The following is a 72089-nucleotide window of genomic DNA, read 5'->3' on the forward strand; positions in this document are numbered from 1 at the left end:
AGAAATGGAGCGGTTGATCCAGTGTATGGACCGCAAGGTATTTTCAGGGCCTGAATGCCTAATCGGGGAGATTACCCTAAAAACTGACTTGCACTTGAACTGGCTAAAGTATGTCAAACTATCATGGCGGCTATGCCACAGGACACTCGCTACTGTTAATACTGTTAATGGGTTTCTGTAGCACATGTCCGAGTTTCGTATAGCCGCTTAAGAGAACATAGACACGGGATTTTGAGCTTGTATGATGTGAATGCCTTGGGCAATGTTATATATATGTTTGTAATAACATGGAGTGAACGGGGGATTGAGCCCTGGAAGGGGTCTCTGACGGTGGGCACACCCAAACGCGCGACCGACGAAGCAGGCTAGCACTGCCCCTATGCACGGCGGAGACACGTCGTGCATATCGGCCGTGGGCCGGGCAGAGGTCAAGCGTCCCGCCACTGTGTGTGGGGGGGTGGACATGCGGACGGAGGTGACCCGCATAGGTCAGGGCGAACACAGCTCCACATTGCTTAAGCCAGGCGAAATGTAGCATGCCATGGTATGCCAAACCTAGACAAGAGGAGGTGAGACGTTAGGGGCCTATACACAACATGCCTTTAAGCCTTTAGATGACATGGACTATATCTCAAAGAGCTTGACAGCCACAACACGGGAGAACCCAGGAACTCCCGCTCCCGAGGTGTGGATCCACCACACCATGCCCTCCAAGGAGGGAATCATGTTCATGTTCACCATCCCCAAGTTCAAGTACCTTGGTTATACCCCCTCCCCTTCCTCAACCCAGAGAAGAGAGGACTAAACAGCGACCTGCTTACCCATCACGCAGCACACCAGCATCTCATGCCACAACTGAAACCTATCTATAGGGCACAACACGCTTCATCCAAGCATTCCACCCCACCTCCATGTCCATAACAATACGTTCCCACAACACTAGAGGGTTGAATCACCCGCATAAGCGACGCATGCTACTGGAAGAGGCAAAAAAGGATAAGATAGATATCCTTTGTGTCCAAGAGACTCACTTTGTGACCAATAGGGTTCCCATTTTTGGACTACGCGACTTCCCAACCCAGTTCCACACTACACATTCCTCCAAATCCAAGGGGGTGTCTTTCCTGATACATCACTCACTGACATTTGAACTACTGCACATACGTAAGGATGCGCAGGGAAGATATATAGCACTTCACTGCATAGTTAACAACACTGAATATGTATTGGTGGGTGTATACTGCCCAAACACGAACCAAAAACAATTCTGACGGAGAGTCTTGAACAAACTACCCGTCACTACCACGAGTGATGTCGTTATATGTGGAGATTTCAATCACGTGCTAAACTCGCACGTGGACACGTCGCTTCCTGGCATCTCCCCGTGGCATTCCGCAACAAAGACACAGAGCAAAGCCCTAAACAACCTACTGAATGAACACAACTTATATGACGCCTGGTGCACTCTACACCCTATGGACAAAGAGTTCACTTATTACTCACAGGTACACAAGTCGTTCTCCAGAATAGACCATATATTGCACGTGGCCACGCTCCCTAAACCAGGGAAACCCCCAAATAAATGCCAGAATTTATGCCCCATCTCGCTCCTCAATACGGACACGAAAATCCTTGCCAAAATCTTTGCTAATAGACTGGCGCCGATAGTTCCTACTCTGGTACATGCTGACCAGGTGGGATTCGTGAGGGGTTGGCAGGGGGCAGATGGGGTGAGGAAGGTGCTGGATCTGCTGGGTGGACTGCGGGGAGGGGGAGAGCCAAGTGTGTTAGTGTCGTTGGATGCTGAAAAGGCCTTCGACCACCTCCACTGGCCCTTCCTCCACGCGGTCCTAGGGAGATTTGGGTTCCCCCCACGGTTCAAGTCACTGGTGGAGGCGCTGTATTCGTGCCCTTCGGCAAAGGTGGTAAATGGTGGCTTCTCATCGAACACTTTTGACATCTCAAATGGATCTAGGCAGGGCTGTCCCCTGTCCCCAATACTGTACATACTTGCCCTGGAACCACTCACACACCTAATTAGGAATAACTCCCAGATACAGGGAATTAAAGTGAAAAACGAAGAATATAAAATCACACTATTTGCGGACGACATCCTCCTCACGCTACAAAACCCGCACACCTCCCTAACGACACTACACAATCTGATACACCAATATGGGAAATGCTCGTACTATAAATTGAACATTAACAAAACACAGGCAATGGGCATCAATATACCACCGCCTGAGTTACATGACCTCAAAAAGAATTTTGCGTTCGAATGGTGTACGGATAAGATTACATTTCTAGGGATAGCCTTAACTTAAACATTAGCGGATATCCACAAAGTGAATTACATACCACTTCTAGCGGAATTAAAAAATCTGGTACACAGTTGGAAAGGGAAATTCCTATCATGGGTCGGCAGGATAGCTACTGTAAAAATGCTACTCCTTCCACGAATTAAATATCTGTTCAGAAATATCCCGCTTGCGATTCCTAAGCGTTACCTCTATGACGTGCAAAAACTAGTATCCACGTTTATATGGAATAACACTAAGCCTAGAATAGCGAAAGCTACCCTATATAAGCCACTCGCGAAAGGGGGTATGGGATTACTGAATGTAACTCACTACTACAAAGCGGCAATCGTAAGCCCGCTCCTGGCATCTACTGGCGCGCCCAGTCCCCCGCAGTGGGTTCGTATAGAAGCAAGTTATACCAATAACTTCACAATAGCTGCGTTGGCTTGGATGTCCAGGAAGCTCCGGCCTAAACATAAGCACATACTCCCAACCACTAGACTCACACTACAAATATGGGATCAATTTGGGAAAGCACACATATTGAAAGGGGGCACCTCTCTAGCAACGCCAATGGAGACACTACCCCTGGCCATACCGGGATTCCATGTTCGAATGTGGCACAACCACGGCATTCACAATCTCTACCAAATAAGTCAGGGCCCAGTATTGAACTTATTTACTGAGATCCAAAAACAATATGGTCTACCCAACATAGCTCATTTTTCATATATGCAATTAGCATCATGGTTCAGGTCACAGACAATCTGTTCCTGCCATCCAGAATCTGGTATGCAACTGTCGGAGCTGGAATTAATATGTCTTAACTTAAAACCAAGGAAAAAAATTATCTCATTAGTTCATGCAACATACAACTCCACAGTAGACCCCCACACCTACACATTTACGAAAGCATGGGACCGAGAACTAAAGACCCACATAACTCAGGACCAATGGGTCAGAATATTTAGGGGACACAGGAATCTCTCCTTGTGCGCCTCGCATGTAGAGATTACACGAAAAATAATGTACAGATGATACATGGTCCCAACAAGGCTCAAAAAAGGGAACCCAGGTATCCCAGACACATGCTGGCGGTGTACAGATCATAAGGGGTCCATGCTACAGGTCTGGTGGTCATGTCCAAAACTGGAATCATATTGGAAGGCTATAACTCAGATAATACAGGACAGTACGGGCGTTCACCTACCTCAAACGCCTGAAATATATTTGTTACATTTATTCCCCAAAGATCTCACGAAACCCCAATTATTCCTCATATACCACATAATAGTGGCAGCCCTACAAACGATTAGCAGGCACTGGCGGGACACGTGTCCACCGTCTGTTACCCAATGCCTCACGGCACTACAACTGACGAAACAATATGAAATAATGGCTCGTAAAAATGCACCAACAAAGCAATCTATAGTGGCAGCCTGGAACGCATGGGAGTCGTACATGACGAGCAAAATGGGGGGAGTTCTCGTGTCATCATAACAAACCCAACCTAGGTAAACTTGAGAGGCGCACACTACTCCTATAGTAAAGCCCAACTATGTACTGCACTGAAAGTAACCACTTGCAGGCGAAAGGCATGAGCCCTGCACCAATTAGGGCAAGCACAACATAACAACTCTAGGTCCTCAACGACCATGACCATCATCTCTTCCCCCCTCCCCCACCCTCCTTTGACCCTCCTTTGACCCTCCTTCCCGCCCCCTCAAGTTACTGTTGTATTGTGTATTGTTAATTGTATAAACCTGTGAAAATATGCTGTATGAATCGCAAGATGTACGTTGCAACATATCTCACTTTACTGTTATAAATTATTGCTGTGCATTATTATCTACAGTATGTTGATACTACAAAATGCAAAAAAAAAAAAAAAAAAAAAAGATCTGAAGTCCCATTCAGTACCGGCCCATTGCAATTCCTGCCCTTTGTTCGAATTAAAAAAATTAACCTGTATAGCCGTAGAAAAAAATTCCCCATATTGGAGGGGAGGTAATAGGGATCAAAAACTGGCCCAGCGAGAAACATACTGGATCCACAAGTTACTCTAAAATGTGTAGTTTTGTGTATATAGAAAAAGTCTTAGATATTTGAGTTAATTTCATGAAAAATGGGGGCAAAACACAAAAAAGTTGTGTTTATAATTCTATCCAGTGAAGGACCAAGAAATGTACAATAAAGTTATATTGGGTAACAGAAAATACTACCAATAACTGGAATGGAACACTCGATAGCCAATCAGCAACCAACGTAGACATTATACATAATGTCCCCCAAATCTTCTTCCTCTTTCTTTGCTGCTTCAAGAGAGATAAGGTTACTACAATATTCTACTGTATTTTTTCTCTTTTGTAATTTATATTAAATTTAGTAAAATATCATGACTATTTTCTCAATTTATATCTGGGTTTTTGTTTACACCCTTTACTTGGTGTTGTGACAGTTACTTGACTGATTTTTGGTACCGTCTGCTGCACCGTTCGTGGGTGTCACCATGTGATTTCGATCGTCATTCACTTGAAATTCTGTCTGTTTTCCTTCACACTAATGCATTTATTTGGCGTTTCTTTTCTTTTGTTGTTTCAGTTAGTCGGCCATTTTAGTGATTTTCATTTTCTACGAATCTCACTGACATCATTAGTATCACGAGATATCGCAGTTAGCTGGTTCTCAGCTAACGTTACTGCCCATTTTCACCTCAGCATAGGTTGTCTGTCAGACTCATGCAACATTGTTTTAACACTGCTGGTATTTTCATTTCTTTTTAGTATAATTTCATTTTTAGTTTATTTAGTTATTCAATTTTCAGTCAAGTTATTATTTTATGACTGATATTAAGAGTTCTAAAGAGCACAAAAGGGCTGCTGGTGCATCTAATGACTGTGAAATCCTCTCAGAGAAGACTTAGCAAAATATTTTAGACTTATCTGCAAATACCTAATTTGGTTCTTTTTTTTTTTTTTTTTTTTTTTAATTCTTTTTTTTTTCTCGATAGGCATAGCAAGTGTACATTAACTTGTGGGCTTTCGCAGAAGCCAACTTAAATATAATTCTTAATAACATAATGCAATTCAAACAATAACAATACATGCCCATTCCTTAACCCATTGACACTTGCCTCCCACCGAGAGTTTTGTGTTTTTTAAAGCAGGCATTTAGGCGATATGAGGAGCCCTTTCTTTTTAAAGACTAATCTTGCTCATGGCCTACCTTGTTCCTCCGACAGTTTAATCCTGCCTGGGAACAAAGAAAAGGCCTCAACCCCTGGAAAACCAAGGGAAGGACAAAAAAAAAAACAAGATGAGAAAGAGGAAATATGTAATTATTTTTAATTTTTTTTATTTGCATTTTACAGGATAGCACAGAGGTACAGCATACAAAATTGTGTTATTTACATCATGTTGTCATTATCTTGAACCAACATCGTTTTGTACAAGTCTGGTATTTTCCATGCATATGTCATACATTTATTACAAGCAATTACAATTATTTGCCTAATTCCTGCATTTGTTGTCACAGTGGCTATTCCGCTGCACCACGTACATGTCCGTTTTTGGTTTAAACAAGGGGATTGTGGGGTAGGCAGGGAGAGGGGAGGGGGAGGTGTGGTCGAGATAAAAAAAGCTTATGTTTTAAACTAACAGTTCCAGGTAGTACTGGAGTTCCTTTTTGTTCTTCTCACTTTGCGATATTTGGGGTCATTCGCTTATTGTAGTTATCCCACAATTCCCATGCTTCTACCCAAAATTTTTGTTCAGGCCTTGTTTTCCTGGCCATGGTTTCATATAGTTTGGAGGATTCTATAATCAGGGTGCATTCCTTTAAGGTCGGTGTGTGTGATGCTAACCAGTTTCTACCGATTGTTTGTAGTGCTGCAATGAGTATATGATAAATCAAGTATCTTTTGGTTTTTGTGATGTTTTGTGGGAATAGGTGTAGCAAATATTGTTCAGGTTGGAGTGGCATTATTAGTCTTGATGACTCTGTGATTAACTGCGTGATTTGAGCCCAGAACGGTGCTATTTTCGGGCAAGACCACCATATATGGTACACAGTGCACGTCTGCTGTTTACACCTCCAGCATTGCCCTGAGGTTTGAGGATTTAAGTGTTTTAATTTGGATGGAACCAGGTGCCAGCGATATAACATCTTCCTAGATATTTCTATATGTGTGTTGCATAGGGTCAAGTTCCTGTTTGCCATAAATATGCGGCTCCATTGTGAGTCATCTAATTTCTTTTGGAAGTCTGTTTCCCAGGATGAGAGAAAGGAGGGATTTGCAGTGTAAAGTTTTTGAATAATTATATTGTATAATTGAGACATTAGTTTAGTGGGCATCTTGTCCTGTATACATAGTTGTTCAAGGGGCGATAATTGCCAATCCTGCCTAAGTGTGGTGTTCATGGGATAGTGTTTGCGATACCATGATAGTATTTGTAAATACTTGAAGTACATGGTTTGTGGTATTTTACATTTAATCTGCAGGTGTGCAAACGGTATAATTTTGTTGTTATCTATCATCTGGTGCAAGGAAGTAATGCCATACTTGGCCCACTCTTTGGCGTTGAATTGTGGTATAATTATTGTGAGGGCTTGGAGCTTCATAGCTGGTGACGGATAAGGTGAAGGCCACGATTTGGTCTTATCTGTATCCCATATAGACAAGGACATTTTGGTGGTTGGCAACATGTCTCTGTGCTTAGGTCTAATGTGTCGTGGTATCCAAACCAGTGAAGGTAAACTGTTGCCGTTCGTATATGTTGCCTCTATTGTGAGCCATTCCGGTGGTTGCTGTTGGTGGAATGTCATAATCAGAGGTCTAAGGATTGAAGCTGAGAAGTACGTGTCTAAGTGTGGTATCCCTGTGCCCCCTTTTTTGAAGGGTTTGTATCAGGGCCGGACTGGGAAAAAAATTAGGCCCGGGCATTTTTCAATCAGAGCGGCCCCCTAAGAAGGGGGCGGGGCCAGAGAGGGTGTGTTTTGTCATCACTAATGACAAGCACGCCACCTCTCAAAGTGAGCATGTTAGTTCAATGCGCAGAGCCCGCTGAAGAGCTCTGGCATTAGAAAAAGGCCCTGAATTTGTTCTGCGCAGCGCAAGCAAATTTAATAACATGCTTGCGCTGTGTTTGCTTTTAAATTGTCTCTGGTTTCTCCACAAGTGGGATACCAGAGGACAAAAGGGCCAGTAAAGTGCATGGTGCATATGTTTGGAGCCTGCTTGTGGGATTGCGTGTGTGTAGAGTGTGGTGTGGTATTGTGTAAATAGGTCAATTTCATTTGTGTTTGTGGTGTAATATGTGTGGCTAGGGGCTGTAGAGAGTGTGTGTATAGGGGGCATAGTGTTATAGGGGATGTAGCGAGTGTGTGCTTACGGGCTGTAGTGTGTGTGTATAGGTGACGTAGTGTGTGTAGGGGTTATAGAGAGGGTGTGTTTAGAGAATGTTGTATGTGTTTACTGACAAGGAATGTAGTGTGTGTATAGGAGATTGTGTGTGTGTGTGTGTGTGTAGAGGATTAAGAGTGCATATAGGGTAAGGGATCTAGCGATTATCTGGAGCGTAATGTATGTAGTGGTGCAGTGTGAGGGGTGCTGTAGTGTGTGTGTGTATGTGTGTATATATATATATATATATATATTTGGACGTATTGTATGTGTGAGGGGCGCAGTGTGTGTGTGTATGTAAGAGGGGTGCTGTGTGTGAGGGTGTTTTTCTCTGCCGTCACATTCTAGGTTTCTAATTTTCTTTGTTAACTCACTGAGGGTGATTTTATATATTTTATATATATATATATATATATATATATATATACACACACATATATATATATATATATATATATATATGTGTGTGTGTGTGTGTGCTGTATATGTGTGGGAGTGTGCTGTGTGTGTGAGCGAGGATGCCGTCTGTCTGAGGGTGCTGTGTGTGAGTGAGGGTGCTGTGTGTGTCTGAAGGTGCTGTTTGCTGTGTGTCTGAGGGTGCTGTGTGTGTCTGGGGGTGCGCTGTGTGTGTCTGGGTGCTGTGCGTGTCTGGGGGTGCGATGTGTCTGGGGGTGCGCTGTGTGTGTTTGGGGGTGCGCTGTGTGTGTCTGGGTGCTGTGTGTGTGTCTGGGAGTGCTGTGTGTGTGTCTGGGTGCTGTGTGTGTGTCTGGGTGCTGTGTGTGTCTGGGTGCTGTGTGTGTGTCTGGGGGTGCTGTGTGTGTGTCTGGGGGTGCTGTGTGTGTGTCTGAGAGTACTGTGTGTGTGTCTGAGAGTGCTGTGTGTGTGTCTGAGAGTGCTGTGTGTGTCTGGGGGTGCTGTGTGTGTGTCTGGGGGTGCTGTGTGTGTGTCTGAGAGTGCTGTGTGTGTGTCTGAGAGTGCTGTGTGTGTCTGGGAGTGCTGTGTGTGTCTGGGGGTGCTGTGTGTGTGTCTGGGGGTGCTGTGTGTATCTGGGGGTGCTGTGTGTGTGTCTGGGAGTGCTGTGTGTGTCTGGGAGTGCTGTGTGTGTCTGGGGGTGCTGTGTGTGTGGGGGGGAGGGGGCTGTTAGTGTGAGTGTATTTTGTATTTAAATTTAAATACATTTTTTTATTTATAATAAAAAAATAAAAAGTTATATCCCCCCCCCTTCTTACCTTTAGGGGTAGGCTAGAGTTCACTCTCGCGAGATCTGAGCGTTGCCGCGGTAACCGCGGCAACGCTCAGACCTCGCGAGAGGACCCGGCAGAGCTGTTGGCTAGAGCTCCGCCGGTCCTCTCTCCTGCCTCCCTCCCCCACACCCTCTCCTGCCGGCGGCCGCATCTCCGTGTCTCTGGGCCGGTGAGTGAGATCTTTGATCTCCCTACCGGCCCATGGAGACACACAGCAGGGCCGGCGCTCGGGTAGCGCTGGCCCTGCAGGGGCTGGCAGGGGAGATCCTGTGATCTCCCCTGCCGGCCTCGGCCCCACGGCCATCGCGGCCCACCGGGCATTTGCCCGGTATGCCCGATGGCCAGTCCGGGCCTGGTTTGTATAGAGTGGATGCTGCCACTCTCGTTTTTTTGTTATTCCATATGAATGCATTAATCATAGCTTGCGTGTCTCGTAAAATTTTTTTAGGGAGTTTTATGTGGAGGGTACGAAACAAGTACTGGAGTTTGGGTAGGAGTATCATTTTTGTGGCCGCTATACGACCCAACCAGGAGACATACTTGCCCTTCCACCCCGCTCTTTGGCTCTTTAATTTTTTTACAAGTTTAACGTAGTTGGCTGTCATCAGGGCATGTGATGTCGACGTGAATGCTATACCCAAGAATGTGAGATGATCCTTACGCCATTCATATGCATAGTTCGTTTTCAGGTCTAGTAAAGTTGGTGTCGATATGTGCATACCCATCGCCTGCGTTTTTGTGATGTTGAGTTTATAGTATGAGCATGCGCTGTATTTGGTAAGTATTTCGTGTAAACATGGTAGTGTTGTGTTTGGGGATTCAATGGATAGCATGATGTCATCTGCGAACATTGTGAGTTTGTGTTCCATATTGCCTATTTTTATTCCTTTAATGCCCGTATGTCTCCGGATGTGTTGCGCTAGGGGTTCTAAGACCATAATATATAACAAGGGGGAGAGTGGACACCCTTGACGCGATCCATTTGTGATGCTAAACTCCTTTGATGTGAAGCCGCTATTAGCCACACATGCCATTGGGACTGAATATAATGCTTTCAGCAGTGACATGAAACTTGATGGGAAGTTTTGTTTTTGTAACACTGACTCGAGGAACCCCCAGTGCACCCTATCAAACGCTTTTTCAGCATCTAATGAGAGGAATACACTGGGCCTCCCCGAGCTGCGCGCTTTTGACATGAGATTTAACAGTTTCCGTGTTCCGTCCGAACCCTGCCTTCCCTTTACAAACCCTACTTGGTCTCTATGAATCACAGATGGAATAATAGTGGAGAGTCTGTTTGCATATATTTTGGATAGGAGTTTTGTGTTTGTGTTCAGCAGGGAAATGGGTCTTAGGTTTTGTGGTTTATTGGGTGGTTTTCCTGGTTTGGGTAGTGTGGCTATGTGGGCTTTTAACATTTCGGGCGGCATGTGGCCTGTTTTTATGATTGCATTATACAGCTCTTCTAGATGAGGCGATAAGATGGATTTGAAGCATTTGTAATACCAATTCGTGAAGCCGTCCGGGCCTGGAGACTTCCCTTTTGGTAAAGAGTCAATTGCTTTTTCTATTTCTGTCTGGGTAATTGGCCTTTGGATCTCCTCTTGTTGTGATGGGTTAATCTTGGGGAGATGGGCCTGGTCCAGGAAATCATGTATTTCTTGGTTCGTTGGTTGGTGTGTCTCCTCATCTTTGTCTAGGTTATACAATTTGGTATAAAAGTCTGCCATTGTGTCATTTATATGTTGAGGGTTTGTTATCTTAGTGCCCGTGGGGGTGAACATATGGTGTATTTTAGACTGGGCTTGAGTTTGCCTTAGTGAGGATGCTAGGGCCTTTCCCGCTTTGTTACCCTGTGAATATTGTGTCATTTTCAGTTTACTTAGTATGTGTGAAGTTTTCTGAAACAATATATCATTTATTGTTTTTGTAGTGTGATATATTTTGGTCTGTCCGTCTTGGGTTGGGGAGATAAGCTGGGCACGTGTTTGATCTCTTAGAAGTTTAAGTAATGAGGTGTAATCTTGTTGTGCTGTTTTCTTCAGGTATGCCGCTTGGCTGATGATTAATCCCCTAATTACTGCTTTATGTGCCACCCATGTATTTTGTGGTTGTGTTTGGGGCGTGCAATTTATTTTAAAGTACAGATTTAATTCCTTTTCCAGTGACTCTTTAAAGGATTGGTTGTATAGAATGGTGTCATTCAATTTCCAGGGTGAGGTCCCCCGAAACTGAAATTTGTCTTGTAATGTCAACGATGTGGGTGCATGGTCTGACCATGTTATGTCTCCGATTTTACATTCTGTGATTGTGGTGAGGAGATGTGCCAGTACTAGTATGAAATCAATACGTGAGCTCGTTTTGTGGACTCTCGAGTGGTGTGTGTATTCACGGTTGTTTGGGTGTATTGTGCGCCATGCATCATAGAGATTGAATTCCATGAGGAGTTTTGTTAGAGCCTTACATTGCGGCTTCAGGGCAGCATGTCTCCTGGTATCCTCCAGCACCGTAGTATCCAGGTGTGGATCCAGAATATGATTTAGGTCTCCACATAGTATTAGATTTTGTAATTGTGGACTCGGTATTTTCGTTAAAACTTTGTGTAAAAAGTTTCTCTGATTAGTGTTTGGACTATATACAGAGGCTATCGTATATTTAATATCATTTATAATGCAATAGAGTACGATGTACCTGCCTTGAGCGTCTTTTTTTACTTGAAGTAGTTCATATGATAGTGATTTATGTATTAGTATGGTGTGTTTAAGCCGCATACATTAATGGTTTGTATCTTCAGGTTGTTTTATTTGTATGGTTGCTGAGAAAATAGTAATTATGTTGTGAGGTATGGTTGAGTGTGCCTCGACCTGGGGTAGACATAACTTGGAAGTGATGGTAGGGATAGGGGTAGAAATTGAATATATACCGTATTTATCGGCGTATAACACGCACTTTTTCTCCCTGAAAATAGGGGGAAAATCGTGGGTGCGTGTTATACGCCGATATCCCATAATTACTTACCTGTCTTGAAGCGTGGGCCGGCTTCACAGCGCGCACCGTGGTACTGGAACTATAATTTCAGGTTCCGGTTTCCGGCGGGACTGAAAGGAAGTGTGCACACACCCCCCCTCATCCCATAGTGTTCCCCCCCTTTCCATAGTATTCTTCCCCCCCTCCCATAGTGTCCCCCCCTTTCCATAGTGTTCCCCCCCTTTCCATAGGGTTCCCCCCCTTTCCATAGTATTCTTCCCCCCCATAGTATTCTCCCCCCCCTCCCATAGTATTCTTCCCCCCTCCCATAGTATTCTCCCCCCCCTCCCATAGTGCCCCCCCCCTCCCATAGTGTCCCCTAGTGCACTTTCCCTCTTGTCCCATAATTACTTACCTGTCTTGAAGCCGGCTTCACAGCGCGCACCGCGGTACTGGAACTTCCTGGAACTTCAATTTCAGGTTCCGGTTTCCGGCGGGACTGAAAGGAAGTGTGCACACAATAGTGTGCACACTTCCTTTCAGTCCCGCCGGAAACCGGAACCTGAAATTGAAGTTTCAGTACCGGCGGGATTGAAAGGAAGTGTGTTCACAATAGTGTGCACTAGTGATGTACCGAACTGTCCGCCGGCGAACAGTTCCCGGCGAAATTAGCGTGTTCGGGTTCGCCACGGCGGGCGGACACATGCGCAGTTCGATCCGCCCCCTATTCGTCATCATTGGGCAAACTTTGACCCTGTGCCTCTCGGTCAGCAGACACATTACAGCCAATCAGCAGCACTCCCTCCCTTCCACACCCTCCAACCTCCCTCCCAGCATCCATTTTCGATTCATTCGGAAGATGCATGCTAAGTGAGAGGAGGGAAAGTTTAGCTGCTGCTGATTACATAGGGAAATTGATAGCTAGGCTAGGGTATTCAGTGTCCACTACAATCCTGAAGGACTCCTCTGATCTCTGCTGTAAGGACAGCACCCCAAAAAGCCCTTTTTAGGGCTATAACATCAGGCTGCTAGGTTAAGCTTTACATTTAAAATAAAAAAAAAAATTTCACTGTAATAGAAGAGCAGTTGCCTGCCTGCCAGCTTCTGTGTGAGGTTCACATTGGATACTGTGCCTATTTGCCCAGTGCCACCACTCATATCTGTTTTAACAATAGGTTAAGCTTTACATTTAAAATAAATATTTTTTTTTCACTGTAATAGAAGAGCAGTTAGTTGTCTGCAAGCGTCTGTGTTTCAGGCCTACTTCAGCGTGTGCTCTGCAGACCTGTGCCAGCGTGCTTTGACAGTTGCCAATCATATCTGGTGTCTCTATAGCGTGCTTTTACAACCAAAATTTTGTTTCCACTGTAATAGAAGAGCAGTTGCCTGCCTGCCAGCTTCTGTGTGAGGTTCACATTGGATACTGTGCCTATTTGCCCAGTGCCACCACTCATATCTGTTTTAACAATAGGTTAAGCTTTACATTTAAAATAAATATTTTTTTTTCACTGTAATAGAAGAGCAGTTGCCTGCCTGCCAGCTTCTGTGTGAGGTTCACATTGGATACTGTGCCTATTTGCCCAGTGCCACCACTCATATCTGTTTTAACAATAGGTTAAGCTTTACATTTAAAATAAATATTTTTTTTTCACTGTAATAGAAGAGCAGTTAGTTGTCTGCAAGCGTCTGTGTTTCAGGCCTACTTCAGCGTGTGCTCTGCAGACCTGTGCCAGCGTGCTTTGACAGTTGCCAATCATATCTGGTGTCTCTATAGCGTGCTTTTACAACCAAAATTTTGTTTCCACTGTAATAGAAGAGCAGTTGCCTGCCTGCCAGCTTCTGTGTGAGGTTCACATTGGATACTGTGCCTATTTGCCCAGTGCCACCACTCTGTTTTAACAATTGGTTAAGCTTTCGATTTAAAATAAATAATTTTTTTTCACTGTAATAGAAGAGCAGTTAGTTGTCTGCAAGGGTCTGTGTTTCAGGCCTACTTCAGCGTGTGCTCTGCAGACCTGTGCCAGCGTGCTTTGACAGTTGCCAATCATATCTGGTGTCTCTTTAGCGTGCTTTTACAACCAAAATTTTGTTTCCACTGTAATAGAAGAGCAGTTGCCTGCCTGCCAGCTTCTGTGTGAGGTTCACATTGGATACTGTGCCTATTTGCCCAGTGCCACCACTCATATCTGTTTTAACAATTGGTTAAGCTTTCGATTTAAAAGAAATAATTTTTTTTCACTGTAATAGAAGAGCAGTTAGTTGTCTGCAAGCGTCTGTGTTTCAGGCCTACTTCAGCGTGTGCTCTGCAGACCTGTGCCAGCGTGCTTTGACAGTTGCCAATCATATCTGGTGTCTCTTTAGCGTGCTTTTACAACCAAAATTTTGTTTCCACTGTAATAGAAGAGCAGTTGCCTGCCTGCCAGCTTCTGTGTGAGGTTCACATTGGATACTGTGCCTATTTGCCCAGTGCCACCACTCAAATCTGTTTTAACAATTGGTTAAGCTTTAGATTTAAAAGAAATATTTTTTTTTCACTGTAATAGAAGATCAGTTAGTTGTCTGCAAGCATCTTGGTGTCAGGCCTACTTCAGCGTGTGCTCTGCAGACCTGTGCCAGCGTGCTTTGACAGTTGCCACTCATATCTTGTGTCTCTATAGCGTGCTTTTACAACCAAAATTTGTTTTTCACTGTTATAGATTGAATAGCAGTTACTTGTCTTCAAGCGGGTGTCTCAGGCCTACAGTGTGTGCTCTGCAGCACTGTTCCAGTGCACATTGCCAATCATATCTGGTGTCTCTATAGCGTGCTTTTAAAAAAAAAATTAGTTTTTCACTGTTATAGATTGAATAGCAGTTACTTGTCTTCAAGTGGGTGTCTCAGGCCTACAGTGTGTGCTCTGCAGAACTGTTCCAGTGCACATTGCCGCACATATCTGGTCTCACAGTAGCTTGCACGCATAGTACCACAAATCCCCCAAAAAATGACAGGCAGAGGCAGGCCACCCCGCAGGGGCCGTCGTGGTCGTGGTGCTGTGATTCCCTTTTGCCCTAGAATAATGCCCAGTTTTCAGAAGCCACGTACCCTGAACTTGAAAAGTTCTGAGGACTTAGTTGACTGGCTAACACAGGACACCCAATCTTGTACAGCCTCCGCTCGGAACCTTGACGCACCATCCTCCTCCAGCTTAGCTTCAGGCACCTCTCAAGATAGCACTCACCCGCCTGCCGCCACCACCAAAACTAGCACCACAGCCGCTTTACTTGGTATGTCAGAGGAGTTATTCACACACCCGTTTGAAGAAATGAGTGATGCGCAACCATTATTGCTAGAGGATGTAGATAACAGGGATATGTCTCAGGCAGGCAGCATTAAACACACGGAGGTACGGTGTGATGATGATGATGTTGTACCCGCTGCTGCTTCCTTTTCTGAGTTGTCAGATACAAGCGAAGCGGTTGATGATGACGATGCGTCCATGGATGTCACGTGGGTGCCCGCTAGAAGAGAAGAAGAACAGGGCGAAAGTTCAGATGGGGAGACAGAGAGGAGGAGGAGGAGACCAGTTGGAAGCAGGGGGGGGTCATCGCAAGGAGCTAGTGGCACAGTCAGACAGCATGCATCGGCACCCGGGGTCAGCCCGACAGCACGCCTATCAACACATGCTGTGTCCACCACCAGAATGCCGTCATTGCAGAGCTCAGCAGTGTGGCATTTTTTTTGTGTGTCTGCCTCTGACAACAGCGATGCCATTTGCAACCTGTGCCAAAGGAAACTGAGTCGTGGGAGGTCCAACACCCACCTAGGTACAACTGCTTTGCGTAGGCACATGATCTCACATCACAAACGCCTATGGGATCAACACATGAGTACAAGCAGCACGCCTACTCTAAGCCGCCATCCTCCTCCTGGTCCAGCATCTTCAGCCACGTCAACCACTGCTGTCCTTCTTGCCCCCTCTCAACCATCCGCCACTCCGTCTCCCGCCTTGAGCAGTTCCCGCTCATCTGCCCACAGTCATGTGTTTCTGTCAAGGACATGTTTGAGCGTAAGAAGCCAATGTCACCAAGTCACCCCCTTGCCCAGCGTCTGACAGCTGGCTTGTCCGAACTATTAGCCCGCCAGCTTTTACCATACAATCTGGTTGAGTCTGAGGCGTTCAAAAAATTTGTAGCTATTGGGACACCGCAGTGGAAGGTACCCGGACGGAATTTCTTTTCACAAAAGGCAATCCCCAACTTGTACTCGATTGTGCAAAAGGAAGTCATGGCATGTCTGGCACACAGTGTTGGGGCAAGGGTCCATCTGACCACTGATACCTGGTCTGCAAAGCATGGTCAGGGCAGGTATATCACCTACACTGCGCATTGGGTAAACCTGCTGACGGCTGACAAGCAAGGAATGCGTGGCATTGCAGAGGAGTTGGTGACACCGCCACGAATTGCAGGCAGTCCTGCTGCCACCTCCTCTACTCCTCCTACTCCATCCTCTTCCATAACCTCCTTGGCTGAGTCCTCTTGTGCCGCTGCTTCTTGCTCCACATCAACGGCACCCCCCCAGCTCCCCAGGTACTATTCCACATCCCGGATACGGCAGTGTCACGCCGTCTTGGGTTTGACTTGCTTGAAAGCAGAGAGTCACACCGGACAAGCACTCCTGTCCGCCCTGAACGCACAGGTGGAAAAGTGGTTGACTCCGCAGCAACTGGATATCGGCAAAGTGGTGTGTGACAACGGAAAAAATTTGATAGCGGCATTGAAGTTGGGCAAGTTGACACATGTGCCGTGCATGGCACATGTGTGTAATCTGATCATACAACGCTTTGTGCATAAGTACACAGGCTTACAGGACGTCCTGAAGCAGGCCAGGAAGGTGTGTGGCCATTTCAGGCGTTCCTACACGGCCATGGCTCACTTTGCCGATATCCAGCAGCGAAACAACATGCCAGTGAGGCGCTTGATTTGCGACAGCCCTACACGTTGGAATTCAACACTCCTAATGTTCGACCGCCTGCTCCAACAAGAAAAAGCTGTTGATGATAATGAATATTTGTATGACCGGGGTGCTAGGACAGCCTCTGGGGAGCTGGGATTTTTTTTGCCACGTTACTGGACGCTCATGCGCAATGCCTGTAGGCTCATGCGTCCTTTTGAGGAGGTGACAAACCTAGTCAGTCGCAGTTGTGTGTGTGCGTGTGTATGGCTGTCTGCCTGTGTGTGTGTGACAGGGTGAAGATTTTTTGCACATGGGTGTGACAGGGTGAAGATTTCTTGCACAGGGCGCCCAAAGGCCTAAGGCTGGCCCTGCGCATGGGTCAGTGGCTCTGCACCAGACTTCCCTCCAATTGATCAAAGTTAAAGGATTTCAAGTGGACTGATTACAATTACAGGGCCTCTAAAGATTCCTGTATTGTTATTTGTCGTCACTACCTTCCCGCGTCGGGAAGATTTCTTGCACAGGGCGCCCAAAGGCCTAAGGCTGGCCCTGCGCATGGGTCAGTGGCTCTGCACCAGACTTCCCTCCAATTGATCAAAGTTAAAGGATTTCAAGTGGACTGATTACAATTACAGGGCCTCTAAAGAGTCCTGTATTGTTATTTGTCATCACTACCTTCCCGCGTCGGGAAGATTTCTTGCACAGGGCGCCCAAAGGCCTAAGGCTGGCCCTGCGCATGGGTCAGTGGCTCTGCACCAGACTTCCCTCCAATTGATCAAAGTTAAAGGATTTCAAGTGGACTGATTACAATTACAGGGCCACTAAAGAGTCCTGTATTGTTATTTGTCGTCACTACCTTCCCGCGTCAGGAGTGGGTCATTTGCGCCCCTGCTGCCTTCCTTGCATGTGGTAGCTGTTTGTCAGGGATTTGTCAATCCATATCTGCCAAGTGACCCTATGTAGGGGGAACAGTCTCTATTCTGCTCTGTGTCAGTGTGTATCAGGGATCATTAGGATAGGTGTAAATCCATATCTGCCAAGTGACCCTATGTAGGGGGAACAGTCTCTATTCTGCTCTGTGTCAGTGTGTATCAGGGATCATTAGGATAGGTGTCAATCCATATCTGCCAAGTGACCCTATGTAGGAGGAACAGTCCCTATTCTGCTCTGTGTCACTGTGTATCAGGGATCATTAGGATAGGTGTCAATCCATATCTGCCAAGTGACCCTATGTAGGATGAACAGTCCCTATTCTGCTCTGTGTCACTGTGTATCAGGGATCATTAGGATAGGTGTCAATCCATACCTGCCAAGTGACCCTATGTAGGGGGAACAGTACCTATTCTGCTCTGTGTCACTGTGTATCAGGGATCATTAGGATAGGTGTCAATCCATATCTGCCAAGTGACCCTATGTAGGAGGAACAGTCCCTATTCTGCTCTGTGTCACTGTGTATCAGGGATCATTAGGATAGGTGTCAATCCATATCTGCCAAGTGACCCTATGTAGGAGGAACAGTACCTATTCTGCTCTGTGTCACTGTGTATCAGGGATCATTAGGACAGGTGTCAATCCATATCTGCCAAGTGACCCTATGTAGGGGGAACAGTCCCTATTCTGCTCTGTGTCAGTGTGTATCAGGGGTTTTGAGGACAGGTGTCAATCCATATCTGCCAAGTGACCCTATGTAGGGGGAACAGTCTCTATTCTGCTCTGTGTCAGTGTGTATCAGGGGTTTTGAGGACAGGTGTCAATCCATATCTGCCAAGTGACCCTATGTAGGGGGAACAGTCCCTATTCTGCTCTGTGTCAGTGTGTATCAGGGGTTTTGAGGACAGGTGTCAATCCATATCTGCCAAGTGACCCTATGTAGGGGGAACAGTCTCTATTCTGCTCTGTGTCAGTGTGTATCAGGGCTGGGCTTTGAGGACAGGTGTCAATGTTAGGTGATTTCTGCCCTTTATGGATTAAAAGCAGACTCTGCATCAACTGTGCAATTTTCCATGGGAGTTTTGCCATGGATCCCCCTCTGGCATGCCACAGTCCAGGTGTTAGTCCCCTTGAAACAACGTTTCCATCACTATTGTGGCCAGAAAGAGTCCCTGTTGTTTTTAAAATTCGCCTGCCCATTGAAGTCAATGGCGGTTTGTGCGGTTCGCCGGTTCGCGAACATTTGCGGAAGTTCGCGTTCGCCGTTCGCGAACCGAAAATTCCGGGTTCGCGACAACACTAGTGTGCACACTTCCTTTCAGTCCCGCCGGAAACCGGAACCTGAAATTGAAGTTCCAGTACCGCGGTGCGCGCTGTGAAGCCGGCTTCAAGACAGGTAAGTAATTATGGGACAAGAGGGAAAGTGCACTAGGGGACACTATGGGAGGGGGGGGACACTATGGGAGGGGGGGGAGAATACTATGGGAGGGGGGGAAGAATACTATGGGAGGGGGGGGGAGAATACTATGGGAGGGGGGGAAGAATACTATGGAAAGGGGGGAACCCTATGGAAAGGGGGGAACACTATGGAAAGGGGGGGGGAACACTATGGGAGGGGGGGAAGAATACTATGGAAAGGGGGGGAACACTATGGGATGAGGGGGGAACACTATGGGAGGGGGGGGGAAGAATACTATGGAAAGGGGGGGAACACTATGGGAGGGGGAAGAATACTATGGAAAGGGTGGAACACTATGGGAGGGGGGGAAGAATACTATGGAAAGGGGGGAACACTATGGGATGAGGGGGGAACACTATGGGGGGGAGAATACTATGGAAAGGGGGGGGACACTATGGGATGAGGGGGGGGAATACTATGGGAGGGGGGGAATTTCCTGGAATTGCCTTCTGAAAATGAGTTGCGTGTTATACGCCGGTGCGTGTTATACGCCGATAAATACGGTACATGTTCCCTGTCGCGGGGAACTGGTGCGACATTTGTGCACCGTGGGGATTGGAAACATTCGTCTCCTGTGGTATGGCCTATGGGCTGAATACTCCCTTAGTGGTAGTAGCTTAAACAGAACTATTATTTATCTTTTTTTTTTTTTTTATGAATGAAATTGAGGATACGGCTAAACCCATCCACATGCTCATAATTGGATTTATTAACGTTTCTAACATTTCTAACGTTACTACATGAGGGCCCATTTAGGTGTCATCTGAAGATGGGTCGCAAGATTGCTGTTGGTTAGTATTTGACCTCTATGGTCTTTTGCGGCACTATCAGGGGCTGAGTGAGCATCAGGACGATATTGCTATGATATATCCCTGCATGCGATGAGTACATGTGATTAGGTATTGAACGCGATCTTTGCATCCCTCTCACCTATTATGCTCCGGATCCAGACCGCGAGGGTACCCCGCGCATCCCCCCCGCCCTCCCCCCAACAGGGGGAACGGCGAGGGGAAGGCCCCCGGGCCCCCCGCCCCCTCCACGGTCCCGTGCAGCACCGCCAGAGGCTGAGTTTCCACTGGGACCCTCCTCCATTTTCAATTTTGTTTGATTGGTCTCTCATTACATGCGTACATCCTAACATTTTCTCCCCCCCTCCTCCCCCCATCCCCCTAGTTTGGGGATTGGGTATACATTCAGTAGGTGCCATTATTGTTCTTGGGTACTGGAATTCTTAATATTCCGAGATCGCCATGTTGGGTCCCCTTGTGTTGTGAATACCTATAATTGGGCACTGTTTGAGATCTCTGCATCCCTCTCATCTACTGTACTCCGATTCTAGACGCAAGGGCACCCCGCGCATCCCCCCGCCCCCTTGCCCACCGACAGGGGGAACGGCGGAGGGAAAGCACCCGGGCCCCCCACTTTCCTCCATAATCTCATGCGGTACTATCATGGGCCAACCTGGCAACTGGGGAGATACTTAGCAGGTACCATTACTTATCTTGGATACTGGTATTCTTAATATTTCAATATGGCCAAGTTAGGTCCCCGTATGCAATGAGTACTTGTGACTGTCACTGAATAAGGTCTCTGCGTCCCTCTCACCCATTTTGCTCCGATTCCCGGTGGCGCGGGCACCCCGCGCATCCACCCCGCCCCCCCACCAATAGGGGGGACGGCGGAGGGAAGGCACCCGGGCCCCCCGCCCCCATCCCGCCAGCTAAGCAACTGTGGCCCACTGAGGCCTCTCATTACCCGGTCTGTAGGCCCCAGGAATCCACCCGCAGTGCACCGGGCCCACACTCCTCCACATACTGCCCCATCTAGAGCCACCCGCTAAATCAGAGAATATACATCAATTGAGTAACCCAGCAGGCTGTCCCGCCATATCCACATGTATGAATTAATCATTATCAGACCCCAATGTCCATTGTCTCTATACACTGTAATAATTAGCCTCCCCATGCAAGTGGCACAAGTACCCACTGTGTCCAAGCCCTGTGTGCATGAGTGAGGTCAGGGAGAGAGAGAGCCTGGAGTCCATCATCCCACCATACCCCTTCAATGGCTGTGTGCCTGATTGTGATCTGTTATAGCTTGCAATACTTGCGGTTTTCCTCATGTAGCTGCCAATTCTTTCTAATGATTGCTCGGAGCTGCCTGCCATTCCAGTCGCATCCTATGCTTTGATGAAACTTGTGCAGGTTCTATTTGAGGGTGGATACCCCACTTTTTCAGCTTTACGGCTCCATCTTCTGGAGTTAATATTGGTGTCATCGCTCCATCTTTCACCACCAACAGTTTCGTTGGATACCCCCATCTATATCGTATGCCTTTATTGCGAAGCGCCGCTGTAATTGGCGAGAATTATTTTCTTTTCCGGAGAGTTGCCGCCGATATGTCAGGGAAAATCTGTACCTTGGCGTAATCTTCTGGCGGTTGAGGCTTATTCCTACTGGCGTGCAGAACATGTTCTTTGACATGAAAGTAGTGGGCACGTAGCAGGATGTCTCTGGGTGTGGAGTCTGGAAGATGGCGCGGGCGAGGCACTCGGTGCACCCTATCCAGTAGCAGCATATCAGTCGGGATTTCTGGAGCGTACGCGTGCAGCATACCTCTCACATACCCCTGCAGATCATCTGGAAGCACTGATTCCGGCACGCCTCGCAGCCTTAGATTGTTTCGCCGCGATCTATCCTCCATGTCCGCTAGCTTGGCCTCGGTGAGTAGTCGTTTTTCTTCCAAGTTTTCAACGTGAGAAGCTAAGTCGTTATGTGCCATCGCGACTTCATCCATTTTGGATTCCATGTGTGAGGTTCTGTTGCCGATGTCTTGAACATCCTTGCGTAGAGCCTCCACAGTAGTCTGCCAGGATCCAATAAGCTTTTGGGAGAGGTTTTCTAGAGCTTTAGCTAAATAGCTTTTTGTTAAGGCCTCTCCGTATTCCGGCCCATTTTGTTGTGTGCTATCGTCTTCAGAGCCGTCGTCGCCATCTTGTGTGGCATTTGGTAGGTCCAAATTCACCTGCTGCATTTTTTGATGAAAAAAAAATCATTTTCTCCGCTTTGGTTGCGTTCTTCTTTCCTTTATTGTGTGACATTTTCATATATGGGTGCTGGATGCTGTTCTGTATAGTTAGATTAAAGTGGATTATCAGCCCATGTGCCGGAGCTAAGGATTATGCATCCATCTTGTCCGGCGGTTAGCCACGCCCCCAGAAAATATGTAATTTTTAAGAGAAAGAAGAAGGGATAAGACGTAATTTTGTTCTTAAACAGTTTTCAGTTATTCAACAACGTTGTTGCTTGGCCACCTAAATATCGTTGACAGCACATATGCAGATATTTCTGATATCAAATATTTAACTAGTTGTACCATAGTTTAACGTGTAGATCTGTAGTGTATGCTCTTCTGGAGAGGAAGATTTTTTAATAATGTACAAAATTTGTCTCAAAGAACAAAATGGCTTTACTCGCCACCTTTGAAGAACTACCAACTGTCAGGTCCCCTGCCCCCGCGCCGCTTGCGGCGACCTTGCTTACCTCATCACAGCGAGCGGCATCATCTGCTCCCTGTCTCCAGACTGGCAGTGTGTCTGACGCTGCCCGCTCCAGAGCAACTTACTTATATGTGTGCTGCCCCTGGTCATGTGACCCGGCACACAGTGATGACCTCAGAGACCACAAGAAACTCCTCCCACGTGTTGTGGTTAACACTAATTGGAGATTAGCCAATCAGACACACCCTGTGTGTAAATAAGCTAACCCCTCCCTTGCCTCAGTGCCCTGTTGTGGTCTTTGATTTATCATTGAGCGTTGCACTTGCTATTTGGATTTCCTGGTTACTGATATTTGGCTTTGTCTCTCGTTATTCCGTCTCTCTGTTTCCCTTGATCTCGGTTCATGTTTTGACTATCCCTTTTTGCATAACCCGACCATTCTAAGGATCGGTATTGCAATTCTCTCTACTCTGTCCTGTCTGCGTGTTAGGGTTCCCTAGTGAACGTTACACCAACATCATTCTTCATTGCTATCAGATGTGATCTTATGGTTTACAATGTGTCCAACACACCAAGCAAAGCTATGGAAAATACTTTAGTTACCATAACTTTTTAAGTAACATAATAATACCATAGTCCCACTATGTTCATGTATTTAATTTGGTAGAAACTGATTAATTCTAGATAATGTTTTCCTAACACACGATTGTAAGGTTATGCCCAGATTGCCGATGTCCCCCATCTGATCAAATTTAAATCAGTAGGATTTAATTTCAATACTTTGAATAAGCATCCAGTTCAGCTCTACTTGGTTCACTAAACTTCAGCCAACGTAGGGGTTTGGATTTTCCACAAAATTAATGGAGCATGAAGATAATGTCACAAGCTTGTGCGCCAACGCTCATCACGGTCATAAGGTCTCTTTCTCTTTGTCAACTTTATTTCCACATAAATATATTCCAGTGGAGTTCAAAAGCTTGGGCCAAGGTCTTTTACTGGAATGTTTTTCAGTAAGTAGTGGTGTCTACTAGCAGGATGAGGACAAAACAAGATAAGACAAAGATTGTTTGTTACCTTTCAACTTAAAACATGAATATCCCTAACACTGTAGAATGATGGGACATAACAGCCACTTGGTCAAACTGGTCAATTTTCTACCTGCCTGTGCTTCAGATTTTGTAAAAAAAAATAAAAAAATGAACTACCTAAAATAGTGAGTGTTAGGTCAATTATGGTTAGACTTGTGACTTTTAAGTTCTTCTGAAAATAAATGGTCTGAATTGCTAAATTTTGGTCGGGACCTCCAATGTTTTGCTGTGGGCTGCTTTGGTTAGGCCTAAATTCGGTTATGAAACTGAAATTTCTAAGAAAGAGACAGGATTAATTGCGTGACAGTTGGCCAGTTCTTGCTAGCCAAATGCCAAATTAAAGAGTTAAAAAAATAATAATAAGCCCTCACATTAGTAAAGAACAATTCTATACCTCCTCCATGCCCCGAAAGGCAAGGTGAGTCCTACACTGATTGAACCTTACCTCATTCACATTCAATGTCTATTTTTATAACAAAAATTGTACTGTATAGAACTCCAAAGTGTACCTCACTTACACCAATACGATATACAAAAAAACAAGCAAATCTATACAACGTCAAAGAAGTAGGAGTATAGATCAAAAAGGGGGTAGCACACACATATACAGAGATCTTGGAGGAGTCTAGAGAATAAAAAAAAATCACACAATAGTGAAGTATGCAGAGAAAAAGTGACTCAATCCCGGAGGTAGAGAACTTACAAGAGCCACTGATGGTCTGCGCTTATCTCCCCTTTCTTGCGGGGTGTCTGAGGAAGGTGCTTGTCTCTCTTTGAAAGAATCTTGCAAAATAAATAAGGATGCTCTCGATGTGCCAGGCCTTCAAAAAGGGAAGAAAACCATATAGAGCAGTATTGTTAAAAGAAATTACAATTTATTGCACTGATTGCACTTACATTCAAACTGCACTCAGCCAGCATGTCTCCACTAGCAAGTGAAACTGTTTGAAAAAGTCCATAAAAAACGACAAGTGGAATAGTAGTCAGATGGCAGAAGAAAGGAATATGCATAAAATGAAAAACAATTAACAACTGGAAAACAAACATCCAGGTCCTAAATCCAACGCGTTTCATCTTAAGTAGACTTCTTCAGGGATATCAGATGAAACAGAGAATATCTTCCTTATATATTCATAAATGTAGGTGGTCTTCGATTTTGCCGCGAAAATTCTCACTTCCGGGTTTCGTCAATACTTGTTTCCCATTGGGTAGCTGTGGTGACGTCCGCATTCATGACGCGGACATTCAATACTTCCGCGTTCCACCCTGGAACACATATGTTGACGTCTACGCTAGCAATGTAGATTTGTAGAACTTCCGCGTTTCACCCTGGAACGCATATCGGCACTGGCTGAAAGCAACCAAAAAAAAAAACAAGCGTTCCAAACTGGAACGTCTCCAACATCCAAAGACATAAAGAAGAAAGGACTGTCCAGTTCGCATATACTCTTTACACATATAAAGGAAACAATATAAAAATACATAAATACTACACGACTAAAATAATATGAGCATATTCATAGGACCAAAATAAAGGTACCACTAAATGTATATGTATATATCATATGGATAAAAAAAAACATATAAAGTATCTATAAAATAGGGATTAAAAAACAGTACACAAAAATATAAATATAAAATAATATATAAATATAAACCTAAATAAAAATGAGAAAATGCAAAAAGGAAAAAAGGGATAATAATAAAAATGAATCATATAAAAATAAAAGTAAAAATAAAAATAAAAATAAATAAAAGTAATACCAAACAACATCTTAATCCTATGGACCTGCCCATGTACAGATGAACAAAACCTTATACTTATGCCCATTATTCCCAAAAATTCTGTAAAAGAAACAACAATTAGTACAATTTATTCAGTATATAACAATACAAACCTGTATAAAGATGCACAGATATAGTATGAAGTGGTATACATCACAAAAAGAAAAAAAGTAAATTAAAATCAAAATAAATTATAAGCAACCATATGGTCCCCCCAAAAAATGTCCAACACAAGTATTTTGCTTAAATAATGTAAGGTCCAATATTCTCAAAATGGGACTTAATCCATTAAATAATGAGTTCTAATATTAAAGGAGCCCTGTTAAATCAATATCTTGATTAAGACCTACCCCGAGGGTCTTTAAAGTATAGATCCAATATGCTTCCTTCTTAGCTAAATCATTTATTTTATTTCCTCTCCTCCAATTATTTGTAATTTAGTCTATACCTATAGCAATAAAAGTAGACCAGTTAAACATAGTGCAAGAGTTACAATGCTTAGGTACACCGTGTTCTACTTTATTGGTCCTAATATTATTAAAATGTTCACTTAGTCTAATGTGGAGTTTTCTGATAGTTCGCCCTACATATTGAGCCCCACATCCACATTGTAGTAAATAAATCACATATGTGGATGTGCAATGTATAAACTTTTTTATAGTATATGTCTTATTGGTATAAGATCCTGTAAAGGACTCAGTCCTTCTTTTTTGATGAACACATGTAGAACACGTGCCACATTTATGAAAACCCGGAGTCTTTTGAAATTGTAGAAAACATTTTCTTGGACTTTTTGTCTGTCTAGGTAAGAGACTAGGTGCTAATTGATTTTTTAAATTATCCGCTTTTCTGTATATAACTACAGGTTTTTCAGTTATCACTTTTCCTAAAATTTCGTCTTTTTTTAGGATAGCCCAATATTTATTAAGGATTTTTTCTATCTTTTTGACCTGGGAATTATATTTCGTTATAAAAGCAAATTCAGTATGTGTACTTTTTGCATTATCCTTTTGTCTAGTGTTTTTATTCATTAGAAATTCTGCACAATCTTTGCTTTTTATCTGTGTGATATCTCTTTCTATCTGGTCTGTATTATTACCCTTTTCTAAATATCTATTTTTTATTATTCTGGACTGTTCTTCAAATACCTGAATGTTTGAGCAGTTTCTTCTCATTCGGGTTATTTGTCCCTTAGGGACATTATTAAGCCATGTCTGGTGATGTAAACTGGTCTTTTTTATTGCTGTGTTACAATCCGTTTTCTTGAAAAAAGTCTTAGTATTAAGAATGTCATTCTACACATACAAGGTTAAATCAAAAAAATCTATGGATTCTGTGTGGATATTGGAGGTAAATTTTAAATTATATTGGTTTGAATTTATGGTTTCAATGAAATTTTCAAGGCCCTTAACGTCCCCTTCCCAAATGATGAGTACATCATCTATATAGCGTCGCCAGAGGACGAGGTCCCCCCCAGGGTACGGCCCCAAGTGAATACATGAAGCCTCCCAATGGGACACGTACAGATTTGCAAAACTGGGGGCAAACCTCATCCCCATGGCGACGCCACACAACTGTAAATAAAAAATGGAATCAAACCAAAAAAAATTCTTGGTTAGAACGAAATGAATACAGGTTACTAAAAAATCAATCTGAACAGAACTGAAAGCATGTTGTTGGATTAACACGTCTCTGATAACCTCCAAACCCTTCTCATGGGAAATATTGGAGTACAGGGAGGTGACATCCACGGTAGCTAGTATGTAAGAAGATTTCCAAGTAAAAGACTGTGGGGTCTGAAGGATGTGTTTCGTGTCTTTAATAAAGGATGGACACGAAGGTACAAAAGGTTTTAAAAAGGAATCTACATATTCGGAGAGGTTACAAGACAATGAATTTATCCCACTAATAATTGGGCGACCAGGGGGGGTTAACAGACACTTGTGAATTTTGGGAAGAAAATAAAAAATCGCGATTTTACATGAAGGATTGAAAATGTATTGAAACTCCTGTGTGGAGATAATTTCTCTGTCAAGTCCTGTTTGGAGCAAAAGTCGAAGATCCTCCAGAAAGGACTTTGTCGGATCCTGTTCAAGTACCCTATATGTGGTGTCATCTCTCAAAATTCGGTATGCCTCCTTCATGTAATATTCTCTACTCATAATGACCGTACCCCCTCCTTTATCGTCCTCCTTTATAACCAATTTCGAATTATTTTTAAGTTTATTTAAGGCCTGTCTTTCTTTATTAGTTAGATTATATTTGATTTTATTTTGTTTACATTGAACTTTATCAAGGTCTGTTTGAACCAAATCGTTAAACACTTCTAAATATTTTCCTTTTTCATAAGAGGGGTAGAAATTTGACTTCATTCTTAAGGATGAGTGAACAATGGGAACCTCTTGTGGAAGAGATTCTAAAATATTTTTATTTGTAATATTAGTTTTGCTCCAGAATACTAGCATTTTTTTCCTGGTTTAAATTACGTTTTTCAAAAAAACATTTAACAGTCAATTTCTTAAGGAATTTTTGGTGGTCAATAAAAAGGTCGAAAGGTTTTATTCCTGCAGTGGGGGCGAATTTTAAACCCTTATCCAATAAGGATAATTCATGTGATATACACCTACACCTGATATATTAAAAATGCCAGATGGATCCTTTACTGTTGTTTGTGTGTGGGTGTTGGGGATGATAGAGATAATAGATCGTCTGGCTCTTCTAGTTCTGTGTATGGTCTCTTCTTTTTTGGGGAACTCAGAACCTGGAACCTGTTTGTTATATTTAATGTATTTTCTTTCTTTTGGTTTCGCCCCCTCCCTAAAAAAGCCGGGGACTGATGTGTATGTATGGTATGTGGTCCGTGAGAGGTTTCTGGATCATTACCTTGAAAGGACTTGGTTTGATGTTCTGTATAGTTGCTCCGTCTAAAATCTAAAACCCTGTGTCCATGTGGCTCAGGGATAGACTTAGATGAAGGTTTATTGGGGAAACTATTAATGTCCTTTTTAAATTTATTTTTTGACCAATTTCTAATTTTTCCTTCTTTATAATCTATTTGGTCCCTCCTAAATTTGGTCGCTTTTATATTAGATATTTTGTCATCTACTACTTTTCTTTTTTTTTTAAGATCTTGTAATTAATTTCTAAATTTTTAGTATCTCTATGCAAAATTATCTCTTTTTTCATAATGTGGATCTCCTCTTCTATATTTTTTAGTGATCTTTTTTGAAAGTCAACAAGACTTTGAATATATCTTCTTGAACATTCATCACTGGCTTTAAACCACTCTTCCATTAATGTTTTATCTTCTGTACCATAGGCTGGTATTTTTAGAACTCTAAGACCCCTAGGGATGATGTCAGACGCTAGGTATTGTTCTAAAGAAGTTATCTCCCACCATTTTTTGGTTTCTTTCTCTAATAAATATTCACATTTTTTGAATTTTTTAGAAAGAGTATTATCTATTGGAATAGTTTGTTGGTGGAACAATGCGTTAATTCTTTTATTGCGTTCCTGTCGCATTTCATGATAGACATTATTAGATGCCATATGGGTATACAATACAGTAACAAGTGAGGAACAATAAACAAAATATAACAAAACTTGTACTGTATAGAACCCCAGAGAGACCAGAAAATAATGCTAACACCCCAAAGTGTACCTCACTTACACCAATACGATATACAAAAAAACAAACAAATCTATACAGCGTCAAAGAAGTAGGAGTATAGATCAAAAAGGGGGTAGCACACACATATACAGAGAATACAACCTGTATCCAACAGGGAAAGATCTTGGAGGAGTCTATTTTTGTTTGTTTGTTTCCTTGTTTTGTATTTCCCCTAATTGAAAATTCCCCTTAAAGTGGTGGGTTGTCTCTCCCCTCTGAAAGTGCCTGCGATGTGCCAAAAGCTGCTAACGTTTGCTGTCGCAGCTAGTAAATCACCATGGCACTGAAAGTTTGCTTTTTTGAAGTCTTAACACCATAACCACTAGAGCCCACTTTTGTGATTATGGTGCCAGGAGTGCCCTTGCACCCCAAACAATAAGTAGCCGTTAAACAGTTTCACGAGGTACTGAAAGGCACACAGTATTAGTACACTAGGAGAAGGGACCATACCCTTCAGGAGCCCTCCTGGTAAGCATGTATAACGGGACCCCATGCCGTGTCGGTGTCAGGGGGGCCCATGCCGTTCGGTGTCAGCGGGGGCCCATTAAGCTGGATATCTTTTTATTTAGAGAGGTTTAGATTGATAATTTTCACTGGTCCTCTCCAAAGATGGCGCACTCTTTAGGACGAGGGTGACTGAAAGACAGACTCCAGCTTTTATAGATCTACAAATGCCATGATGGATATTTCAGGCTAAAAATTGCAATTCCCTTGTCCAGTCTTACTTGTTATAGTGAATAATCCCTATTAGATCTATGCTCTGCACTTTCTTCACAGGTGCTTCCATAATTATTAGACTAGACGCCCATTTATCTGTCAGGCAGTCGTTTTATTTATGTTTCCCTGAATGTAGAATTATCAAGAGCAACATGGGTGTCCCATACTTAGGTCGACAAAGCCATCTTTGTTCTGTTTCAGCTATTGATGCATTGACATTTGCAAGCAACAAGGGCTTTTATTCACCGTATGTAGAATATGTCTCTTTCATGACCTTACTTTTGGTCAGATTAAGTTGTTGCAGTTATAGAGCAGGGATTCGAAAAGTCGCAGGCCGCCATGGTGAATAAAGATTTTGTCCTGGCTCCTGGAATTCATCAGCCCGTTCCCACAGAGTAACATTTTAGTTGGGGCCTTCAACGTTCTGCAGTGGGCTGGCTTGGTAAGGCCTAAATTTTGGTTATGGAACTAAATTCTGGTGAAACCAGACACCAAGGACACCAAGGATTAATCGTGTGGCAGGTGGCCAGTGCTTGCTTGCCAACTGCTAAACTAAATAGTTAAAATAATAATAATAATAATAATAATAATCTGGATGGAATACGTCGGGATCCCAAGCCTGGCACCATTCCTCCTGCTTCCACTACACAAAGATACACGTGTTAATTTACATATTTTTTATGTAATATTTTATTTGTACATAAATAATAATAATAATAATAATAATAATACATGTTTAATCACAATTCAACAATTTGGAGGGTTACTTGCAAAAAATAATCAAAGTGATTTTTTTAATTTAAGGCCAAAGTAGTCAAACTGAAAGTATAGCTGACTTAGAGGATGTTTCTTTTTTGTCTATTTTCACCTTAAATTTGAAATTTAGTTGCAATTCTTACTTTAGTGTTCAATAAATATTTTCGTTGGATAAAAAATATTAATGTTAATTCTCCTTCCAGTAATTCTTATTGTGGATCACAACCAAGACTAACTCCAATCTGCCCTCCAACAAAAATCCTCAAATGTCTGCTTCTCTAATAACGGTGGAACTCTTCGTCTTACTGGTGGAGTTATAATAGGCGCTTCCGAGGTGAATATTGCATCAAAGTTGCTGACGTCTTCGGCTCCGTTGATGGTTGGCACAAATGGAGGTGTCACATTTTGTAATAACAATGCGTTCCAATCTATATGCTGGAAAGGAATGTGTAAGATAATGAGCATCACGTAAAAGCCAGTAAAATAACTATATACAATACAAAATAACAGCTAATATGCCCAAAAGGCTACATTTTGTACAGATCCCAATTGGATTCTCAAAACCGATCTTCAGACTAACTTAAAGGAATAGTCCAAGCATCATAACCACTATATCTTGGTGTAGTAGTTATGGTGACAGGAACTCTGTGGCACCCTACTAGTGTAAGTAGTCAAACTGTTTGTGAATGATGTGACAACTTACCTGGAGTCCGCTGGTTTCCTCCTCCTTTCCAGCCCCTAACCTCCCTGCAGTGAGCTAGCCTTGCAGTGCATGGAGGCACTCATTGGCTGAGAGTGCTCAGGTAACACTCTCAGCCACTGAGTCAACCTGCGACCAGAGCCCAGCGGACCCCAGGTAAGCTGCCAAAGCTTTTACAAATGGCTGCAGTGGTTATGGTTTTTGAAGTGTTTTGTTTTAAATCACCAGGATGGAGGGAGTTGTTTTTTTTAAAGACTAGTGAGACTAACATTAAATATGGGAAATACATCTGTTTTCAAAGATACATTTTATTACTTAGAATGTTTATTTAGCTTCCTTCCTAAATGACAATTCTACTTTAAAGTTGCTCTGCCATAATTTACAAACTCCATCAATGGGAACAACCTTACTTGGGATCTGGGAATTGACAGAACTTAACAAGAGAAACTTCTTTGCCAATCTTGGACTTGACCGTAAGACACAGTATTGCCTTGTTTGAATTTCAGTAAAATTTCAAAGCCGCTAATATGAATATCATACAAAGATTTTTTCTTGCCGAAAGTCTCACAATTTTTTTGTGACAAAACCACTTTAAGTGAGAAGACAAAACAAAGAAAACATGGGGACTTACTTGAAAAAAAGGATGGTCTTTCACGTCCTCTGCATCTCTCTCGCTGGATCCCAGACGCTTCACATGGTTTTTACTCAGTAACTGTAAAAGGAATTTTTTTAAATAGGTTTTTTTTTTTTTACTACAGAGGGGGAGTGAATTCAAAAGTCAGTCTGCAAATCTGAGGTTAAAATATCAGATATAAAATGTATCTAACTCTAGTTTCCAGACTTGGCTCCTTCAGCCATGATGTCTCTCCTCTTTGCAAAATCAAAAACCCTGGCATTATGCCCACCGGAGACCGGGCTCTGCATCTGCCACGCGGCAACTACCTGCATGCTTACATACAAGCCACTAGCGGGTAATAATGCAGGATTATGGGTATCATAGAATGAGAGAGCAGATATGCCGTGTTTTGTTCTAAAACTCTGTAATAATTAATGTTTCTTTACCTGCATTAACACACACAGCTAGATACATCCAATTCAAGGTGTATATAGTATTGAGAAATTTGCATGGCCAATAAAAGAGCTATTGGGAACACATAAAATAAAAAAAACGGATACATTCCATGTGCCACAGATCACCCGGAACTCCATTCTATTCTACACATGCTACAGAAGTTTATAGAATTCCCCCATCCCAACTCAGGTTTCTAGGGTTGAATCACCACTCATCAATGGCGAATAGACATTCTGAGCGCGGGTCGTATGCTATATTAAATTTGCATGGTGACTTACCCTACTTAGTATTGAAGTGGCTTTACTAGACAATGACGCTGGTATTTTCAGTTTACGTTTGGCAATATTAGCATATAACGTCTCAACATCACGGCCTTCAAAGGGTAACTAGAGAAAAAATAAATTTAAAAAAACACAGGTTAAGTTTTAAAAAGTTGTAAAATTCAGAAGTAGACAGTTGAGCAATGAATGAATACTTTAGGGTTTTTATAATGCTAGTAGTACAGATGACACAATGTGTTGTGTGAGTGTATGAAAGTATAATATGTGCAGGAGAACTATAAACTGTCATTATATACATCACCGGGTGTACTGCAGGGGAGTGAAATGCGTCTGGCGAAGCTCAGTGATTGGCTGGAATTTTCAAAAACACTGAACAATTTTCACGTCAGCATGGAATCGCTATTTTTGAGCTGTCAGACAAAGGACTGGAAGATCTATATTCTAATTAATTTTCTCCTAGTGTTTTTATTTATTTACTTTTTTAATTGTAATCTAGTATTATTTTGTACAGTTATATTGGGTTATGATGGCTTTTATTATTTTTGTAAGGAGAGAAAAAAATTGGAATACGAAAGACTTCAATAAGTAACTATGTGGGATGTTTATTAGGGTCAGAAATACTGAGCATCTTCTCACCGTATTTCGGTATTTGCAAAGAAGCCGTATACAGAGGGTTACACACTATGTACGGACACAACGCCAGCCACTGAGCTACTGGACATGGGCCGGAGCAGAAGGCGGGGATAAGTCATTGGTAAGAGATTTTTTTCACTCTCTGGGAAATAAATCACAGAGTGGGGGGTGTTTGGCAGCCAAATGTTTTTCGTGGGAATCAATAGTCAGGGGTAATTTACATGGTATTGACACGAATTGGGAATGTAGCTATGTGGGGATCTATTATGGGAAGGAGAATGTGAGATGTGATTTGGATGAGGATGGACTCACATAGTTAAATGCCAGGTAAACGTGTGATAAATGAGTGGAAAAATAACTGTCAGGGAGTGTGGGGTCTGTGTCTGAAAGGGAGGAGTTAATTCATTGGCAGAGGAATTATGGGGGGTCTCTTTTGGGGTGGGATGGGATGGGATGGGGTGGGGTGGGAGAGTGAAATTATTGGAGGGGAGGCCCAAAAAAAGTAATAGAAAAAAAATAGAGCATCGTTTTCTATAAAGAATGGTGTTATGTTAAAAGCAAATACTTGGCAGAATCTCTTTATATTTTCTAATCAGAAATCTGTCTGTAAATTCTTAATGAAAGATTGTTCTTACGTATCTAGTTAGCATTACGTAAATAACCACTCCGAAGCTCCACCAGTCCACAGATCTTGTATATGCCATGCGCTTGGCCATTTCAGGAGCCATATAATTAGGAGTTCCACAAAGGCCGATGAGTCTATCTCCGTATCCGACTCCTTAGAAATAGAGAAAATAGAATTGTATATTAGCTGAGGATAGATGTTCAGTTTTAGCAATTTACATTTCAAGATGACTTCCAGTTCGGTGTTTTGCTGCCACAACTGCTCATAGAATTTCCCTCCGAATCTGGATTTATACCATTAAAAAGTGAAAATTGCCATTATTGCAGTGGCCGCATTCGGGCTGGGTTTAGGTACTCTATACACTTACACTACACTTCAGTCACAAAGACTTTAAAGGAACAGTCTGAGCACCGTAACAACTCTTCATCTAAATGAAGTTGTTATTGTGCCAGCAGGCGCCAGGCACACTCTTACTTCCAAGGGGTTAAACGAACTTTCTGAGAACAGCTGAACACCTTGAGGTACAAATGCACCCAGGGGCCTCATGGCACCATTACAATTTAATTCAGATTAAGATGTTGTGGTGCCTAAACTGTCTTTTTATTCTTAATTAAACATGCTAATGGGTTAACTCATGGCTGATGACTGGTAATATGTTTCTGTATCGAATCACATCTTTCTATAAAAATAATATTGAATAGCATTTGCTGAGCTTGTTGAAATCTTTAAAAAAAATCTATTTTTCTGAGGGACCAAAGCAGTAGCCCAGTCTATTTTTCCTGATTCACAACATAATTTAAATTGGAAAAATCGGGGAACGTTCCTTTGGGTTTATTTTGGAATAAAGTACACATTTTATAGACATCCTATTATATGTTAAATGGCTGTTTAAATTAAAGATAACTCTGATTTTAAACTCAGTAAGTGTGACCTTTTTTTTTTTTAAATCTGAAATTAGTTTAGAACATTTTAGTTACCTTCTACAGACAGACCGTAGTCAGTAATCTTTGCAAATCCCTTCTCGTCCAGAACAATATTTTCAACCTTCAGATCCCTAGATTAAAATGTAGAAAAGAAAGTTTTATTAATTTTACATAACACTAGAAGCATTCAGGATAGCTTTCAATGCTCAGGCTTTTTAATTGGTTAAAATGAATAACTTCATCTAGATAAACTAACTGGGTTAAACAGACCGGGTGACATAAATAATACAAATATCACCGGCACCCCATGTGTAGTTTGTTTCCATAAACTTACCTGTGGATGATATTTTGTTCGTGTAAATACTGAAGTCCAAGGACGACACATGCAGAATAGAACCTGGGGGGGAGAGAGGGAATAAATAAATCCATTGATTTCTACAAGATGTATGTGCTATTTAATGGTTTTATCCCATATTTTCTAAGTCCCTCTGTATTCTGACATATTCCATTAATTCCCAGGTTCCCTCCTTGTCTTTCACTGCTGGTGGGTTGTTATTTATGAGCTGATACAATGGTGATTGGTCGTTTATCACTTACAGCCGGTTCCATTCACCAAGGCCGATACTTCCAGAATCGTTAGCCATGGTTGGTGCAGACAGCGGTGGATCTGGCCAGAAGTAACTGCACTGATCCAGCACTGGACACATAACAGCAAGCAGATATACAGCAGCTCATGGAATATACATCAGTTTATACAATTTGAAGTCATTGTCAGTACAGAAGGTGTTTGTTAATGACTAATCATGTTTATACGCTTTTCTAAAACCTGTGCTGGCATCTTTATCGTTCTCCATTATATTTCATTACTTGTGTCAGGGGCAAATAGCCGTATATGGAGTAAGGATCCAGCATAAGCGTAGGATAGTATAAAGGGAGCAAGTCGGTTGTGGTGTGCCGAGACCGACGATACGGTAGGCCTATAAATAAAGAGGGCCCACCAAGGAGTAAGAAAGTAAAGTAAATGGAAAGAAAAGAGAAAGTGTTGAAATGAGGCGTGGGTGGGAGGGAGGGTCATTCTGATGCTGACCTCAAGCGATATGAGTCAAGTAAGGGGTGTCCCTTCTATAGGGGAGTGAATTAATTTAAGCCCCTCCCACAAAAAATGAAATTCTGTTTTTATGATATTGTTACAGTTTTAATTTAATGGGCATTGTTTCCACGCTTTGTTTTATTTTATTTATCTCCTTCTGTAAATTAACCTCTTTTAAACTAAATGAACACAGAATTTAAACCCAGTGTGATATCCCAGGATTCATTATTAATGTGAGAAGATGTGATGGAATGTGAAGCTCAGCCCAAGCCACCATCTGTAGAACATTGGGTGAGATCTCGATATATGAACACAATGCTGCTTATACTCACACTGCTCTGGGTTCTGGAAATGGGCCGTTGTTGTTATCAAGGCATGAGAGAAGGTCGCCCCCGGCTGCATACTCCATAACGAAGCAGGCGTGATCTCGAGTGTGGAAACACCCACACAAGTTAACAAGGAATGGGTGCCGCCTATTGCTCACTGTCTGGAATATCCGCTTCTCACTCAGAAGGCTGGAAAGGAAAAGAAAAGTTAAAAGTTGATTTTCTTTAACTCCAAAACCAAATGTCAAAATAAATGACAGAAACAGGACATTGTCCTTCTCCTAAACACAAGATATTCATTACTGCATTCACTGACTTGTTGAAATGATGTGGTAATTCTAACTTGACTTTCTTTATGAATTTCAAGGCGTACACCTTGGTTGTTTCCTTGTGCTCGGCCAGCAGAACCTGAAATTAAAGAATAAAGTGTTGTGCTGTCCTGAATTTAAGACATCTGTTATATCGAACTAGAGCTGGAATTCCACCATAAACGTACTTTCCCAAACTGCCCTTTACCCAGCACAGAGCAAAGCTGGAAGTCCTGCATTCTCAGGGGAAGACTATCCTGAGCACACACAGCAGGTAAGTGTTCTTGTGGTAGGTCCTCAGATTTTTCAGAAACACTATTATCTAGACTGGAACAATTAGGCTCGCTCATTCCATCTGGTGTCATGATGCATATGCTATCACTGCTACGTCCATAGCTGCCTCCAGAATCCTAGAAAAGAAAGTCAGGCACAATAAATGTGGGGTTTTATTGTCACTTCTCTGGAATAGGTGCCATTGAATATAAAGAAATGTGTTAACCTTTTTTCATGGAATGCTCTGTTTTCTTTTTCTTTTCTCTGGCACAGCCAGGGCACACAATGCAAATGAAGAGGAGATATAGAAACATTGTTTCATTTCTCCTCCTCTCTGCATGCTCTCCCTGTGCTGACAGTCAGGTGCAAAAGGCGGAGCTTATAACAATGATTGACAGGGAGCTAAGATGGAGGTGTCAATATGTGATAAATCCTGTTTTAAACTGTTTGATATTATTCTTGTTAAAAAAAAAAAAGTGCAGCACATCATGACTATGCTAAGCGAAACACTGTCGACCTCTCGTTAAAACCATGTAAAAATGCTGAAACGTATACTTAACTCTGCACTCAAAAATAAAGAATTGAAAAAAAAAAAAAAAAGATGGAGGTGTCCAGTTACAGGATAAGAGGTGTGAATCTCTACATTTAATTTTATTGTTCACATCTCACAAACACATGTTAAATATAGGGATAAGTAAATATAATATTAAAAGTCCCGGGAAGTCATTGTTTTCCTTTGATAAACCATACGTCTGATTTATTTACTAAACCCAGCAACTCAAATGATCAAGAAATGCAAACACGTGGCACCTTGGAAACAATAAAACTGAAATTAATGCATACGTTAGATCCTTTCTATCATTTTTATATTATTCTTTAGATTTTTTTAAATGTGTATTTATCTAAAATTGACAAGGGAGTAGAGACTATGCATGATGAAAACAATGAAGGCCACATACCTCTCTGCTGTTATAAAGGGATATCAGTCATAATCTCCACTAGAAAGCTGACCTTGGTATGGGGGCTTGTCCGATTGAGTCTCAAACATATTGATCAATAGAAAAAAGGAAGCACGGCGTAGTGAAAATAAAGCTGACAACTGATAGGCCAGAGCCTGTTTTACTCTGGCAGCCTTGAGTGCCTTGCATGGAACACGTGCCATAGGTTACCGACTCCTGGCCTAGAGTGTCCTGGTGCTATTCCCGGTTTAATGTCAAACCAGTTAGACTCTTCCAAGTACCTGGATACCTCCCCCCTCCTCAGCCATGCTTTTTTACATTTCTGTATCAATACCAATTTTATGCAACCTGGATGGCATTTATTGTGTTGTGCTGTCCTGCATTTAAGACATCTGTTATATCGAACAAGAACTGGAATTCCACCTTAAACTTACTTTCACAGATTGCACAGAACGATGCTGGAAGTCCTGCAATTTGAGAAGAAGCTGATCTTGAATCCACATAGCAGGTAAGTGGTCATGCGGTAGGTCCATAGAATGTTTAGGGACGCTTTTATCCAGACTGGAACAATTAGGCTGACTCATTACATCTGGTGTCATGATGTATCTGTTATTAATGCTACCTTCATGGTTATCTTCAGAATCCTATAAAAGAAAGTTATAAATAATGAAATGGTAGAGAAAACTAAAGGAAGCTAGGTTTGCTGTGAGTGAAGCGAGAAGCAGTGAATGTGGGAAAATAATTATTAAATGGGAACTGTAAGCACCATAACAATTCTAGCTCGCCCAGAGTTTCCATGCGTTATCCCTGGTTTATTGCCCAGAGTGTCCATGCGTTATCCCTGGTTTATTGCCCAGAGTGTCCATGCATTATCCCTGGTTTATTGCTCAGAGTGTCCATGCGTTATCCCTGGTTTATTGCCCAGAGTGTCCATGCGTTATCCCTGGTTTATTGCCCAGAGTATCCATGCGTTATCCCTGGTTTATTGCCCAGAGTGTCCGTGCGTTATCCCTGGTTTATTGTCCGGAGTGTCCATGCGTTATCCCTGGTTTATTGCCCAGAGTGTCCATGCGTTATCCCTGGTTTATTGCCCGGAGTGTCCATGCGTTATCCCTGGTTTATTGCCCAGAGTGTCCATGCGTTATCCCTGGTTTATTGCCCGGAGTGTCCATGCATTATCCCTGGTTTATTGCCCAGAGTATCCATGCGTTATCCCTGGTTTATTGCCCAGAGTGTCCATGCGTTATCCCTGGTTTATTGCCCGGAGTGTCCATGCGTTATCCCTGGTTTATTGCCCAGAGTATCCATGCGTTATCCCTGGTTTATTGCCCAGAGTGTCCATGCATTATCCCTGGTTTATTTTTTTTGTTAATCTTTCTTTTATTGAAGCATATCAGGTGGGGTACAAAACAGAAAGAGGGAAATGCAATATCTGGTTACATTAAATGGTGAATACAGCGGTAGCTTAAACAGTTACATTTCATGGTAGGGGATGCTTCATTTTTTTCTTTTTTAGTGTTAACAAAAGCGTGTTACAGTTAGCAGTAGTGCCCGTCCCGATAGGTCGTTAGAGGGTGACAGTAAGTTATGCAAAACTGAGGCACATAGCTAATTAGTAAAACAATAAGGTTGTATTATTTAAAATAACAGTATGAAATGCCATAAACGAAACATCAAGTAAGGCAAGGCAGGTACCAGTCAGAGGAGTCATAGCTTATGCTTTACAAATATAACATGGCAGTAGCTTATAATCGTATGCTTATCCAATCATGCTTGTTCTGCTACAAGAAGTGACAGTATATGAATATCTGGTATTATGCCCTCCGAGCAACCACCAAGCAGGGGCCGCCCACGCCAGGCAGCTGGAGACAGAGTAAAATTAAAACGATAAAGTTGCATTTAAGTTAAAGACCTGTGCATAAAAAATAAAATAAAGTACCATACAGTAAGGAAGGAGACATGAGTGGTATCAAGCTTCCAAGCAGTGTCCCCTACAATACCGGCAACTTGACTAACCAGTGCGTGGACCGAAGAGAGTCCTTACGGTGAAGGGTAAAAAATAAAAGGTGTCGTGAGTCCATAAGCCAGTCCCCTTCAACCCATGGTGGTTCCCGGCATGCAGGGTTTCGGTGCCAGTCTGCAGGTGTGCTTGCGGTGCGTGTCTGTGGCTGGCTTCTGTACCTCTCCGCAGAACGGGTATTAATGAGAGTGACTCCCTTGTCCCGGGATGGTGTGCAGGCTTGCGGCCTCTTGCCCCCGACTCAGTGGTCGTCTGGGTCTGCACTTTCGAGAGGGATATAGGAGCGGGTCTGATATGATGGTCTTCTAAGTATGTAAGTACTGATCAGCTGGTACAGGTGGATAATCGCTGGTGTTTCAGAGCGAAGACAGATAAAGTGATAGGCATGGTCAGGGCCTCTGTTCCTTTGGCGGTCGCCGTGGGCGGGTGTCACAGCATCCTATTTCCTGCAGTGGCTCCTCTGCGTCCGAGGGCCGCTTGTCTTCGGCCTGAGGCCTGTGTAGGCGCTCGCGCCTTTCGCCATTGGACCCATCAACAAGTCCGTGGGCCCAGGGTTCTGCCGGGACCCAAGCTTCTCCCTGGGTGTATGGCAGGCTGTGGGGGGGGGGGATTCCTCCCCGTGAGCGCCAGGCTCAGAAGAAGGGTGTGCGGGCCTCTCGGCAGCGGAGTCCACAGGTGAGGTTAGTGGCGTGTAGCATATGCCAAGTGTTTCTCCGGGCGTGTGAGTCTTAGCTTGGTATAACCCCGTGTGCCCGGGTAAGCGATGGCTGCCGGCAGACCTGTGTTCAAGGTTACATGTTCTGCGCACATGGTCTCCGCCATCTTGCGCGCGGGTCTCAGGCTGCATGTCGGTGGCGTCTCGGATGGCCGTTTGGTCTGGCTTGGTTTAGCTTAGCTTAGCTTGGACCGGGATCACCCCCCCGGTCCAGTGGGGGGGGAACAGGACCAGGCCGGCAGGCTGTCAACGCGTGTCGGGCCCCGTCGGGCAGGATAGCGTTGCGGCGGCTGTCCGCTTCACTCACCGCCAGCATGGGTCCCGTCAGTTGTAGCAGGCCCCATCCTCCGAGGGACTAGAACTTCGGGAGCAAGCCTCTCCCCGGCTCAGGCAGCCCGATTACATCGAGGGTCGCAGTAAGTCGCCAGTATTTCTCGCAAAAAGTCTCAGTTAGTAAGCTGTTTGGGACTCTGTTTGCCGGAGCCGAGCTGTCCTGCGACCGCTTAGCTCGGCGGCCCGGCCCCGCCCCCCTTATCCCTGGTTTATTGCCCAGAGTGTCCATGCGTTATCCCTGGTTTATTGCCCAGAGTGTCCATGCATTATCCCTGGTTTATTGCCCAGGGTGTCCATGCATTATCCCTGGTTTATTGCCCAAAGTGTCCATGCGTTATTCCTGGTTTATTGGCCAGAGTGTCCATGCGTTATCCCTGGTTTATTGCCCAGAGTGTCCATGCGTTATCCCTGGTTTATTGCCCAGAGTGTCCATGCATTATCCCTGGTTTATTGCCCGGAGTGTCCATGCGTTATCCCTGGTTTATTGCCCAGAGTATCCATGCGTTATCCCTGGTTTATTGCCCAGAGTGTCCATGCATTATCCCTGGTTTATTGCCCAGAGTGTCCATGCGTTATCCCTGGTTTATTGCCCAGAGTGTCCGTGCATTATCCCTGGTTTATTGCCCAGAGTGTCCATGCGTTATCCCTGGTTTATTGCCCAGAGTGTCCATGCATTATCCCTGGTTTATTGCCCAGAGTGTCCATGCGTTATCCCTGGTTTATTGCCCAGAGTGTCCATGCATTATCCCTGGTTTATTGCCCAGAGTGTCCATGCGTTATCCCTGGTTTATTGCCCAGAGTGTCCATGCATTATCCCTGGTTTATTGGCCAGAGTGTCCATGCGTTATCCCTGGTTTAATGTCAAACCAATTAGACTCTTCCAAGTACCTGGATACCTCCCAGCTCCTCTGCCATACCAATAGTGAGGAATTAACATTTCTGTATCAATACCAATTTTATACAACCTGATGGTATTGATTGTGTTGTGCTATCCTGCATTTAAGCCATCTGTTATATCGAACAAGAACTGGGATTCCCCCTTAAACTTACTTTCCCAGATTGCACAGAGCAATGTTGTATGTCCTGCAATTTGAGAAGAAGCTGATCTTGAATCCACAAAGCAGGTAACTGGTCATGCGGTAGGTCCACAGAATGTTTAGGGACGCTATTATCCAGACTGGAACAATTAGGCTGACTCATTACATCTGGTGTCATGATGTATCTGTTATTAATGCTACGTTCATGGATATCTCCAGAATCCTAGAAAAGAAAGTCAGACACAATAAAAGGATAGTGAATACTAAAGGAAGCTAAGTTTGCTGGGAGTGAAGAGAGAATCATTGAATGTGGGAAAATAATGATTAAAAGGTCATTGTAAGCACCGTAACATTCTAGCTTGCTGTAGTGGTTCTATTGCCCAGAGTGTCCTGGCGCTATCCCTGGTTTAATGTCAAACCAATTAGATTCTTCCAAGAACCTAGATATCCCTCCCACCCCCCTTAGCCATACTGATAGCGAGGAATTAACTTTTCTGGATCAAAATCCAATTTTATGGCTGATCGCTCCTGGCTAAACCCCCACCCCTCACAGCTGTGAAGGTTGGATAGACAACATTTATAGCGCTAAAATTTGAATTCCACATAATTACTGTGGCCAAGGAGGCCATCACTTTATGCCAGAGAAAGTCCAGTGTTTTGTCAAAATACTCCCAAATGGTTTGACAAAAACGTAGGTTAGTAGCCACAGACTCTGTGCACTATAACTACTGCACTGAGCTGTAATGGTTATTCTACATGGAGTGTTTAGAGATAAAGAACAACCAAAATAAAGCCAGCACATCTTTACCTGATCCGGTATATCCGGGATCTCCATATGGAATGAAAACCGACTCGGATCACTATGTAGAAAGGATTGACTTGGAGCAGGAGGCACCTCTAAGTCAAGTTCCACATCCGGTTGGATAATTGGTTTCATATCACATGTTAGAATATCGCTATCAGAAGGAAAAAGAAAACAGTTTATATGGTTGTATCATTAAAATATGATGGCAGATTATCATATCTATATAGTCATTATATTTTAGACATTAAAGGGACACTGTAGGCACCCAGAACACTTCAGCTCATTGAAGTGGTCTAGCTGCAAACTCCCATCACCCTGAACCCTGAGATGGTAATTATTACAGTTTTTCTAATGGTTTTTCTCTATTTATTGCAGTTTTTCCTCTAGTGGCTGCTCCTCTACCAGACAGCCACTAGAGGGACTTCCGGAATTGAAACCGACTTTTAGTCCGTTATCGGATGCTGGACGTCCTCACACTCTGTATGAGGATCTCCAGCGTCAGATTTTCCCCATAGGGAAGCATTGAATAATGCGGGAGGGGGCCTTGACAAAGGTGGAAGCTATAGTGCCAGGAAAACAAGTATTTTTAATGCTGCTGTTTACAGTACGTTATTTAAAGGTCACGCCAAGAATACTTGTTACTAGGGTTGCAGATTTCTGTATTTTTGCACCGTATAGAATTCTACATTCTGTGCTTTCTGTGTTACATCCAAAGCACCATACCTGGCAGAATGCAGAATTCACAGGAGTCCTGCAAAGATAATGAGATCTGGCAACTTGGCACAAGCATGCAACATGTAGACAGCATTATAAAATGTATCTGTGACTGATACGCATGCTAAGAAATGTGTAGACAGCAGTAGGCATATGACAGACTTATATATAAATGGTACTGGAAATTGGTAGGGATTCAGGTTCTAACAGCATTGATGAGAAAGATATAAAGTGAATACCCAGCCGACTCTGGCTCCTGTGTGTCCGTCACCAATAACGAGGGAGCACTGGTTTTAATGTCCGTCTCCGGAACTGGTAACGATGTTTCTTCTGTAAGTAACATAATGTAAGTATTTTCAGTGATCAATGATACTCCAATTATTTTAACCTCAATCCAACAGAGAATAAAACAATAAACACAATCTCCAATCGTAGATCTTTCTGATATTTAATTTTATAAAATAATCAATTTGTTATTCATACTCTTATAATTTTTATATGTAAACTCATAATATGACATATACCTCGTATATGTATAAACTAATAATGTCAGTATTGGAGGGGACACAATAAATGTTCGGTGGATATATACATTATAATGTCTATATACTGTATAGCTCCCTGGCTGTTAGAATTGATGTGCATGCTCCATCTGCCTGGCAACAAACAGAATGTGATGTCCCACAATGCTTAGCGAATGCATATGCAATCCTGGACACATTTGAAATTTCCCTCTCGTAGGAGACTATTGCAATAATAGATGTCAAGGTATATGTTTTATAAATAATATAAAATGTATCTGCGTGTTGGTATAGCTCCATTACTGCCTTTGCTCCTACTTCTAAGAGGACACGCAGCTCTACATTTCCTTTACAAATCCTTGGAGTGTAGAGGTCTATGGGATACATACCTCCCTATCATATCTTCCTGTAAGAGAGTTATATCTTGCAGTAGTGGTTATGGTGCCAGGCGTCCCCTGGACCCCATTATAAGAAGTCAAACCATTTTTGACCAGTTTTATTTGTTACCCATCAATCTTCATTTAAACTACACATGATGTCACTTAACCTTTACCTTTAATAATAGACTTTTCTTCCAGAATTAACTTGCGCAAACTGTCTATTTTTTTCTCGCTGTCTTGTAGTATTTTCTGGGCAGCAGCAAGATGTTTGACATTCTGTAACAGCAATAAGAATAGTCAGATAGATAATTGAGTGAGATGTATGAAGACGTGTTGGCTTGGAAAGTTTGTATAGCCTCTCTTGATTCCAGGAAAAAACTATTAGTAGCCTACTATTGGCTTAAATCAGACAAAATGCCATTGGGTTGAAATAAAACGCATGCATTGTAAAAGGTACCATGTGTTTTCACCACCTCTCCTAAATAAAATATGTTCTGTCTCTTTTAGATCAAATTAAATGTAACTAACTTACTTTGGAACGCCCATCTGAATATGCTTTGACCATAATCTCTGCTCCATGTTTCACCTTCAGCTCAATGTCTAGCTGTTTCTGCAAAGCAGTCAGCTTCGCGTTATCTGCCTGGGAGCTGGTGTCACCTTTAGGAGCAGCTGAGATCTCTGGACATCATGGAAATTAGCAACAAGAAAAGAAATGCAGAATTTAGAAATGTCAACAGACAGTTTCACTTAATAAACAAAAAAGGCAGTAACACGTCAGTGAGATGTCAGTGAGATCGCCATTATTACATCCAGTAACAACATAAATGGGGTCATGCTATAAACCACATTGTAACTCTGTGTTTTCATAAACACCGATAAACGACTCTCACAGGGAATAATGCAATCGCCAGGATTGGGAGAGAGATTTCCCATGTGAACGTAGCTCACTGTAGAAGCTGCAAATCCTGGTGATTTCCTATAAATGTAAAAGCTTCAATAAACTGTAAACAAGCTACAATAAACAAGCACATGCACACACTCATTACAAGGAAACACAAAGTGTCGGAATGTACCTTCAGTTCCTGGCACAACAATATGTGCATTGCGTTCTTGAAGCTTATTGTAAAGCTCGTCTAATTTCTTTTGTGATGTTTTGAGAAAGTTGTTGACATTTGCCAGATATTTTTTCTTGGATGTTAACTTCCCAATGTTTCTGGCTCCTTCTGTAATTTTAAGTTCTTTTCTTATGTCGTTTTTAATCTGCTCCCTAACTTTATCAAAATCCGGCTGAGCTACAGGTTTAGGGATGTGTCTTGGTGATTCACCGTTAACTGCCGATATGATATGACGTTTAGGAGAGTCCAGATCAATTGGCGACTTGCCATTTTTAGGAGAGTTCGGAGTCTTTGGACGCTCTATAAATAATAAGAAAATTGTCAAATCACAGTGTTGACAGACAATATTTTTCAATCAAGGTTAGAAAGACTACACCGACTGCACTGTGTTCCGACTACTGAACAATTCATCGATACACATATGTTTAACTGCCATTGATAAAAGAATGACTCAAAATAAAGATTGTAACAAAAATAAAATAAGAATAAATAAAAAGAAATACTACACAATACAAACAAGGCAAAATGGCAACTGATCTTTTGATACATAGACGTTTCTTCAAACAGACACTTTATGTATCATCACATGTGCTCTCAAATGTTTGGGTGCCAGAAGTTCCCCTTTCCCTGCTTTTGTCTTTCAGATAATTAGAGCTACAACATAATATTATTCCCTGCCTTGACCGACGTCTTTTAACCCGTTAAGGATGGAGGCAATTGTGTGAATGTATCTTTGAACACAGATGTACTTCCGATATTGTTATATATAGAATGTTAGTCTAACTAGTCTTTAAAAAAAATATTGTCTAATCTGGTCATTTAACCCTTTAAGAACAGCGGCAATTGTGCAATTTCTGATAAAAGCAAAATCAAAACAAAACCTGGAATATGACTATATGTCTGTTCAATCATAATTAACTTATTTCATATTAAGTGCACCCAGTGGCGTACTAAAGGAGGGGTGGGGGGGCACTCACTAGGGGGGTGCCATGACTGCCAGTGTCATGAGTCACCCCCCATCAATTCTTATAGTGCGCGCCGCGGCGCCTTTGCGGCCGCATTTGTGGCCAGGCCGCACTATACTGCACTGGCCGGTATGGAGGAGCAGGGGGAGGGGAGGAGTGTTGCGGGGAACTCGCCTGGGTTGTCAGGCAGACCCTCAACTCTCAAAATAATAATGAAATATAAAACTTAATTAGAACTAAATAATAAAGATATATGATTTATCATTTATGTATTATACTGCTGTACTCGTGGGACATCGCTGAACACAAATATGAGTGTTTTGAAAACAGTAAAATGTGTAATTTTGAAATCAGTGAAAGTGCAGTTTTTGTGAGAATGCAAAATGCAAAAATAAATAAATGTGAACACTAACTTTGCCCACGGTTTGTGACTACTAAAAAATACTGGACATACTCAATTTTAAATACTTTTACAAATGGTATACCAAGATGGGAAATATAAGACAGATATCGCACTAACCAACCCTAGAACCAAAAAATCGACCAAGCGGGTCTCAGCAATGAAAATTAAGACGGCAAGAGAAAAGTCAGCCGAGGCGATGTCTGGATTAATTTTTAAATATGTTGCACCTTCAACATCTACCGCAGTAGGAGAAAGTGCTGAAGACATTCAGTCTGGTGAATCCAGAGGTGAAATGCCTGAAGTATCTTCTCAAGAAGCTTCATATGTGAAAGCGCAAGAATTGGAGAAGACCATTTTATCTTCAAGCAGTGAAAGTGATGTAGATGAATGAGATGCCAGCAGAAGCCTGCATCAGCAAGACTCTGATGATGATGATGATGATGATGAAGAGGAGACTGTTTGACTATCAGTTTATTCTGATGTTACTGCTTGGCCAGTTCCAGTTCCAGATGTTTTAAGAGTGGACCTTATTAAGAGGGGAAGTGAACCTTTCGAAAATAGAGATGGGCCATTCAGTCCTGTTGAAAGGCGAGGAGAGAAATCAAAAGGGAAGAGTCGACAGCTGACCACTGCATGGTTCTATAAGGCTCTGCCTAATGGCGAAAAAATTCTTAGAACGTGGATGGTGTACTTTTTGCTGCAGACTTTTTGCTGTTGATGACAAAGTAACAGGGGCATCCATCTTTGTTACTGGGTTTCAATTGTGGTGGAAGCTGAACCCAAAGGTGTCTGATCACGAGGCTTCTGAGCAGCATCTTACATTCTTGGAGAAATGGAAGACCTTGGGAGCAGGATTGAAGCCACAAAAATGCCTTTATCATGTCCATCAAACAACAGTGGACAGAGAGAAAAGGAAATGGAGGGATATTTTGCATCGCCTCATGGATGTAACTTTGTTTCTGGCTCACCAGAATCTTCCTTTTCGTGGTCATAGAGAGACCATGTCAAAGACATAAGTCTTTGCCGTGGTCAAGGATATGATAATGCTGCAACTATGGCAGGGATTCATGGTGGTCTTCAGGCAAAAATAAAAGAGATTACTCCCAAGGCTTTGTTTATGCCACTTGCAAACCATTCTCTGAACCTCTGTGGGGTGCACTCATTTGGAAGTGTTAATTCCTGTGTGACCTTTTATGGAACATTGGAGAGAGTGTATTCCTTTTTTTCGGTTTCTACAAATCGTTGGGACCTGCTGATGGAGAATTTAGGTGTGACAGTGAAAACACTTTCCCAAACAAGATGGAGCGCCCATTATAATGCTGTGAAGCCAGTGACGTCAAACTTTGAAAAACGGACTTCATCCCTTGAAAAACTGTGTAATCCCCAAGAAAATGTGGACACAGGGGGATTGGCTCAGATGTTGCTGTCTGCCGTATGTGATTTTCTTTTTTGTGTTACCTTTCTTTCTGGTGTGAAGTTCTAGAAGAAGTTAATATCACACAGAAGTATTTGCAAACAGTGGGACTCACTCTTGAAAAGGGCATTGTGAAACTACAAGGTTTGAAAGCGTTTCTTGCAGATCAGCCCAGTGAAATTGTGGAGAAGGCCATCTGTTATGCAACTACTACGTTTGTAGAAATGGAGATTTCTATGGAAAGAAGAGGGAGAGTAAAGCTCCGGAAAACAATGCCAGGAGAGAAGGCAAAGGACGCTGGTCTCACATTACCAGAGGAAATGAAAAGGGCTATGTTTGAGTGCCTTGATCGTTTTCATCACGAGTTGGACATTCGTTCTAAGGTAATTGAAAAAATCCTTTCAATGTTTGCTGTTATTCAGCCAAACTCTCTGGTTGTTGCAACAGAGAAAGATATTAAAAATTATACTCCAAAATTGACTTGAGATTTTTGACGAATTCTCTAATGAAGACATCTTTATGGAAAAAGAACGTCTTCGGAGGCATTTGGAAGCTGCCAAGATCAGTGTTGAAGAAGCAAAGAAATGGACGGTATTGCAGTTCCTGGAGTTCATTGTTAAATGGGATTTTTGTGAATCTCTGCCAAATTCAAGATTCTGGCCATACTTTCAATTGAGCATGAATATGCAAAGAAGATTAGCTTTGATGAAGTAATCAATCAATTTGCAGAAATGAAGGCTCGAAGGCAGAGGATGTGAATCCTTTCAAATTACCTTGGCCGAATAGACTGAGTGGTCACTTTGGATCTGTGTTCTTTTGTTTATAGAAAGCGTATTAGCTGTTCAGTAAATGTTATTTATTAAACTTGATTTAATTTATTTCTAAGTTAATTTATTTTTCATAGCTTCAGTTTTTTCAAGTTGATATACAGTTTACAAAAAGCCCAGGAATGAGTATTACCCCCATTATGGCATACCAGTTGCAACAGTAGACAACCCAGGGTATTCAAATCTTTTTTAGTAGCCACTTAGTCACAAACTCTGACCAAACTTAGTGTTCCCATTTTCTTTTGCATTCTTCACACAAGGACTACACTTTCACTGGTGATATCATCATTATACGTTTTACTGTTTTAAAAACACTCAAAGTTGTGTTCAGCGAAGTCTCGCGAGTATAAAAGTAGCCCCCCATGTCCAGGTTTTATGGTGTTTTGGAAAGTTACAGGGTTAAATATAGGGATTGCTAATTAGATTCTCTGAACTTTCTGCCCGAGTCGTCAGGCAGGTTCCACAAATTATAATTAATAAAATCACATTATTATGTAAAAAAATAATACATACATATACACGTAGAATTAAATAAATGAAAAAAAATATATATATTAAAAAATATATATATATATATATATCACATGGCCAAGCAGGATTGGGTTAGTTGGACTTGGAACGTGAGTATGGGGAGCTGGGGGGAGTGCAATCTGCTGGGCATACCATGCTGTCCTGCGGGTTAAAGCCCACATTTTTCAGAGAGAGAGAGAGAGAGAACAACCACACACACAATGTTTTAACATACCCGGAAGGTCCTCTCCTTTCTGCTCAACATCATCAGATTTTTTGCGTCTGGCGCCCTGAAATGGCGAGTATATGGGGATTACTACCCATCTAGTGATACATATTAGTAATTATAAATACCCCTATTACTACCCATCTAGTGATACATGTTAGTAATTATAAATACCCCTATTACTGCCCATCTAGCGATACATATTAGTAATTATAAATACCCCTATTACTACCCATCCGGTGATACATATTAGTAATTATAAATACCCCTATTACTACCCATCTAGTGATACATATTAGTAATTATAAATACCCCTATTACTACCCATCCGGTGATACATATTAGTAATTATAAATACCCCTATTACTACCCATCCGGTGATACATATTAGTAATTATAAATACCCCTATTACTACCCATCTAGTGATACATATTAGTAATTATAAATATGGATCCACCCACAACCTTGGAGTTAACATGTTACAGCACCCAGTTAATCGTTTGGTTAATTGGAACCTTAAAGAAAAAAAAGTCATTTACTTACATTTCGAAAGCGCAAACGCTGAATCCACGGGAAAACATTTCTATTTGCCATCGCTAGCAATTCGATCACCACAACAGCTAAGCAGTGTCTACTGTCCAAGCCGTGTCTAGTGACTGCTGCAAACTGTGAGCATCATGTGTGATGTTACATGATGTCACGATGATGTCACAGTGAGCAGTCACAATGGATCACATGTCCTCACCACCTTGACAGACAGACAGACAGACAGACACACAGACATATTATACACAGTTTTATATTATGTATAATGAGTATTAACACCATGCATACTATCTATCTATCCATCATTCTATCTATCTATCTATCTATCTATCTATCTATCCATCATTCTATCTATCTATCTATCTATCTCTCTATCCATCATTCTATCTATCTATCTATCTATCTATCTATCTCTCTATCCATCATTCTATCTATCTATCTATCCATCATTCTATCTATCTATCTATCTATCTATCTATCTATCTCTATGGATAAAGAGACAATGAGGTTTGTTCCCTAATTGTAAAACCAATTGCAAACATTTAGGCAAAATTTATGATTATGAAAATCTCTCCATCTTAGCTTTTGTCAGAGATTGCATTCTTTTAATTTAATGCAAATTGTTTCTCCGTTTGTAGCCCTTGTAAAACAGATCCCAGTAAAATTATAGGGGTGTCTTAATGATGGCTGCTACGGGGCCAGTCAGACTGCAAAATCAGAAATTATTTCATACTATTCAGCAATGTCCGGATTTTTCAATACGGTCCCTGAACGAACCCTGCCACAAATCTGATCCCGATGGCTTCAAATCAGGATTTTAGAAAATCTAGACTATTTGCCGCACTAGCATTCAGTGAGCAAATTGTTAAAACTCAGAGCGGCACAATTGTTAATCCTGTGGTTCTGGCCAGTGCTTGGTAGCCATCCACCACATTAAATTGTTTCAATTCTCATTAAATTAAATTATCATTAGCATTATCACCCCACCATTGAAAATTGTCAACTACCCCCCCTTTCTTTATACTTTATACTTGATATGCACTCAGCACACAGGCAGAGCATCCGACACCTGCCCAATGGCTTCTGATACTCTGCTACACTGCCGGGTGCCTCCTGGGGAGCGATCACTCGGCAGCCCGGCGGTCAGGAGAGTTATTGCAGGATGCCTCGACATGGAGGCATTGCTGCAATACCCTTAGAGCGGCTGGAAGCGATCACGATCACTTTCAGCGCTCATATTTGCCGTGGACGTACTAGGTACGTTTGAGGTACTTAAGGACTGTTGTTTGTCATACCTAGTACTTCCGCGGTCCTTAAGGGGTTAAAAAATTGTGTCAAATACCAACATTTCAAAATAGAGGAAATGTATTATCTCAAAGGCCTTTTAAAACTCAACAAATCTTTTCTTTTAGGTTTATCTTTTTGGTATTTTACCAAGGTGCACAAACCTGTAGTGTCCCTTCTTCACAGAAGGGGAGTGAGAATGATAATCTATTTAGACAACATTCTCATTATGTCACATGGACTAGATACACTTCAATTTCATTTTCAATGAGTGTTAAATCTTTCCACAAGTTTTGGTTTCGTTAACAACTTCAAAAAAATAATAATCAATTTTAACACCGTTTTAGGAGGTAGAGTTTCTGGGATTTTTTTTTTATTCCAATTTGGCTACTCTCAGTCTTCTATCAAGGAAACTGAAGATGATTTGCAAAGAGATCAGATCAGTTCTAAACAAACCGTTTATCTCCATCAGATCTCCAGCTAGGATCACAGGGCTATTATCGGCTTCCATTCAAGTGATTTTTCCAGCCCCTCTGAACTACCATGCCCTCCAAAAATTAAAAGGGGAGCATCTACGCAATGGTCTTCATATTCAGACGAGAACGCTCTTACTCCAAATAGAAGAGCAAAACTAATTTGGTGGTGAAGACAGAGTTAACTATGCCTTTCCCCCATTTGCAATGATATCAAGAGTTCTTCCTAAAACAATAGTCCAGAAACCCACCCAAGTGTTAGTGACTCCTCTTTGGTCATCACAACCTTGGTACCCTCAGCTACCTCTGATAGTAACACTTATTTTAGATCACACGAATCTCATAGAGAGCTCTCAAATTTAACGAGAATCTTTCTATCAGAAGCATGGGCACCATGTACCCATGCAAATTACGGACCAGCCTGGACAATTTGGCTTGATAGGTGCATGAGACAGGTTGTGGATCCTGTACATTCTGATTGAGCTAGTGTTCTTAATTTTTTTATCCTTCTCTTTTGATTCGGGTAAACCTTACCACTCTATTAATGTTTATCGCACAGCTGTATCAGCAAATCACGATCCCATTGATTCTTTTCTTGTAGGCAAACATCCTTTATTCTGCAGACTTTAAACACTCTCCATGCCCTATATATTAACACATGTGGGATGTTAGTCTGGTCCTCCAATTAAACGAATCATGGGTACGGCAGGCGTGCTGTGTTGTTCATAAGGAGGTGCCTCTAAACGCTGTCGGGCAGCATAGCACGTCCCTGTCGTCCTCCCTGATTACCTGATTGCCGACCTTCCCACACTGGGAACGCTCCCATTTGGTGTATTTTATTGCAGTAAAAGCTAACAGTATTATGACATTCACAGTTAAAATGCCACCCAGAACTAAAATAAATTATTATTTTTTCACCCTTTTTTTTTTCTTTCTTCTTTTTTAGATTTCTTTCATATTGTTATGTTTCATATATGAATATTTGATGTGAAATGAAAGACATGTTTCTCCTGAACAAAATGTCATATAATAAGTGTGGGTGCATTTTAATATGAAAGAGATGAATTATGGTTGAACAGACATATGGCACAAATTCCAGGTTTTGTTTTGATCAGACGGTGTACAAGAGCCTCCGTCCTTAAGGCGTTAGACACAGGAGGCGAGTATTATCCATCATTTTAGCTCACCACCATCATTCTTTATTGTTCCGTCATTCAGCGTATAGTCTATGTTGGATGCTGATTGGCTATCGAGTGTTCCATTTCCGTTATTGATAGTTTTTTTTCTGTTACCTGTTAAGACTTTATTGTAAATGTCTTCGCTGCTGGAGTTCTGTAAGGAAAGTTAAATGCATAATACTCACCTCCTGTCTTTCATAAAAACTATATTTTCTGACGTCAAGACTAGTTGTCTAAAAGAATGCGTCCACTCTATATATATACCTCCATGAAAATCCCCATACCATGTCTTCCTTTGCACAGGACTGTGAATGGAGTTAATGATGGCAGACACGATATGGCTAATATCAGCTTATAGAGTGGGTGGAGCAGAATTTCGGATCTCGAGGGGGTTTGTGGAACAATAGTCAGACATCAGTATTGAGTCTCTTAATTTGTGGAGGCTCTTTCTGGTCTGTCTAAAAGGAGAAATGTGTTTGGTCTGTGAGGAGTTCTCTGCTGCTTCTAAGTTCAGCCTATTAATCTCTGCCATTACAGTTTGATTTTATTTACTTTTTTATTTTAATTTTTTTGAATATATAATGCATACAGATAAAGATCCCTCAAACTTGGAGAGCCGCCTTAGTGATGAAAAACATACGTACATTTTTTCAGGATAGGGTAACCTCTTCGCACAGAATATAGGGGAAAAGTGACCAAAATGTAAATAGACAGAGGGAGATACGTATAGTGGACCTTAGAGTGACCGGGCTTAACGTGTGCCCAAGATAGGCGATCATACAAAGTCAATAGAAAGTCAAGATCAAGGATGCCAGAGGTACTCAGAATACCATATAACAAGCCGGGTCCAGGATATAGAAAATCAGAATACTTATATAAAGCTGGGTCAGAAACGAGAAAACAATTACTCAGTGCCCACTCTCAGTCTAGAATAAACCACAACAAGGAATGACTCTCAGAAAGAGGGGAGTATATATAGGGACAACCAGTGGCGTCTCCGGGATTCAAACTTAGGGGGGGCACACATAGGCGTGCGCAGCCTATTGCATTAGGGTGTGCACCCTAAAGCACAAACACACGGCGCATGTGTATATATGTAATATATATATATATATATATATATATATATATACATACACACACACATACACTGCTGTGTATGTGTGTGCTGCTCGTGTGCTGTGTGAGGGTGGTGTGAGGGTGCTGGTAGTGTGCTATGTGGGTGAGGGTGTTTGTGTGTGTGTGTGTTTGTTAGGGTCCTGTTACTGTGCTGTGTGAGGGTGCTGTGTGTGAGAGGGTGCTGTTTGTGTGATGTGTGCGTGTGCGTGTGATGGTGCCGTTTGTGTGATGTGTGTGGGTGTCGTTTATTTGTTAGGGTGCTGTTTGTGTGTGTTTGTGAGGGTGCTGTTAGTGTGCTGTGTGTGAGGGTGTTGTGTGTTTGTAAAGGTGCTGTGTGTGTTTGTGAGGGTGCGGTTAGTGTACTGTGTGTGTGAGCGTGCGGGCTGTATGTTTGGAGGAATTGTGGAGGTGGGGGCAGATTAGTAAATATCCCCCCTCCCTACCTTATATAGGGATGGGGGATCCTTGCTGCCATGTGCCATCCCTGGTGGTCCAGTGGAGAGTGAACTCTAGCATGCGGGGCTAGAGTTAACTCTCGCGAGATCTGAGTGTTGCCGTGGCAATGCTCAGATCTCGTGAGAGGAACCTGGCGGAGCTGCTGTCTAGAGCTCCCCGGGTCCTCTACTGCCTCCCTCCATGTTGCTGTGGGCTGGTGAGGTAGATCATTGATCTCCCCGCCAGCCCATGGAGGCTTAGAGCGGAGCCGGCACTCTGATAATGCCGACTCTGCGTGAGCCGACAGGGGAGATCCGGAGATCTCCAGTGAAGTCCTGGGGAATAAAGTGTGGGAACTCTTTTCCCACCTCCCAAAAAAAATAATATACACGTGTGTGTGTGTATATATATATATATATATATATATATATATATATATGCGTGCACACACACACTGACACACATACACAGACACACACATATATACGCGTGCACACACATACATTCACAGACACCCACACACCTACAGACACACACCCATACACACACACACATTCAGACACACACACTCTCAGACATACACACCTACATTCACAGACACATTCACAGACACACACACACACACACACACACACAATCACTCACAGACACACACACACATACATTCACAGACACGCTCACTCACAGACACACTCACTCACACACACACACATACATTCACAGACACACACACACACACACACACATACACACACATTCACAGACACAATCACTCACAGACAAACACACACATACATTCACAGACACACTCACTCACACACACACATACATACATTCACAGACACATACATACAGAGTATTATTTTTTAATGAAAAAATGTCCACCCAGCCTCCCTACCTGGAGTGCTGGTGGACTTGTCCCTGGGGTCCAGTGGGTAGGTCAAGCGCCGGTCTCCACTCAGCCGCGGCGAGGGAGCTGTGTGCTCTCTGCTTCCTCTCACCGCGCGGGCTGTCTGCTGTAGCTGGGAGCCGGAATATGACGTCATATTCCGGCTCCGGCATCAGCAGACAGCGCGCGGCGAGAGGAAGCAGAGAGCACACAGCTCCCTCGCCGCGGCTGAGTGGAGACCGGCGCTTGACCGGGGGGTGGGGGTCCTTCACCTCTTGGCCCTCCCTCCCCCCCCCCCCTGACAGGGGGAACATAGGGGGAGCTGAGTGCCTGCAGGAACAGCGTTCCTGCTCAAATAAAAGTGCAGGAACGCTGTTCCTGCAGGACTTAATACATAGGCGTGCCATGGGGATTAGGGTGTGCCCAGGCACACCCGGCACACCCCGTGCGCACGCCTATGGGGGCACATAAGGGACCAGGGACAGGCAATCTTCCATGTAGGGGCAGAGCGTGTGTGCCAGGGAAGCTGCTGCACAGTGGCGGTACCAACGTAGAGAGGGCCCTGGTGCAAAAACTGTTTTGGGCCCCTGAAGACACATGCCCATCTGGTGGCCCTAACTGCACAGGCCACTCGATGGGCCCCGGTGTAACCGCAGCACCAGCACTCCCTGTAGTTCCACTGCTGCGCCTTCCTCATTACAGGCAAGACACCTTTTCACGAAAACTGGAAAACCTTTTCAGGAGATGCAAGATCATTTTCCATTGTGTAACTAAGGGCTGTAGTGTAAGCACGTGCTCATGTATAGGAGCTTTTGATATTGTGTGTGTGCTAAGAGCGCCTGTAAAGTGTGTGCGTGTGTGTGCATCTAGGGGCTGCATTGTGAGTGTATGTGTATTGGGGTTGCATTGTGTGCTTATCAAGGAGCTGCAGTTATTTTATATATATATATATATATATATGATTTGATGTGTAATGGATGGAGCATGTGTGTATGTGAGTGTGGGGGGTGAAGGTATGTGGGGAAGAAGTGTATATGTGGGTGAAGAGATGATGTGTGTGAGGGGTGCACTGTGTGTGTATGCAAAGGTGTACTCTGTGTTGGTGGGAGTGTACTGTATATGGAGGTTCACTGTCTGTGAGGGTGTACTGTGTTCATGGGTGTAGAGAGTGGGATAAGAAAGAACTTTACAATTTTGACTTTAATAATTGTTTAAAAAAAAATTATAATAATATTCTCCTTTTCCTGATCTTACCTTGCAAGCCGTGGTGGTTGAGAAAGCTGCCTAAGCATTGGGGAGGTCACGAGATGAGAGGTATCTCTCTTGGAGCTCTAGCATTTACACAGACTGACCCAAACAAACCCACAGACTGAGCCTTACACACACACACACAGATCCATACAAACCCACAGACTGACCCATACACACACACAGACTGACCCCCTACACACAGACTGACCCACACAAATTCAAAGACTGACACATACACACAGTCTGCCCCGCATAAAGACTGACCCATACACACAGTCTTCCCCCATACAGACTGACCCATACACACACACACACAGACCCATACAAACCCATAGACTGACCCATACACACACACACACACACAGACTGACCCATACAAATCCCCAGTCTGCCCCCCATACAGACTGACCCATACTCACATACAGACCGACCCCCTATGCACAGTCTGCCCCCCATACAGACTGACCTATACTCACACACAGACTGACCCCCCACACAGTCTGCCCCCATACAGACTGACCCATACTCACAGCCTGCCCCCCATACAGACTGACCCCCTACTCACAGTCTGCCCCCCATACAGACTGACCCATACTCACACACAGACTGACCCCCTACACACAGTCTGCCCCGCATACAGACTGACCCCCTACACACAGTCTGCCCCATACAGACTGACCCATACTCACACACAGACTGACCCCCTACACACAGTCTGCCCCCCATACAGACTGACCCCCTACACACAGTCTGCCCCTATACAGACTGACCCATACTCACACACAGACTGACCCCCTACACACAGTCTGCCCCCCATACAGACTGACCCATACTCACAGTCTGCCCCATACATACTGCCCCATACTTAGTCTGCCCCCCATACAGACTGACCCCCTACGCACAGTCTGCCCCCATACAGACTGACCCATACTCACACACAGACTGACCCATACTCACACACAGACTGACCCCCCACAAAGTTTGCCCCCCATACAGACTGACCCCCTACACGCAGTCTGCACCCATACAGACTGATCCATACTTACAGTCTGCCCCCCATACAGACTGACCCATACTCACAGTCTGCCCCCATACAGACTGACCCCCTACACGTAGTCTGCCCCCATACAGACTGACCCATACTCACAGTCTGCCCCCCATACAGACTGACCCATACACACACACAGACTGACCCCCTACTCACAGTCTGCCCCTATACAGACTGACCCATACTCGCACACAGACTGACCCCCTACACACAGTCTGCCCCCCATACAGACTGACCCATACTCACAGTCTGCCCCCATACAGACTGACCCATACTCAGTCTGCCCCCCATAAAGACTGACCCATACTCACACACAGACTGATCCCCCACACAGTCTGCCCCCATACAGACTGACCCATACTCACAGCCTGCCCCCTATACAGACTGACCCATACTCAGTCTGCCCCCATACAGACTGACCCATACTCACACAAAGACTGCCCCCCTACACACACTCTGCCCCCTACACACAGTCTGCCCCCCATACAGACTGGCCCATACTCACACACAGACTGACCCCCTACACACAGTCTGCCCCCCATACAGACTGATCCATATTCACAGTCTGCCCCCCATACAGACTGACCCATACTCACAGTCTGCCCCCCATACAGACTGACCCCCTACATGCAGTCTGCCCCATATACAGACTGATCCATACTCACAGTCTTCCTCCCATACAGACTGACCCATATTCACAGTCTGCCCCCCATACAGACTGACCCATACTCACAGTCTGCCCCCATACAGACTGACCCCCTACACACAGTCTGACCCCATACAGACTGACCCATACTCACAGTCTGCCCCCATACAGACTGACCCATACTCACAGTCTGCCCCCATACAGACTGACCCCCCATACAGACTGACCCCCTACACTCAGTCTGCCCCCCATACAGACTGACCCCCTACACACAGTCTGCCCCCCATACAGACTGACCCATACTCACACAGACTGATCCCCCACACAGTCTGCCCCCATACAGACTGACCCATACTCACACGCAGACTGACCCCCCCCCACAGTCTGCCCCGCATACAGACTGACCCCCTACACACAGTCTGCCCCCATACAGACTGACCCATACTCACACACAGACTGACCCTCCACACAGTCTGCCCCCCACACAGACTGACCCATACACACACAGACTGACCCCCTACTCACAGTCTGCCCATATACAGACTGACCCCCCAAACAGTCTGCCCCCCATACAGACTGACCCATACTCACACACAGCCTGCCCCCCATACAGACTGACCCCCTACACGCAGTCTGCCCCCATACAGACTGACCCATACTCACAGTCTGCCCCCATACAGACTGACCCCCTACACACAGTCTGCCCCCCATACAGACTGATCCATACTTACAGTCTGCCCCCCATACAGACTGACCCATACACACAGTCTGGCCCCATACAGACTGACCCATACTCACACACAGACTGACCCCCCACACAGTCTGCCCCCATACAGACTGACCCATACTCACAGCCTGCCCCCTATACAGACTGACCCATACTCAGTCTGCCCCCATACAGACTGACCCATACTCACACAAAGACTGCCCCCCTACACACAGTCTGCCCCCTACACACAGTCTGCCCCCCATACAGACTGGCCCATACTCACACACAGACTGACCCCCTACACACAGTCTGCCCCCCATACAGACTGACCCATACTCACAGTCTGCCCCCCATACAGACTGACCCATACTCACAGTCTGCCCCCCATACAGACTGACCCCCTACATGCAGTCTGCCCCATATACAGACTGATCCATACTCACAGTCTTCCCCCCATACAGACTGACCCATATTCACAGTCTGCCCCCCATACAGACTGACCCCCTACACGCAGTCTGTCCCCCATACAGACTGACCCATACTCACAGTCTGCCCCATACAGACTGACCCCCTACACACAGTCTGCCCCCATACAGACTGACCCATACTCACAGTCTGCCCCATACAGACTGACCCATACTCACAGTCTGCCCCCATACAGACTGACCCCCTACACTCAGTCTGCCCCCCATACAGACTGACCCCCTACACACAGTCTGCCCCCCATACAGACTGACCCATACTCACACAGACTGATCCCCCACACAGTCTGCCCCCATACAGACTGACCCATACTCACACACAGACTGACCCCCCCCCACAGTCTGCCCCGCATACAGACTGACCCCTACACACAGTCTGCCCCCATACAGACTGACCCATACTCACACACAGACTGATCCTCCACACAGTCTGCCCCCCATACAGACTGACCCATACACACATAGACTGACCCCCTACTCACAGTCTGCCCCTATACAGACTGACCCCCCACACAGTCTTCCCCCCATACAGACTGACCCATACTCACACACAGCCTGCCCCCCATACAGACTGACCCCCTACACGCAGTCTGCCCCCATACAGACTGACCCATACTCACAGTCTGCCCCCATACAGACTGACCCCCTACACACAGTCTGCCCCCATACACGCAGTCTGCCCCCCATACAGACTGATCCATACTTACAGTCTGCCCCCCATACAGACTGACCCATACACACAGTCTGCCCCCATACAGACTGACCCATACTCACACACAGACTGACCCCCCACACAGTCTGCCCCCATACAGACTGACCCATACTCACAGCCTGACCCTATACAGACTGACCCATACTCAGTCTGCCCCCATACAGACTGACCCATACTCACACAAAGACTGCCCCCCTACACACAGTCTGCCCCCTACACACAGTCTGCCCCCCATACAGACTGGCCCATACTCACACACAGACTGACCCCCTACACACAGTCTGCCCCCCATACAGACTGACCCATACTCACAGTCTGCCCCCCATACAGACTGACCCCCTACATGCAGTCTGCCCCATATAGAGACTGATCCATACTCACAGTCTTCCCCCATACAGACTGACCCATATTCACAGTCTGCCCCCCATACAGACTGACCCATACTCACAGTCTGCCCCCCATACAGACTGACCCATACTCACAGTCTGCCCCCATACAGACTGACCCCCCATACAGACTGACCCCCTACACTCAGTCTGCCCCCCATACAGACTGACCCCCTACACACAGTCTGCCCCCCATACAGACTGACCCATACTCACACAGACTGATCCCCCACACAGTCTGCCCTCATACAGACTGACCCATACTCACACACAGACTGACCCCCCCCACAGTCTGCCCCCCATACAGACTGACCCCCTACACACAGTCTGCCCCCATACAGACTGACCCATACTCACACACAGACTGACCCTCCACACAGTCTGCCCCCCATACAGACTGACCCATATACACACAGCCTGCCCCCCATACAGACTGACCCCCTACACGCAGTCTGCCCCCCATACAGACTGACCCATACTCACAGTCTGCCCCCATACAGACTGACCCCCTACACACAGTCTGCCCCATACACGCAGTCTGCCCCCATACAGACTGATCCATATTTACAGTCTGCCCCCCATACAGACTGACCCATACACACAGTCTGCCCCCATACAGACTGGCCCATACTCACACACAGACTGACCCTCCACACAGTCTGCCCCCCCATACAGACTGACCCATACACACACAGACTGACCCCCTACTCACAGTCTGCCCCTATACAGACTGACCCCCCACACAGTCTGCCCCCCATACAGACTGACCCATACTCACACACAGACTGACCCCTTACACACAGTCTGCCCCCATACAGACTGACCCATACTCACACACAGACTGACCCCCTACACACAGTCTGCCCCCATACAGACTGACCCATACTCACACACAGACTGACCCCCCACACAGTCTGCTCCCATACAGACTGACCCCCTACACACAGTCTGCCCCCTTACAGACTGACCCATACTCACACACAGCCTGCCCCCATACAGACTGACCCCCTACACGCAGTCTGCCCCCCATACAGACTGACCCATACTCACAGTCTGCCCCCATACAGACTGACCCCCTACACACAGTCTGCCCCCATACACGCAGTCTGCCCCCCATACAGACTGATCCATACTTACAGTCTGCCCCCCATACAGACTGACCCATACACACAGTCTGCCCCCATACAGACTGACCCATACTCACAGTCTGCCCCCATACAGACTGACCCCCCATACAGACTGACCCCCTACACTCAGTCTGCCCCCCATACAGACTGACCCCCTACACTCAGTCTGCCCCCCCATACAGACTGGCCCATACTCACACACAGACTGACCCCCTACACACAGTCTTCCCCCCATACAGACTGATCCATACTCACAGTCTGCCCCCCATGCAGACTGACCCATACTCACAGTCTGCCCCCCATACAGACTGACCCCCTACACACAGTCTTCCCCCCATACAGACTGACCCATACTCACAGTCTGCCCCCCATACAGACTGACCCATACTCACAGTCTGCCCCTATACAGACTGACCCCCCATACAGACTGACCCCCTACACTCAGTCTGCCCCCCCCCATACAGACTGACCCCCTACACGCAGTCTGCCCCCCATACAGACTGACCCATACTCACACAGACTGATCCCCCACACAGTCTGCCCCCATACAGACTGACCCATACTCACACACAGACTGACCCCCCCCACAGTCTGCCCCCATACAGACTGACCCCTACACACAGTCTGCCCCCATACAGACTGACCCATACTCACACACAGACTGACCCCCCACACAGTCTGCCCCCATACAGACTGACCCATACACACACAGACTGACCCCCTACTCACAGTCTGCCCCTATACAGATTGACCCCCCACACAGTCTGCCCCCATACAGACTGACCCATACTCACACACAGACTGACCCCCTACACACAGTCTGCCCCTATACAGACTGACCCATACTCACACACAGACTGACCCCCCACACAGTCTGCTCCCATACAGACTGACCCCCTACACACAGTCTGCCCCCATACAGACTGACCCATACTCACACACAGCCTGCCCCCATACAGACTGACCCCCTACACACAGTCTGCCCCCATACAGACTGACCCATACTCACACACAGCCTGCCCCCATACAGACTGACCCCCTACACACAGTCTGCCCCCCATACACGCAGTCTGCCCCCCATACAGACTGACCCATACACACAGTCTGCCCCCATACAGACTGACCCATACTCACAGTCTGCCCCCATACAGACTGACCCCCCATACAGACTGACCCCCTACACTCAGTCTACCCCCCATACAGACTGACCCCCTACACTCAGTCTGCCCCCCATACAGACTGACCCATACTCACACACAGACTGATCCCCCACACAGTCTGCCCCCCATACAGACTGACCCATACTCACACACAGCCTGCCCCCCATACAGACTGACTCCCTACACGCAGTCTGCCCCCCATACAGACTGACCCCCTACACGCAGTCTGCCCCCCATACAGACTGATCCATACTTACAGTCTGCCCCCATACAGACTGACCCATACTCACAGTCTGCCCCCATACAGACTGACCCCCTACACGCAGTCTGCCCCCCATACAGACTGACCCATACTCACAGCCTGCCCCCATACAGACTGACCCCCTACACACAGTCTGCCCCCCATACACGCAGTCTGCCCCCCATACAGACTGATCCATACTTACAATCTGCCCCCCATACAGACTGACCCATACACACAGTCTGCCCCCCATACAGACTGACCCATACTCACAGTCTGCCCCCATACAGACTGACCCCCTACACTCAGTCTGCCCCCCATACAGACTGACCCATACTCACACACAGCCTGCCCCCCTACACACAGTCTGCCCCCATACAGACTGACCCATACTCACACACAGACTGACCCCCCACACAGTCTGCCCCCCCATACAGACTGACCCATACTCACAGCCTGCCCCCCAGTCTGCCCCCCATACAGACTGACCCATACTCAATCTGCCCCCCATACAGACTAACCCATACTCACACAAAGACTGACCCCGTACACACAGTCTGCCCCCCTACACACAGTCTGCCCCCATACAGACTGACCCATACTCACACACAGACTGACCTCCTACACACAGTCTGCCCCCCATACAGACTGACCCATACTCACAGTCTTCCCCCCATACAGACTGACCCATACTCACAGTCTGCCCCCCATACAGACTGACCCCCTACACGCAGTCTGCCCCCCATACAGACTGATCCATACTTACAGTCTGCCCCCCATACAGACTGACCCATACTCACAGTCTGCCCCCATACAGACTGACCCCCTACACGCAGTCTGCCCCCCATACAGACTGACCCATACTCACAGTCTGCCCCCATACAGACTGACCCCCTACACACAGTCTGCCCCCCATACAGACTGACCCATACTCACAGTCTGCCCCCCATACAGACTGACCCATACACACAGTCTGCCCCCCATACAGACTGACCCATACTCACAGTCTGCCCCCCATACAGACTGACCCCCTACACTCAGTCTGCCCCCATACAGACTGACCCCCTACACTCAGTGTCACGTCTAAACATTTGTTATGAAGGAACACAACTGCAGATTTCTTATAGTTTGAATATTTATTATAGAAAGTAAAAGGTATTGACTTTAATTCCAATTTACAGGTACTGTAGCTTTAAGTAGTAAACGATAACTGAAGTCCACAATTATATGCACTGTAGCTTTAAGTAGTAAACGATAACTGAAGTCCACAATTATATGCACTGTAGCTTTAAGTAGTAAACGGTAACTGAAGTCCACAATTATATGCACTGTAGCTTTAAGTAGTAAACGGTAACTGAATCAGCAAGAGTCCTTTAGTAGTATTAATTAATTAGGTGATAAGAAGTTACAATAGCTGTTCCATAGACTTTAACTGAAGTAAGACAGATGCAGCTAACTGAGACAAAGTATGAGTTGAAGTTAGCTGTAACGGGTTGGCTTTAACGAAGGACTTTGGAGACAGGAGATAACAGCTTTGAGATGCAACGCTTATCACAGAGGTTTTACTTAGCTTCCGGCACATAGAACACTGGTTCCCGAGATTTCCTCAGAGGCGGTTTATCCTGCATGGATAGAGTTCAGCTTTAGCCGTGAATGAGGAAAGGTGAAGGGAACTTGAAGTCTTCCAGTCCGGTCCGGTAACAGCGGGCTTTCACAACGATGTTGCAGCCGGTTCGTGAGTACGGAACGTAGTTCATTAATCCAGCGTTGATCAGCTGGTGCGGTCAGATTAAATAGGGAGACCGTGTCATAAAGAGGTGTGGCTAAGCTCCGTGGAACCAGGAAGTAAGAGGATATTATAATTAAGGCATGACAGTATCCCCTCCTTAATGAGCAACCTCTGGGTGCTATTGACTTGGCTTGGAAGGGTAACGTTTGTGAAACTTGGAAATTAATTTGTCAGCATGAACGACGGAGGAGTTTTCCCATGTATCTTCATCAACTCCATATCCTTTCCATCTGATGAGGTATTGTAAGGAGCCACGATGGATCCTTGAATCCAGTATACTTTGAATTTCGTATTCTTCTTCACCCTGGACCAATATGGGATCAGGAGAAGTAGTGACATTTCTTTGAAAAGGGTCGGGATGATGAGGCTTCAACAAGGACACATGAAAAACAGGATGTAGCTTTAAAGTTGGTGGAAGTTTCAATTTAACAACATTACGGTTGATAACCGATAGTATTGGAAAAGGACCAAGAAAAAGAGAACTTAACTTCTTTGATGGACGGTTTGTAGAGATGTTCTTTGAGGAAAGCCAGACAAGATCACCGATTTGATAAGAAGGTGAAGGTTGTCTTTTTGTATCAAAAAACTTCTTTTGATTGGAGGAGGCCAATTCTAGATTCTCATGCAATTTCTTGAATTTGATTCGAATCGGAGAGATTAGATGAAGAACTTGTCTGAGCAGGAAATGAGGAAGGATGAAATCCATAATTGGATAGAAATGGAGTCATTTTACTGCTGGTATGAAAAGAGTTATTGTATGCGAATTCTGCCATAGGTAACCAAGTTATCCAATCGTCTTGTAAGTGAGAGCAATAACATCATAGATATTGTTCTAAGCATTGGTTGACTCTTTCAGTTTGTCCATCTGTTTGAGGATGATATGCAGATGATAGTTTACGTTGGATATGAAGAGTGGCACATAATGCATTCCAGAATTTGGAGGTAAATTGAGTTCCTCGGTCTGAAATGATTTCGTCTGGCAGTCCGTGAAGTTTAACTATGTTGTCAAGAAATATTTTCGAAAGTTCAGAGGATGAGGGTAACTTCTTTAAAGGAATGAAATGAGACATTTTCGTGAAGCGGTCTACTACCACTAAAATGGTGGTATGATGATGAGAAGGAGGTAATTCTACCAAGAAATCCATAGAAATGGATTGCCAAGGTCGTTCAGGAATTGGTAAATTCAATAATTGACCAAATGGTTGATGATGGACATGTTTTGATCTTTGGCATACAGAACAAGATTTGACATAAGATTCAATAGTTTGGTCTTGACGAGGCCACCAATAGTATCTTTTAGATAATTCAAGGGTCTTTTTTATACCTGGATGACCTGCCAGAGGAGAATCATGAATAAATTCGAGTACTTTAATTCTGAAGGAGGGAGGCACGTAAATCCGGTCTTTGAAATAGTAGAGACCGTTTTTCTTAGATAATTTAATTGATTTAGGAAGTTCGAGAGCATCTTCACTGAGATCCTTAATGTCGTCAATAAGAGAAGATAAGATTCCAATGACCTTAGGCGGAGGAGGTTCAATTGAAGTGTCTTTATGGATCCTGGAAAGGGCATCAGCCTTTTTGTTTCTAGACCCAGGTCTAAAGACGATTTGGAAGTTGAACCGGGAAAAAAAGAGATTCCATCTTACTTGTCGAGCAGACAGTGTTTTATTGGAGTGAAGATATTCGAGATTTTTATGGTCAGTATAAATGATTAAAGAGTTCTGAGCGCCTTCAAGAAGGTGTCTCCAGGTTTCTAAAGCCACTTTGATACTTAATAATTATTTTTCTCCTGTAGGATAATTCTTTTCAGCAGGAGATAATGATCGTGAGAAGAAGGCGACAGGATGAAGAGGTTCCTGAGGAGTTTTGTGTTGAGAAAGGACAGCTCCAATTGCAATTTCCGAAGCATCCGTTTCAAGGACATAAAGATATGAAGGATTTGGAAGTTGAAGAATAGGAGCTGTTGTAAACTTCCTCTTTAATTCAGTGAAGGCAGTTTGAGCCTTCTCGTTCCAATTGAAGGGATGTTTTTTACTGTTAAGTTGATTGAGTGGGTGAGCTATCTCAGAGTAGTTTTTAATAAATTTTCTGTAGAAATTGGCGAACCCTAGAAATCGTTGTAATTCTTTTACTGTAGAGGGAACAGGCCAGTTGATGATACAATCGACTTTTGCATTATCCATACCTATTGAATGAGGGGAGATGACATAACCTAAGAAGGTTATTTCTTTGACGTGAAAAATACATTTCTCGGGTTTAGCGAATAATTTGTGAGTTCTAAGTCTTGATAACACCCATCTGACATGTTTTCTATGTTCCTCAGGAGTGTTGGAGTATATGAGAATATCATCTAAATAAATGATGACACAGACGTCCAATAGGTCTCTAAAGATATCATTTATGAAGTGTTGAAAAGTTGCAGGGGCGTTGCAGAGACCAAAAGGCATCACCAGATATTCGAAGAGGCCATATCTTGTTTGGAAAGCAGTTTTCCATTCATCATTAGCCTTTATCCTGATGAGATTATATGCCCCTCGAAGGTCAAGCTTAGTGTAGATGGTAGCAGTTTTCAATCGTTCAACCAGTTCATTGATGAGGGGAAGAGGATAACGATTTTTAACTGTTATTTTATTTAAAGCTCTGTAGTCAATGATAGGACGTATAGTCTGGTCTTTGTTTCTTACAAAAAACATACTTGAGGCAGCAGGTGAACTAGAGGGTCTAATAAACCCTTTCCGTAGATTTTCATCTAGATATTCCTTGAGAATTTGTAATTCAGCCTCAGAGAGAGGGTAGATGTGCCCAAATGGTACTGGGGCACCAGGTATGAGGTCTATAGGACAATCGTAGGAACGATGAGGCGGGAGCGTTTCAGCTTCTTTTTTACTGAAGACATCTGAAAAGTCTGAATAACAAGAAGGTATGGTTGGTTCTTTGGAGAAATTTGAGGGTTGTGGTTCCTTAACCAGTTGATCCCTATTATAACGGGATAGAGAGGTGATGGAATAACATCAAATACTAGAAATTCAGTATGTATATGATTTGTGGTTACCTTTAGAGGGATGGTTTCATGAAGAATCGGTCCCGAGGAGATAAAGGAGCCGTCAATCACTTTAATAGGAACAGAATTAGCTTTTTGAACACAAGGAATTTTATTCTTTGTTACAAAGGTTGAATCGATGAATACTCCATGTGCACCAGAATCGATGAGAGCTTCAGTCACAATTCTCACCTTATCCCACTGTATTACAAGGGATACAGTTGTGAACGGAGTGGTCGATGTTGAAGGGAGTGCACTGAAGATAGCAGAGGTATAGGCTTGTCTACCGGCCTTTGTCCGTTTTAATAAGGGACAATCAGAAACCAGATGATCTTGAGAGGCACAATACATGCATAGGTTTAATTGATGTCTTCGTTTCTTCTCTGCAGGAGTAAGAGGACTTCTTATTACCCCTATTTCCATAGGTTCACTTGGTAAGGAGGTCTTTTCTGGAGCTTTTGAGGGAGTGAAAGGTTTGCGGTCTTTAGAATGTAAAAGGGCTTTTTCGGCCTTTCTTTCTCTTAATCTTCTGTCAATGCTGATTGATAAGTGAATTAGAGCGTTCAAAGTAGTAGGAAGTTCTGTTCTAGATAATTCGTCTTTTACAGCTTCAGATAATCCAATTCGAAATTGGTTGCGCAATGTGATGTCATTCCATTGCGTTTCTACAGCCCATCTTTTGAATTCAGCAATATAATCTTCAACGGGTCTATTTCTTTGTTGTAGTGTTCTGATTGTTAAATCAGCTGTAGCTTGTTTGTTAGGATCTTCATAGAGGAGAGACATGGCTTCAAAAAATTCATCCAGTGAGTCTAAGATGGGGTCATCTTTTTCCAGAAAGGAATGGGCCCATGACATAGGTTCACCTCTTAGAAAGGAGATAACCGAACAAACTTTAGTTCTTTCTGTAGGGTAGGATCGAGGTTTCAAAGCAATTAATAATTTGCAGGTGTTGAGGAACTCCCTGTATTTTGAACGATCTCCAGAGAACTTTTCAGGGTTACACACAGCAGGATCACTAGCCGAGTGCAGAATAGTATGAGGAGTATGAGTTTGTAGATCTCTGACATAAGTGAGAATTCTTTCGTTAGTAACTTGCAGGTCTTGCACACCTTGGGCTAGTGTATCAACTCTTTGATTCAGCGTAGTTATAGTAGAATCGAAATCTGCTGGATCCATTACAATGGCTGGATTAATCTGTCACGTCTAAACATTTGTTATGAAGGAACACAACTGCAGATTTCTTATAGTTTGAATATTTATTATAGAAAGTAAAAGGTATTGACTTTAATTCCAATTTACAGGTACTGTAGCTTTAAGTAGTAAACGATAACTAAAGTCCACAATTATATGCACTGTAGCTTTAAGTAGTAAACGATAACTGAAGTCCACAATTATATGCACTGTAGCTTTAAGTAGTAAACGGTAACTGAAGTCCACAATTATATGCACTGTAGCTTTAAGTAGTAAACGGTAACTGAATCAGCAAGAGTCCTTTAGTAGTATTAATTAATTAGGTGATAAGAAGTTACAATAGCTGTTCCATAGACTTTAACTGAAGTAAGACAGATGCAGCTAACTGAGACAAAGTATGAGTTGAAGTTAGCTGTAACGGGTTGGCTTTAACGAAGGACTTTGGAGACAGGAGATAACAGCTTTGAGATGCAACACTTATCACAGAGGTTTTACTTAGCTTCCGGCACATAGAACACTGGTTCCCGAGATTTCCTCAGAGGCGGTTTATCCTGCATGGATAGAGTTCAGCTTTAGCCGTGGATGAGGAAAGGTGAAGGGAACTTGAAGTCTTCCAGTCCGGTCCGGTAACAGCGGGCTTTCACAACGATGTTGCAGCCGGTTCGTGAGTACGGAACGTAGTTCATTAATCCAGCGTCGATCAGCTGGTGCGGTCAGATTAAATAGGGAGACCGTGTCATAAAGAGGTGTGGCTAAGCTCCGTGGAACCAGGAAGTAAGAGGATATTATAATTAAGGCATGACACTCAGTCTGCCCCCCATACAGACTGACCCATACTCACACACAGCCTGCCCCCCATACAGACTGACCCCCTACACGCAGTCTGCCCCCATACAGACTGACCCATACTCACAGTCTGCCCCCATACAGTCTGCCCCCCTACACACAGTCTGCCCCCCATACAGACTGACCCATACTCACAGTCTGCCCCCATACAGACTGACCCCCTACAAGCAGTCTGCCCCCCATACAGACTGATCCATACTTACAGTCTGCCCCCCATATAGACTGACCCATACTCACAGTCTGCCCCCATACAGACTGACCCCCTACACGCAGTCTGCCCCCCATACAGACTGACCCATACTCACAGTCTGCCCCCATACAGACTGACCACCTACACACAGTCTGCCCCCCATACAGACTGACCCATACTCACAGTCTGCCCCCCATACAGACTGACCCATACACACAGTCTGCCCCCATACAGACTGACCCATACTCACAGTCTGCCCCCATACAGACTGACCCCCTACACTCAGTCTGCCCCCATACAGACTGACCCCCTACACTCAGTCTGCCCCCATACAGACTGACCCATACTCACACACAGCCTGCCCCCCATACAGCCTGACCCCCTACAAGCAGTCTGCCCCCCATACAGACTTACCCATACTCACACACAGCCTGCCCCCCACACAGTCTGCCCCCCATACAGACTGACCCCCTGACTCAGTCTGCCCCCCATACAGACTGACCCCCTACACACAGTCTGCCCCCATTCAGACTGACCCATACTCACACATAGACTGATCCCCCACACAGACAAAGTGAACTCCCCCCCCCCCCCCCCCCCCCCACCCCTTTGTGCAGAGCTGGGTTTCCTCTCCCTGTCTCTCCCCTATGCTGCTCTCTATGACCCAGGAGGAAGTTCCTCCCAGCACAGTGCCCCCTCTGGCAGCATGTGGGAATACAGCACAGTGCCCCCTCTGGCAGCATGTGGGAATACAGCACAGTGCCCCCTCTGGCAGCATGTGGGAATACAGCACAGTGCCCCCTCTGGCAGCATGTGGGAATATAGCACAGTGCCCCCTCTGGCAGCATGTGGGAACACAGCACTGCCCCCACTGGCCGCATGTGGGAACACAGCACAGTGCCCCCTCTGGTAGCATGTGGGAACACAGCACAGTGCCCCCTCTGGCAGCATGTGGGAATACAGCACAGTGCCCCCTCTGGCAGCATGTGGGAATACAGCACAGTGCCCCCTCTGGCAGCATGTGGGAATATAGCACAGTGCCCCCTCTGGCAGCATGTGGAAACACAGCACTGCCCCCACTGGCCGCATGTGGGAACACAGCACAGTGCCCCCTCTGGTAGCATGTGGGAACACAGCACAGTGCCCCCTCTGGCAGCATGTGGGAATACAGCACAGTGCCCCCTCTGGCAGCATGTGGGAATATAGCACAGTGTCCCCTCTGGCAGCATGTGGGAACACAGCACAGTGCCCCCTCTGATAGCATGTGGGAACACAGCACAGTGCCCCCTCTGGCAGCATGTGGGAACACAGCACAGCGCCCCCTCTGGCAGCATGTGGGAACACAGCACAGTGCCCCCTCTGGCAGCATGTGGAAAAGGGTGGAACACAGTTGCATAGTGACAGTGCTGCTGCAGCT

General features: G+C 44.2%; 1 protein-coding gene across 1 annotated transcript; it reads right to left on the minus strand.

Annotated features, from left to right (window-relative positions):
- Positions 1-30742: 30742 nt before the first annotated feature.
- LOC134569119 (serine/threonine-protein kinase N2-like) lies at positions 30743-50521 on the minus strand. The gene is made up of 18 exons (XM_063428022.1): positions 50471-50521; positions 49936-49990; positions 45540-45881; positions 44999-45144; positions 44640-44742; positions 43805-43895; positions 42855-43002; positions 42060-42269; positions 38376-38585; positions 36898-37119; positions 36718-36809; positions 36408-36590; positions 35320-35382; positions 35040-35116; positions 34073-34215; positions 32802-32909; positions 32083-32163; positions 30743-31186 (listed from the first exon to the last, which is right to left on the minus strand). Exons 1-18 carry the CDS (start codon positions 50519-50521, stop codon positions 30983-30985), a joined length of 2529 nt encoding a protein of 842 aa, XP_063284092.1. The 3' UTR covers positions 30743-30982.
- Between the last annotated feature and the right edge of the window lie 21568 nt (positions 50522-72089).

The sequence above is a fragment of the Pelobates fuscus genome, chromosome 7 (assembly GCF_036172605.1).
Source record: "Pelobates fuscus isolate aPelFus1 chromosome 7, aPelFus1.pri, whole genome shotgun sequence".
Lineage (NCBI taxonomy): Eukaryota > Metazoa > Chordata > Amphibia > Anura > Pelobatidae > Pelobates > Pelobates fuscus.

Bases quoted from the DNA above. Each gene is read 5' to 3' on its own strand.
- LOC134569119 (XM_063428022.1), bottom strand. From the start codon at position 50,521: ATGGCAAATAGAAATGTTTTCCCGTGGATTCAGCGTTTGCGCTTTCGA. The intron at 36,810-36,897 runs GTACGTTTATGG...CTTTAATTTCAG, and splicing joins GTAAAGGGCAGTTTGGGAAA to GTTCTGCTGGCCGAGCACAA. The intron at 32,164-32,801 runs GTAAGTCACCAT...TTCCTTTTACAG, and splicing joins CCACTTCAATACTAAGTAGG to TTACTGAGTAAAAACCATGT.